We start from the raw sequence: 72,089 nt of genomic DNA on the forward strand, positions 1-72,089 counted from the left end.
TGGAAGCTTAGATTCATTTAACATTGTCCTAACAAGTTCCTCTAGTGGTCTATTTTTCCTCTCAACAACACCATTCTGTTGGGGAGTCCTTGGGGCTGAAAAACTATGTGATATCCCATGTTTTTCACAAAACCTTTCAAACTTAGCATTTTGAAACCGACCCCCATGATCACTATGAATAGATTTCACACAGCAGCCATTTTCATTTTGCAGAACTTTTGTTAATTTCTTAAAAGCCTTATAAGCATCATTTTTGTAGGCAAGAAATAGGGTCCATGTGTATCTAGAATAATCATTAGCAATAACCAATGCATACAGATTTCCAACCAAGCTAGCAACTCTAGATGGTCCAAACAGATCCATATGCAGAACATCTAAAGGTTTTTCAGTAGAAATAATGTCTTTTGATTTAAAAGAAGTTCTGACCTGTTTACCTTTCACACATGCATCACAAAGCCTGTTATCCAAAAATTTTATTTTAGGCAAACCAAAAACAAGATCCTTGGATTTCAATTTATTCAAGTGATTAGTGTGAATGTGAGTCAGCCTTCTATGCCACAACCAAGACTCATCGCTCTTAGAAAACAAACATTCATTTACTGAATCAGTTTCCAGAATATCCAAGAGATATATGTTATTCACTCTCTTACCAGTAAATAGAATCTTACTAGAGGAACTGTGTGAAATTGTGCATCCATTTGACTTGAAGTTTACCTTGTACCCTTTGTCACATAGTTGACTGATACTTAGAAGACTATGTCTTAGTGCTTCTACATACAAAACATTCTCAATGATGGTTGAACTCCCAGTTCACACAGTTCCTCTTCCTAGGATTCTTCCACGGTTATTATCCCCATAGGTGACATGTCCTTCTGCCTTGAGCTTTAAGCTTGTGAACTTGGTTAGGTCACCAGTCATGTGTTCTGAACATCCACTGTCCAAATACCACTGATTTTTCTTACTACTTTTTTGCAAAACAAAAACATAAATAATACACATGGTACCCTTTTCAGTCTAAGGTCCAACATAGATTAATACCTCTCCTTTGGAAGCCATTTTTCCACAGACCAACTAAGCATATTGACACAAGCCGATATCATTTATTTGACCGAGCTGAGTTCATTACCTCCTCCTCGGATGGGGTAAGTGCAAGTTGTACTCCCCTAGAAACTTGAAGGTTCTCCTCTAATAGAGAGGAAGAACTAGTACCAGCACCCGACGACGTCGGACGAGAGGACCTCCTAGGGGCGATTGATACACGTAAGAATCTTCTAGGTAGGGAGCCTCTCCGATAGTTGATAAAAACATAGAAAATCTCTTTGTCTTGGGGAGTCATAGATGACCTCAACCAAGACTTATGCTGAGTGGAAGACCGAGTCCAACAAAAAGGAAATTTTTCTTTTCCCTCGATGCCATAAAAATAAGGCTTCCTCTCCAGTTCAATGAATAATTTAAAAATCTACCTTTACATTTTTTGTAAGATGAGGTAAAAAGGGCAAAAAGGATACTGCATGATCGATTAGACAAAGAAAGCCAGCCCACGAGATTGGTCGGACAAGAATTGTAATAAAAGAGAAAAGAATGAGGGGACAACTTCAATATAAATAAATCACAAATAAGCCAAAAGACTTGTAAGACAACCCATGAATTGGAATGAAGTTGGGTGTCAGAGCCATATTGAGAACCCTAAAGACTCCAATTGCAAATTTTTCAAAAGGTGAACTTACGTGGAGGTCGGTAAAAACATACGAATAAACATAAATGAACTTTTGACTCGATCGTGACAAACGTTTTCAAAGACGCTACAACAGTGGGTTGTAACAACAACTAAAGGTGATTCTAGGTTTAACATAGGCACTCCGACACAAAGGCATCAACCGAGGATGAGCCTCGGTACTGTGTGATATGCTTGATTACACGAGGATCCATCAAGTCATTACCAGCCTAACAAGGCAGCTGAGTAGCAAGGTCAGTGACCCAACTTGGGCCGATGAACCGTTTTGGGTTGTTCCCCATCACAATCAAAGCCTCTTGAAAGAAGAAGAAGAAGAAAAAGAAGAAGAAGAAGAAGACTCAAAAGAAGAAATTACTAACCTTTTGAAAACATAGAGGAAAACACCTCACCACAAGTCGGTACTCATAATATAACTTGGTATTTGTAGTCAGAGAGAATTGGCAAAGAAACACACATGAAGGGAAGCACTATTTATAGAGGTCCTGCCACGGAAATGCTAAGCGTTGTGCCACTCAAAGCCGTTAGACTTATTAACATTTAGTGGGTCTAACAGTAGCGACTTGAAACATCACAACCGGATCTATTCATATCAGGAAGTTACACTTTTGACTCTAAAGAAACATCATGAAAAGTGTCCCATCAACATCGAATTGGCAGAGATAAATGTTCATTCATGTCCGCTCCAACCTCGAAGCATAAAATGGTCACATCTAGACTCATCTAGAAGAATTTCCCTTAAGCATGGAGGGATAATGTGCCGGTCGATCCTATAACACCCAGTACCAAATACCGATCAGCTAGTGTAAATACATCAAGGTAAAAAGGAATACACGATAAATTAGGTAATTCTATATTTATGATTATACACATTAAATACGACTCATCAATGATAGAGCCCATTACATGCTCTATAAATAAGCATATTAGACAAAGTAAAGGTACCTCTTTATTATAGCACTAATAGCACCAAAATACCGAATACTCACTTGAGTGTTGAATAACATTTTGCAAGTGCACTCTCGATCGATAGTCGAAGTCTGAACACGAGAAGAAGGAGAGGAAGGAAAGCTAGAACGAGGGAGAGGAATCAATTGTCCAATTAGTAGTAGGTACTATCTTAGTCTCGTACAAGTACAATATCTAAATTAGCTACCAAGGATTTAGCTACTAATTATTTTATATTCTATTTTAGATTTAGAATATAAAATAATTAGTAGTTAAAACTTTGGTAGCTGATTTAAATACCAATTTAGAAACTAGTTTAAAAATTATTATTAATAATAAAATTTAGATATCAATAATTTTTTAGTTTATAAAATAATATCTAACTTAGTTGATATATTAACTAATTATTTTTTGTTTGTAAAATTAGTTGTTATTTAATGTTTTTTTTATAGTGACCATTTCTTTTAATTTACTTTTTCATACTTTAAATTATTCAAAGTTGTTTATAAACTTAAAATATTATGAAAATAATAATTCATTTTAATTTGTAACATCACTTTAAAATAATCAGATCGTTTTATGATTCCATATTTTATATTACTAACAATCAAATTTAAGTATAATCTTAAATAGAATAAATCATAATTAATAATTTAAAATCATTAGAAGATTATTATTAACATATTTGGACGAATATATAGTTCTTTTAAGCATTTATTATCACTAATATGCTGTTAAGTTATTAACTAATAATATTACACGATTATTTTAAGGAGATAAACGATATGTATTAGAGAAATTAATAGTTAATATGTTTTATTCTCACAAATAGAAGATAATATTGAAAATTATTAATGAAATATAAAACGTTTTTCAGAAATTAAAATAAAAGCTAATTTATGAATCACAAAACCATTAATTTATTTTAAGTAATATTTGATTTTAATACATCTAATTAGTTATTTTTATATTTATTTTATCATAATATTTTTATAAACTTTAAATATTACGAAATTAATATAACCTGATTTTATTTACTATATGTAACTGTAAATAAATTAGTTATTTTATCATGTTACGTTTTAAAAATATACAAACGTTTATGTTTGATATTATTTAAATATTAAAAAAACATAAACTTCTAATACAATTTTATAAACATTTTAAGAAAATAAAAAAAAAATATATAAATTGTTAACTAAATATATGCCACGCACGGGTTAAGCACTAATTATCTGCAAATTTTGCAACTGATGATTTTAAAGCAGCTATACATGAAGTATTTAATTAGTAATTTATACTTTTGAATTTACATGTGTATGTATTAACGAAGTTTCATATAAATAATCATAAGTAGCGTGGCTTAAGTTTTTATTTTATTTTATTAGAAGTGTGGCTTAAGTTACGAAATCATTTATAAGGAAATCTTTCAACTTACATATACCTTGAGTGATCCTGTTAACTATTTTGTACGCAATAATGTTGACTAAATTCCCCATTAATATGGAAAATGGTCCAAATTAATGTAGTGATTATGAATATGAAGCTACTTTTTTACTTTTTTTTTTTTTTTTTAAGGAATATGAAGCTACTTATGATGATTAAGATAGGAATTAATTAATGGTGATGGGTAATGTATTACTCAAATGCTTTCAAAAGGCTTCTTTCTATTCGCACAAACTCACTTCATCTCATAACACAACTCACCAACCATCACTCATATACTTTAACGGGGAAGGAAAGCAAATCATCATACTCAATTACCAACAAATTTCTTCAATTCCTGCACAATACATATATACTTCACTCATGTCTTTCTTTTCATTAAAGTTTAAGTAAAATAAGTTTTAAGACTTCACCTACAACATTTTGAATAAATGTATTTTATAGATGGACTCTACTTTTCTACTAAACTCAAGTTTTGTATCAAATTCTACTTTATGGGATGATATGAGATTTCATTTTAATTAAAAAGATAGTATTTGATTTATATAAAACTGAGTTAAGATTAAATTCTACTTTCTAGAATTAGGATATATTCTTGAAAGATTTGTTAATTTTATTATATAACTAATTATTGAACCACTTACATATCTAATCACATACTTCATATATCAAACATGGATTAAACATTGATTTAAAATATAAGATGAACTAAAAATATATAAAATTGGTGGGATCGAGTTAAATTGCATTCCTAATCTTATAAAAAAATTTCTTTTTCATTTTGGAACTATTTTTTAATCTGGTTGAAAAATGATATCAGTTCACAAAAACAGTTCGCAATAAGTAGGGTTTGGCTTGTTGCAAGCCCAAGATTATGTGAAGACTTTTAGGTCCTCGAGGCCTGCGTTATAACTTTTAGGTCTAATTTGTCTGTCAAAATTGACGTTGAAGGAAAGTTTTATATTTTTCAAAACACTTACCGAAAAATAACGTAAGTAATATTAATGTTTGACGGCAGGAGATGGAACAAAACCCTCGTTATCTTTGCTCTCACATTTGTAGAATAGGTTATCAATTTCATTTTCAAAGTCCTTACTTTATAATACACGAACGCATTTTTAACGTATTATATTATTTTATTTTATAAATTTATAAATTTTTTATATTAATATTGTTAAATTTTATGTAAACTTTCTAACATTGTTTTATAAATAATCTTTATATATACATATATTTTATTTCATTTTATTACTCTTTTGCATTTACTCTTTATTGAATATTTATTTTATTTTTTCCATCTCAATTCCTCTTTTTTCAGATGTTATGATGAAATTAATAACTTTATGATCAATACCTTCTATATTGGGACGAGTGAATCGATCAGGAACTCGACCACTCAACCACTCGGCCACAATGAGAAGGTCAAGCGACGACACGTGACCAATTGACCCATGACGACGAGTCATGGGTTGACCAAGTCAGTAGGGTTCATTCATAATTAAGGGTTGTTTAACACAACCCTAAACATGAACCAACCTCCTAATCCAGCCCACCAATGAAGGCCCATTAAGGAAGTATAAATAGCACAAATTCCAAGAACCAGGTACGTCATTATCTACAGTACTTTGACACCCAAGTGTCGACACCCTAACTGACTTGAGCGTTGGAGTGCCTTTTGCAGGTACCATCCTAGCCTATGAGACTAGACGAGCGAGAGGAGGAAGGTGAAGCAGGAAGTTAGCAATGACAGTGACCGCCCGAAGGGAGTGGAAGAGCAATCGTTCTCTAGGCTCTAACACCCGAAGGGAATGGAAGTTAGCAGCTCAGTGCTCGAGGCACGAAAGCTCTTCCACACGCCGGCCGCGTGTCGCCGCCTCATGGCGGGTCAGTATCAGACCGCGACACATCATCTTGATGCCGCCATCGAGCAGGTCGTCCTCAGGGACCACTCGGATAAGGACTTCGGTGTTGGTGGACAGGTTGAAATTCACTGCCCTTGCAAATCAGCCGGCACAGGCATAACGACCGCTGTTGGGATTGGGCGGTTGAAGTCGTCAGTTGGTGGAGAGTCAAGGTTGATCGTCACTCGACTCGGAGGGGGGGCCGGCATCTCGCCAGGAGAGCGGTAAGTTCAAGCAATGTTGTCGCCCTCCCTCGCCCTCTTCTTAGGATTCTTTGAGGACGACCCCACTCGGACATCAACCGGAGGGGTCTCGGTGCCTGAGCACCCCTTCTTTTCCTTCAAGCGGTCCTTGAATGCCGTCAACATACCGACCGGTTGCGGTACTTCCCTTTTTGCGATTGCTGCAACAAAAACAAAGTGTTAGCCTAAAATCCAAAATACACGACCGAAGGTCTAAAGGTGTCAAACATACCCTCAAAGGCCACTTCTCGATTGGACTCTGTGTACAATGACATCAGTGGCTGAGCGAGGAGTTTTCTAGGAAGGCTATCAAACAAAGTGAAAACCTCCTGCTCTCCATCACTTGGGTTGACTGGACGTGGCCAATCCTTTATCTTGGTTGGATTCCTTGTCCAAAACAAAGGAAACCTTGGCTGACCGACCGCGTCGAACAAGTGGGACGTGCCCGCCGGTTCCACCAACACCTTAAAAAATCTTTCTTTAAAGTTCTTGTAGGATGCCCTGAAGGCTTTGAACAAGACACTGCCCGCCCGACTGACCAAAGAGTGCCAGCCAACCAGGTCGGACGGGTGAGAGGTGTAGAAATGGAGGAAACAATTTGCATAAGGATGCACACCGAACGTTCGGCACACCACGCGAAAAGCCTACATGGACGCCCATGTTTTTGGGTGCAATTGACTCGGCGCCACGTTGAGTGCCTGAAGGACACCCACCGTGAACGTGTTGAAAGGAAGCGACACGTGTGAGTCAGAAAAAAGGCAATTGTACATGAAGAAGAAGGGGGGTTCGGTAGATGACCGTTCCTTGTATACACGGTCGTCCAACGAGCAAGGACCGAACGACAGTAAGGAATCCCTGCCTTTAGGACAGGGACCCTATTCAAAATTTTTGCAATAGAGGCGTCTGTATGGAAGACGGACGCGATCCCAAACGCCTTGGGATCAACCCAGTCAGGTCCCTTATGAGGGTGCGGTCACTCAGATGAGCTCGACCGGTCTGACGCATTGCCTGCGTCATCACCCCTCACTTCCTCCATCTCTGGGACAATGGTTTGAATTGCCCCGACCGAAAGGATCTTGTTGGAGGATGAAGTGGATAAAGAAGACGAACAAGAAGGGGGTTTGGGAAGGGGAGACTGAGCGACTGAAGAAGAAGACGTAGGACGCAAATGAGAAGACATGATTAACCTTAAACGAACGAAGAGCGCAACACAGATCGATCAGAGCCGTTCAAGTATCGGAGCTCAATGAGTATCAGGAAGCGTGAGAAGTCAATGTTCGCAGCCTCTATTTATAGCCCGAAGACATCTCGGAAGCCCAAACGTCACAAAAATCTCCACTGTTGGATCTACTTGATCCAACAGTCCACGTCATTTGGCGCCAAAAAACCTCTCATAAATGCACGTCACATCACCCGTTCAGGCGCTGCCTCCAGCCACTTCACCCATCATCACACCACCAACCAAAGCCCAACACTCAGACCCTTCGGCTCGACCAGCTCTCGAGCCTAGGGGGCAAGTGTACTGGGACGACCGATTCACTCAGTGAGTCGGTCAGGAACTCGACCACTCAACCACTCGACCACAATGAGAAGGTCACGCGACGACACGTGGACGACCGACCCATGACGACGAGTCATGGGTTGACCAAGTTAGCATGGTTAATCCATAATTAAGGGTTGTTTAACACAACCCTAAACATGAACCAACCTCCTAATCTGGCCCACCAACGAAGGCCCATTAAGGTAATATAAATAGCACAAATTCCAAGAACCAGGTACGTCATTATCTATAGTACTCTGACACCCGAGTGTCGACACCCTAACTGACTTGAGCGTTGGAGTGCCTTCTGCAGGTACCATCCCAGTCTGTGAGACCAAACGAGTGAGAGGAGGAAGATGAAGCAGGAAGTTAGCAGTGACAGTGACCGACCGAAGGGAGTGGAAGAGCAATCGTTCTCTAGACCCCAACACTCGTTCAAGAACACGTCCTATTTTTTTAATTTCCTTTAATATTTGTTTGGATGAGGATGTGAATAAAAAGGAAAGAAAGTGACGAGAAGGAGAGTGAAAGGTTAGATTGTTTGGATGTAGAGAAAATGGGTTAAAAGTCACTGGGTTGAGTGGAAAAATTATAGATGATATGATTGATGTGATTGAATTATATAAAAAATTTAATTGTATATGTATTTGTATAAGACCTAGATAGTACCTGCTACTAGCTAAACAATTGATGCTCGTCCCTCAGTCATTCTTCTTTCTCTTCCTTTTCTTGTACTCGTTTATTATTATATAATCATGTTTATTTATAGTGTTTGTAATAAGCTATTTTGTTTATGAAGTGTATTTAATGTGTATCTTTGCTAAAACGACATTATCTGATTTGTCATATATCTTCTTATTTTACCTTGGTGCATTAACTCTATGCAATCAGGTAGCCTATGATACCAAGTGACGTGGTTTTCTTGACTAATGAGTAGATATTATTAATTCATTTACCAAAATACTCTTATCTTAAAATTTGAATGATTTAAATGAAAATAAAAATGATTGTTTATTATAAAAAAAGTTAAAAGCAGACTTTTAACTAGTGTATAACCAATTTTAATTTTTTTTAATTCACTTATTGTAACATGAATTTAATGTAAGCGAAAATTGAAAAAAATTCATTACAAATTTTAATTAAAAATAAGTCTCAAGTTATAATAATAACGTGCAGGATGATAACATAGTATCTTGTATATATCATACATGATGAATGTGTAATGACATATGATGACAACCCAATTTCATTCATAATCATTTATAATATAACTTATAATCGATTATAATGAGTTATAACCTGATCCTGCCTGTTGACCAGAACGCTGGAAACTGCCTCGTCAAAGGATCGACGTGCGCACCGCTTCACACCACCGTTCCTCTTCGAGATCCACCTCAAGAACCTGCAAAGAAACAGAGTGGCGCCGCTGCGGCCGATCGCACTCCAACGCCCAAGTCAGTGACCGAATCACCAAATACTAAGAGAACAAGAACCGTGCAAATCCTCTCTCACAGTAAGCTCTATAACTCGCAAGCGTAAAGAGTGTATTCTGAACGTGCGTACCTCAGAAAGTTCGTTGAGAACTCTTATATACCTGGTTACTTTCTCTCTCCTGGCAGTTACAGACTTGGACACGTGGCTCGCATCCAACTGTACACGTGCCATCATCTGGAGCCTCCTTGACTTGGGCGCTGCTTCTACTCTCGTTTTGCTAAGTTACCTATGCATGGTACTGCCCAGTACATAGCTAACTTGGGAGTGCGATCTCTACTGGAACTGGCGAGTTAGGGTGCCTTCATAACCTTCCCTGTGGTCTCGCCGGCCGCCTTCATAATCTGCACCACCTTCATCTCTGGCGATGTGCTTTCTCTGGCGATCTCCAATCTCAAGGTCGCCTGAGTTTACATCTGGCGACTTCATCTCCAACCTGGTGATCGCCGGTTCTGGTATGCTGGAGATCGGAACACGCCAACTTAATAACTGGCGACTTCACGAGCCCCCCGACTTCCTTCCCTTCTGCCAACCTGGCGCCTTGTCAACACGCCTATACCGTAGCTTGATGCCACGTCATCACTTCCGACTACCAGGGCGGTACATAACCAATTATGACAATGTACATAATTGACAATGTACAAACTTAGGTTTAGGCAACGTCTTTTTGCAGCCGTTGTCTTATACTGATAGAACAAGCAATATTTTTCGGAAAAAATTTTAGGCAACGGATTTTCTCATAATGTTTAGGCAACACATTTTCAGTGTTGTCCATTATTTAGGCAATGTTTTTTTAAATATTGTCATTGGTAAAGGCAACACTTATTTACATGTTATCTATCTTTTAAACAATATATTTTCAATGTTGCATATTGATAGCATAGGCAACACATTTTCAATGTTGCATATATTGATAAAATAGGCAACAATTGTTTTTTTCATAATGTTTAGGCAATGCTTATTTACTTGTCTGTCTTTTTAGGAAATATTTGTCTACATGTTGTAAGTATTTTTGGACAACACTTTTTTAATGTGAAAAATTATGAAATACATCTTAATTTATAAAATTATGCAATATGCAACATTTTCAAACTACTTTAAAACTTAATTACATTGTATACCAAAATATTTCAAATGTGCAAGTTGCATTTTCCATTGTATACCAAAATAATAGAGGTTGTAATACAACTAATTAGAGTTAGGAAATCTCTCAAAATTTCTACACTTCTTCAATCAATCATAAGTCTTTCTCATGTCCAATATTAGTATTATGTTGACGTCATCATGGAATAATTAAACAAAATGTACAAACTTTTTAAAATATTATCAAGTTTATAAATAAAATAAGATAAATACAAATTGAGTGCAAATTGAATGCAAATTATATGTCTATATCTGGTCCAAATAAGGACCATGAGTGGAAGTAGATGAACCTGAAGCAACTACACTGTTTTATTTCCTTAAATCTCATGGCATCATATGTTCTGTATCCGCCTCATTCAAATTTGGGTTTTGTTGCTTAAGCACGAATTTCACAATTTCTTTTAAACCCTCAATCTTTTGAGTTAGAGAATTCACTTCAATAGCATACCCTTTATGGATAGAGACAATTTCTTGATTCCTTTTTAATACTGATGGTGTCACAGTCCTTCCATAACAACGAACTCGACCAGGCCTTTCTTTTCCAAACATCGATTCAAATGTTTTTTTTCCATAGTTTCCCTTGATGCGTTTTGCATAGAACCTTCAAGCATACACTGAAATATATGTACATGTATCGTAGTTAATGATTAAGAAAGAAGCACATACACACGTTTTGTAAATTAAAATAAACTTACAATGGTATCTACTGTTTCTTCATCCACTACTTTTCCTTTCCGAGTAGGACGACCTTGACGTATTTTTATAAACATTTCAGCTCTAGTGACTTCTTCACCATCCGTTTTTGCAACACTCTATAAGAATTAAAAATTAATAGTGAGTATTTGCAATTTGAAGCTGCAAGAAATAATTATATAACTAGATTTATACAATGAGAGAGAAAGAATTAAAACAATATCAATTGAGCTCGAACTCTAGCAAAGTTTATTGGTCTCATTCGGTGCATATACTTTTGTGTTTGCCTATTCCTTGCATTTTTTTCACTAATGTTCTATATTTTGGGACAAGAAAAATTATCAGTATACTACTAAACAAAAACAAAAACAAAAAAAATTGAAAAAAGAAAATAGAGACATAGACAGAAATAGAAACAAAAACAAAAACAATAACAACAACAATAGCAACAACAACAAATAGCAAACAACAAACAACAACAGAAACAAAAATAGAAAGAGCAACAGAAGCAAAAATAGAAACAGAGACAAACAAAAATAAAAAATAGAAAATATAAAAAAAAAGCAAAACCAAAAATAAAAAAATTGAATAAAGTAAACATAAAACAAAACATTTATGCGATAACAACATTGTCACACTTGGATAACAACATTTTTCCAATATGCAATCAAATTCTCAAAATGATGTTCAGGAACAGATGGTGGTCGATGTTTCAGTCATTCTTTCGTGGTGGGATATTTTAGAAAATATTGTCTCTTGGTATGACATTTGTACTGCCTTCATGCATCATTTATGCGACAAAATATTACTTTCTCTCCATTCTTAGAAATAATAAATTTTTCCTGAACATCAACACATGTAATTAATATCTCATATATATTATATCATTACACAAAAAAAATGATTTGAATACCATCACATATTTCCATATGTGATCCTTGTAATCTTTAAGCAAAACCTTGAATTTGTATAAATCAATGGACAAAAGTCTGAATTCCTAGCTATGGTCTCAAGAAAATAACTTAAGTCAGACACCACTTTGTAATTGGGACCAACAGGCGCTCTCCATGTTTGTCCAAGATCACTTCTGGACGCTCTTCAATATATCTTGCATGTATTATTAAGCAATGAGTCGATCCTCGAGTTTTTTTTCTTGCTAGTGGGTAATTAAACATGAAAATTGTTTAAGTTGGAATATATATAATATATATAAGCATTAAAAATGGGAAATAAAGTATTATTACCTTCTTCAACAATTATTTCATGGTCTTCTCCTTCATTCAAACTTTCTTTTTCATGTCCTTCATCTTCTATTTCTTTTTGAAATTCTACATCTTGGTGTTCTTTTTCTTCTTCAACCACTTGATTAACTATTTCTCCATTTTGATCAAGAAACTCACCAATCAAAATTGGTCCACATACTCTGGTTGGTTGTTTCTTATTAAGAGCAATTTCCATCTCAATCATTGAGTGATAATCTTCTATTAATACCTATTTCTTCTTTTGATTTACCCTTGAACTATCATGTTCCCCTCCTGCCCTCATTATAGATTTTGATTTGTCCTTGGATTTATCAATTGTATTTGATCCTTCTCCCATAACATTATCAATCCTCTTATAACTAATCTCTCTTTGTATCCTCTCTTTGGATAGTTGTTTGGCATTTGAATTGGCAAGTTCAAGTAAGGGAACTTCAATGTTTTCGAGCCTTGATTTACTTGTTTCTTCTTTTGTAGTTACCTTTTTTTTCCCTAGTTTTTGGCACAAACTTGAATAAAAGATCGTGTAATGGCTTGTATATTGGCTTTTGAATCATTAATGGCTTGTATTGGGGTCTTATTACTCTCACATTGTCCTGCACTAGAAGCAAAAGTATTATTATTTTGGCATCCCACTTGATAATTGGACAAATTAAATTGTCCATTAGAAACAATCATAGGTTCCCTAGTTACTTCAACAATGCTTCCTTTTTCACGTTTGAATTGGAACCTACTAAGCAATTCCTTACTTGAATCTACTTCCTTTCCCATTGACTAAAAAAAGAACACAAAATTATGAATGGTGGGTCAATGATAGATATTGAAAGTGACAAATATAACCTTCATTGTAACTTGTGTATCATAAATAACTTATAACTCAAAGATACGCTAGAGCATAAGTTCATCTTTGAATAGTGAATATAAGATATCCTCCCTTGTTGTTTGAATAGTTGAAGCCAACAAAGGATTGATCAAATAATTGGTACAAGCCTACCAAGAAATAATACTATAAGTTTGTTGCAAATAGAAAAATGGCTAGATAACACTGAATAGCAAGAATTCTACCTTTCAAAAATGAAGTCCAACTAATAATGTGTGATACAAAGATAGTACGCATGACTTTATGCAGAAGTGTAATGATATGTCCATATTTGGAGAAGCAAATATATAAGACCATAGTAGTAGTAAGCAGTCAAAGGTAAAAAAAATATTACCTATTTTTAAGTATTTAGTCCATGAAGTCAAATAAAGTTTCATCAATATCATCTTCATTAAAAATATTTCTCTGCCTTACACAGGAAGGTTTTTCAAATATTGTGACAGACATGTCTTCCCTAACCCAATTTAGTTCACCATCATTGTTTGCAGTATTTAGTTCAACACCATTTGATTGGTCACCCATGTTAAATAAATCTCTTGGAACCTTTTTCAAAACATAATGCCTATTTTCACCTTAAGGGTCTTTGATATAAAAACATTGATGGACCTGAGAAGCTACCACAAAAGGATCATTTAGGTAAAGCTTTTTGTTGAAATATACACAAGTAAGTCCATATTTATCTTCTTCAGCCTCAAACCAATCACATTTGAACATTACAAACTTGAAATTACCATAATAATCTAACTCGAATATATCTTTGATTGCACCATAATATGTTACGGGTTCAATTTTTGGATTGACATCCTTTGAGCTTGGAAAACTTGAAGTCAATGAAACCAATGTTACACCAGAATTTTGAGTTTTGTGTTTGGCATCCCACTTCATAGCATGAAATCTATATCCATTAATGAGGTAACCTGGAAACCTCTTTGCGACATTATTTGTCCCTCTAGAAAACTGATACAAACCAAAGCAACCAACAGATGACTAAGGAAACATCAAGCGCCTCACAAAACGGTTAGTCATCTCAGTATACAAAGTCGGGCCCCACCAAACCTCGAGAAAGCATCAGTGGAAGAAGATTATAAACCAGAATATCAGAAGTTCTTCCTTCTGGTCTTTTCCATAAGAGAAAAGTTATGTAAATAAATTAGGCTCACTTTAAGGGTCCAAATAGCAAAGATATGCTAGAATAAGGTGCCTTTAACATAATAGGGGGTGTGAGTAGCATTTTAGTTTGTTCCTAGCCCTTTTGGAAGACATCTTGACATAGTTTCTAGAAGGACAAGCCGAGGATACGGGTTTGACTTAGTCAAACCCTAAGGCTGCCCATTTTTTCCCTTTTCCCATCCTATCCCTTTAGCTTGTTCTCCAAGGCTCCTTCACCTATAAATAGGAGGCCTACCTAGTGTATTTCACATGTTGAAATTAATAGAAGAAACGTTACTCTGCACAAATTGTGTGAGGTGTTAGTGAGACTTGATTCCTCTTAGCAATTAGGTCTTATCTTATGAGTAGTTGAGAGCTCTCAAGTGGTGGCTAACAACACTTATCTTGGAGGCCAACCACAATCCAAGTGGCGTGTTCCACTTCTCAATCCATCACATAAGCTTTCTCCTTCCTTCATCTCTTCTTCCATTTGTCATTTCGTTTTTACTCTTTGTGTTATGTTCTTGCTTTGTTTCATTCTTCCATTCAACAATTCTTATTTGGTTTATCCTTTCATGTTCTTTAATTCCACAACCATTGGCATCATGATCACCTTGGAATTGTCTTTTCCTTTTTCTCTTGTGAAGTGAACCTTCACACTTACTTAACCACTTGATTTAGTTTGTGTCTAGTGGGGATCTTCTTAGAGTTTCACCATATTCTTGCTTAAAATCTCAACTTAAGTAAAGTGTCACACCATAAAAGGAATAATCCTAAAATCAACTCACATCATCTTTCAACGCTCGAGTTTTGAACCATTCACTAAATTCTTGACTTTGGGTTTTGGCCTTCATCCACTTTCCTCTTTTAGTGCCCCTATTAACACTTTCATCAAACTCTCTACAAAGGCATCAATATATTATTGGTTAAAACTACATAATAAGTTTATATGGCAAGATATAAAGGATAGGAAATTATTATCATACCTAATAAGATATGTCAATTGCATCACAATTGAATAAGAGGTATCGATGAGCTTGAGCTTTCGATATGAAATCTATAGAAGATGGTTTACCATTACTTTTCCCTCCTATAGGGCGACTAAGACTTGAGAAATAATCAATTGCATATATTTCACATACATCATTGTGATCATAATTGCGACCTTCTCTGTTTAACCTTGTTTCTACACCTCCATGCGAATATCTTGAGCAAAAAGTCAAAGCCTCCTCTATCAAATACCCTTCAGCAATAGAACCTTTTGGGTAAGCTTTATTTTGAACATAACTCTTCAGTCTGTATAAATATATTTCAATAGGGTACATCCATCGAAATTGAACGGGGCCACCTAATCTCACTTCATTCGGCAAATGAATAGGTAAGTGAACCATTTTTTTGTGTTAAAGGGTTGAGATACCCCTTTTGTATCCCTCTAAATTTAATTTCATTCTTTGCTGACCAAAAAAAAAAAGTGAACCATTTTGTCAAAAAAACGGGAGGGAGGGGAGGAGGTCTGTTACATTACCGATGTTACAATAATAATATTAATATTATTAATAATACAATTATAAAATGATAAAAATAATAAAATTAAGAAAATAATAAATTTATAAAATACTAATAGTATTTGTATCATTATTATTTATTATATAAAGAAGATATATAATTTGGAAACTTCCTTTATAGTCCTATGAGGAATAAGGAATATATATTTATATGTGTTTCTAGTTTATTTTTACATTATATATATGTTATTATGTTTCATATTCTTAATGCTTATCATATTCGTTTACCAACAGGAAAATGGTTGATGATGAAATTCCTCATTCAAAATCTGGTAGAGGACCTACTAGATTAAAGATGTACCGACCAGTCCTTGGGCTTCGTTGACCAGTAGTAATGTTGGGGCCACGTAAGCGGGGTCTCGCGAGCGGCGTGGGTCAGTGTCTCGCGAGGCACGTGCACCAAGGAACCAAAGAGTGGTCAGACATCGATCACCAGGATGTACTGACGTGCCACTAGGAAGTGTGGAGAGGTCGGACATCAGGGACTCGAACAACAGAGCTGGGCCACGAGATGTGGATCCCAGACCACGCACCAGTTATCAGTAAGGGAGAAGCCTAGGTCACGAGAGTCCATGCATGTGGAGTGGATGACATGTTCAAGCGTAACACAAGTATAGAGTCGTTGGAAAGGATACGACTTGTGAGGGTCACGTTCCAACAGTGAGCTGCATGCATGGTGCATGGACAGCTAGGGCGCTTCCAGGACGGGTGACCCTAGAGATCAGGTGCACGAGGAGGCATCCAGGTGGTCATCATGTCAGAGGTTGCACTCCAGTTAGGGAACCCCACACGCTAGGTTATCCTAAGAGTGGGTAACAGTGGCGCTGGGGCCCACCCCCTCAGGAAGCCTATTTTGGGTAACGGAAACAGTGGAAACCCTAGGCTATATAAAGGGAAGTAACAAACTTAGTAAGGTACGCTATTCATTTGTGCGGCTTAACACACACAAACACATAAAGCTTTACACTTAATAGTTTTGGTGTTTCCTAGCCTAAATTTGACTTGAGTGTCGGAGTGCAAACGACCTTTAGGGTGCCCTTTGTCTTTGTGTTTTAGGTGTTCAATCAGAAGGAAAGCACGAGTGAACGCAGGGATTCTTGGGCGTGAGATTGTCGTAGACGTTTGAAGGCGTTTCTGGTCAACCGACAAGAACAAAAAACAAGAGGTCAGAAAATACCATTAACTATTGATGTTAACACTAGGCCAAATTCAAAGAATTTTAGCAGTTATCCTGAAGTAGTTGCTCATGAAAGGATCTCTATCTTAACACTCTTCGATACCTCTTTAGGAATTAGTATTCGCATAATAAGTTGTTAATATATCCCCTTTATTTTTGGGGTATTGATATGCATAGTATCGTCTCCATTTGTGGAGATTTGAAGCAATATATTACAACTGATTTAGTTGTATTAGATATTTAAGTCATTTTGTTTTTATTCTTGGCACATTTAATTTATTCGCTATCTTCTTAAGTCGACCTCTTTCAAGGCCATTAGGCCTGCCTTTATTTGGGTCGATTTTTATCTGTTGGGTCTGAGCTAAGTGGGCCAAAGATGTATACTTTAAGTGATCGGGTGATATAAACCACATCAACCAGCATATGACTAAGGGCATAACAATCACTTCACAAATAGGCCAGTCATCTCAGTATACAAAGCCAGTCCCCACCAAACCTTGAGAAAGCATTAGCAAAGAAGAAACATATATAAACCAGAATATCATAAGTTCTTCCTTCTTGTCTTTCCACAAGAGAAATTATGTAAATAAATTGGGCCGACTTTGGGGGTCCAAATAGAAGAATAAACTAGAATAGGGTGTGCTTAGTAATTTAAGTAGGGTGTGCTTAGTAATTTGAGTATGGTGTGCTTAGTAATTTGAGTAAGGTGTGCTTAGTAATTGGGCTTGTGCCAAGCCCACCTTTCATAACAAGTGCTTAGGTTTAGGGTTTCTTTGACCTACCTTCTAGAAGGCTTCTCACAAATGACACCCTTACCCCTTTATCTTGTTCTTCAAGACACTCTCTCCTATAAATAGAGTGTCTTGCCTCATGTATTCACACATTGAATTTGAATATAGTAAACAAATTTTGCAGGAGTGTTTTTGTGAGATTTGAGAGTTCTCATAGTGGGTCTTATCTTAAGTGCAATGCACTTCAACTGGTGGCTCTACACCACTTATCTTGGAGCCTCCCACCCTCCAAGTGGTGTGACACCACCTCCATACTCATAAGCTTTCTTTCTCTTCATCTTTTTCCCTTTTATTCCTTGCGCCTCTTTCTTCATTCCCATTTGTTTAATTTATCTTCTTTTCATTCAGTCATTCCATCTTATATGTTCTTAATTACGCATCATTGCATCATCTTCACCTTATAATTGTGTTTTTCCTTTTGCTCTCTAGAAGTGAACCTTCACACCTACTTAACCAGTTGATTAAGTTTGTGTCCAGTGGGGATCTTCTCTGGGTTCTCACCTTAAATTGTAATCTAAAAAATCATAAACAAAAGTGAAACCCATAAAATGTGCAATCTTAAAATTAACTCACATCATGTGGTAATCAGAGCATGGTTCTAATTGTGCTTATCTTTCCATAATTGATTTTTTGCTTTAAATTCCAGCACACTTCAATATTTCTTTCATCTTCTAGAAATTTAATTCCGCTTTACAATTCAACACCTTTCAATTCTTGTCTTTACAATTTCACCTTTTATTCATTAAACACTTTAAATTCTGCTTTTAAATTGTTTGGGTCATTCTTTTTCTTTCCTTGCTTATTTTTGCTTGAGTCTTATGTTCTTAGTGTTCTAGGAGTCTTTAAATCCTTTCTACTTATTTTTCTTTTAATTGTGAAGAACTAAAAGCAACTAGATATTTGTTTGAGTAGAAGTTAATTTAGTTCCAAACAAAGAATTCAAGTGATCATATGAATTGAATCTCAATCTATTTGTGAAAATTGAAAGTGAATTAGAATATGCATGCCAAGATTATGGATATTTTGAATCCATAAAACAAAATCATAGACAAACACACAAAAAAGTTAGTACAATTCACTTTTCAAGTTCAAAAGTACTAAAAAGAGGATTCTTTTTATGTGGCAAATTGTTTTCAACTTTGTGGAATTTTATCCTTCTTGCTTTTACAATTTTTAAGAACATCAAAACTTCATAATCAAATGTTTAAGTAAGTTTCTTTGAGTCTTACAAGTGATTTTTCTTGTTTGTCTTGATTTCAGTTATGTCATTATCTTAATTCCAATTTGGTTTAGCTTTCTTTCTTTAAAATTTTCTTGCTTGTCTTTAAATTTTCATATGTTTTGTTGGGGGTTTTCTTTGGTGAGGAAGTGTTAAGAGCTCTGACTTCTTTCACTTGAAGTGTTGCTACCAAGTGTAGACCTTTTGGAAAAATTGAAAAACCTTTCTTGAGTGAAGTTAACCTTTTCCCATCCTTACTAAATAGCCAAGTGATACACGTGAGTGAGTGCATTAATTGTTATTTTCACTAATTGTTTGTTTTCTTTGTGCAACATCATGTATCATTTATCTTCAGGGGAATCTTCTAAACCACAATATCCTCAAAAGGCACGTCTTTTGGGGGAGTTTGAGGATGCCAAGAGAAGCTTGGCCCACACAGATGAAGAAATGAGACAAGTAGTAGAAAGAATGCTCCAGCTTGAAAAGACTCAAGAGAGAATAACTAGAGAAAGGAAGCGCAAACTAGGTGCACTACAAGGTTTCATGGGCACTATAGGAGTCAAGAAAAAGACCAAGATTGGAGAGTGCACAATTTTGAAGAAAGGCGCCATCAACACCAATCACCGAAGACTTCTTTTCCTTTTGTAAACTTACCTACTTTTAGTGGGGATAGTGACCCAAATGTATATTTAGGATGAGTAGCTAAAGTAGAACAAATCTTTAATGTGTATGAGGTCAAAAAGGATGTGTAGCTAAAGTAGAACAAATATTTCCCTTCCTCTTTTTTATCTTCCTTTTGCACCATCCCTTCCATTCCTCTTTATGATATCATGTTTGTGTTTTAATTTTGGTTATCACTTGTCTTTCTTCATCTTATGTTCTTTCCATTTCCATTTCCACGATCACCCGAGTTCAGGCGCTCTGTGGAATGATTAAATGATGCGTAGTGGAATTGTCCTCCTACGCTTACGATAATTGGGGTTAACTTGGAGCACGAGCGGGTACTCGAGTTTAAGCACCCTAAGGGGTGAATGAACCATTCTTAGCGTAGGGTAAGATGACTGAGCTCGGAAAGGTGCGACTATCTCGGTAAGCACTCTTCGAAGTAAAGCTTGACGACATCAAGATGTATAGCCTTTGGCCAAGTTGGTGAAATACACCTATGCACATCGAGATTTAGCATAGGCTTGTTGTGGATATGGTGTATAGTTCGTGAAAAGTTTAGTTCCTTGTTAAGTGAGAATTCCCTTGTTGACCATGCTTAGATTTTGCCTAAGTTGCATTCTTGTTATCTTTATTACTTCATGCTCAAGACGGGTTAGCTTAAGTAATAAGGTTATCCACATATGTATTAACAGTAGTTATTACGCTTAATCTAGCTGAAGTTTACTATGTTAAGTAACGATACATGCATTGGCAAAGATATTCGAGAACAATTAGGCATAAGGAAAAGTAAATGTGTTGTTAAATATAAAGTGTTCAAGTGGTTAGAAAGTGTAGCATATCACAGGCCTTAAGCGTTCAAGCTAATCACCCGTAAGTTGACCATCAACTACGGTTTTACCCGGGCCAAGTTCTGTGTAGTCAATCTCAGGGTGAAGACCTAACACTTGTTCGATGGCTGCTTCAAATCCCACAAGGTAGGATTGGGCAGTATCCAACTTGAATGCCTCAGCTTCATTGGCAAAATATTCATCCTTTCGGGCCAGAGCTCCTTTATGTTTATTGACTTCAGCTAAGAGCTTGCCCCTTTCTTCAGTTAGATGTGCAACCTCTTGGGTTTGTTTTGTTGCCTCCTTAGTCTTCTCAGCTAAAAGTCGCTCAATTTCTTGTTTCAAGCCTTTGGAATGCTTGAGCTCATTTTGTAGGTGTTCCATTTCCTTGCGGAGCTAAGCATTCTCTTAAGCCTTCAAGTCCTCCGCCACCCTCCGATCTTTCATCCTTGTTACATCCAAGCAACTTGTGGCGAGGGCTTTTCCAAATTACTTTATGGCTTCACGAGGGCCTTCTCCAAGTATGAAGGAACGTCAAGGCTCGGGTCCCATATGCTTTTCCCTTTGGAGCTCTCCGCTTCGCCTTCTTGTCATATCACGAGGCAGAGCTTGGCCTTCTAAAGGAGCAACATGATGGGAAGGAGCCCTTCCATTTGAGTGAGAATGCTCGATAAGGGCAACGATAACCTTCCTTTTTCTTGTAAAGACAAGCCCTGAGGTGGTTTCCTCGTCTTCATCAGTTGGGGTTTGGGTAGCGGCGACAAAAGCTTTTAGTTTTTGAGTTAAGGAATCCTTGGGCATCTAGGCAGCTGCCCTCATCCTCTTAGCCATCTCTTCTAGCTCTTTCTTATTGATTTTGGATAACATCATTCCTGCAAAGAAAACAAGAGATGGTTAATAACAATAGTTAAATAAGTCACACCAAGAGTAGGGAATGAGGAGTACCGGTATAAGCCTTTAGAGCACCAAGAGTGAACTCTTTGCTCAGAAGGAACGCGGTATCAAACACAACCTTTAGGTTCATCAGGAACTTGTAGACCTCCTGATCTGAAAGGGGCTGGTCTTCCAAGTGTCGAGCACTCTGGAATCGTGGTTTTTGGGTCCAATACAAAGGAAACCTGTCCAGAAGGGTCATATATCCTTTGTTACATCGGAGTTTTAGGAATTTGCCTTTAAAATTTTTATTGAAAGATTGAAATAGGGTGAGCAAAGCTCTTCCAGGGGCACCGTTAAAGGATACCCATAGTTGACGACCTAAGTGTTTGCCCTCGAAGAAATAAAGAAAGATTTCCACAGTCGGCGAAAGGCCAAGTTGGGAACAAATAATGGTGAAAGCACGAATGAATGCCCAACTATTAAGGTGTAGCTGGCAGGATCTACGTTGAGCTTGGTGAAAAACTCTTTTTCGAAAATAGATAAGGGGAGGTGCAAAATGACCTTTTTGAAAACGGTGGCATAAATATAACAGAATGGACCATCGGGTCCGAGTATTCATCGCAACATACTGGCTCATCCTCCCTACACGAAATTGTTCTTACAAATCTATCATGTTCTTTACCGAAATGACAACCACTTTTTCTTAAAGTTACACCATTTTCACGAGAGGTATAAAAGGAGGTTTCATCTAAAAGATTTTGGGGTGCTAAGTATACAAGGTTTTGTAATCCATTACAGATTATATCCAGAACAAACACAAACACGAAACAGACAGAAGCATTGTTCAGACCAAAAAATATGAGCAATTTAAGATTAAAATAAGGACACATTCTAAAGTCATACAATGCAATCAGAAAGTAAGCAACAATCATCGACAAAAAATGATAAATCCAGAGAGAATCCAAGCTCAGACAATATTATCGGCAAGATGAATGCTCAATGATGGAGAAAGGTAAAGAGAAAATACCTGTTACGATAAGTGATTAAGAGGAAGGAGTTTCTTTGCTACGGAAGATCTTGAGTGCGCGAGAGTTTCTGGAGTGATGAAGTGGAAGTGTGGAAAAGAAGTTGAGAAGTCTGAGAGGGTTTTAGAGGTTTAAGAGAAATGAAACAGTGAAATGAGAATAAGTTTTCAAACGTTGGCTTATACAAGTATGGGAATGCCAAGCAGTAATAATTTCCCACCGTTGATGAGGATGTACGCTTTGGATTAAGTGTGGTGAGATGTAACCTAAAAAATGTTTCGTTTATCATGCCTTACCTACCCGCTGGGGAAGACGTCGCGTCAACCACCAAAGCACTAGAAAGCCTTTTTGCTTAGCCAAGCTCAACGCGAGCTTGGAGACTTGTGTACTGGACAAGAGTGCATGTTTGCTCGGTACCTCGGTTTGGGTATGGTCAGCTTGACTTTGGGCCTGAAAGCCCGACCCAGTTTCGTTGGTAAGCCCGATGGAGAATAATTAAAATAGAGAAAATAATAAGTTTGGTCATATATTAATATAAAGTTGTTAGTTAAATAATATGTCGATATATACACAAAGATGTTAGTTAAACAAATATATGCATAAATTTGTTAGTTGAATATATAAAGTTGTTAAATAAGTGGAGAGCACCCGAAAATAAAGGTGCACAAGATTCTTTTTTGTTGTTAGCATCGTGAGTGAAGGTGGCCCGTGGACAAAATATTTTCCTGCTGTTAGCACCCAAACGTGAAAGGTGTGCGTGAGCAGGTGGATTTTAGTTATTATTTTATGCTTTCAATAGAGATTATCTTCTCGTGAGTGAAAGCCGTTAGAGGAATAACTATGAAAAGGGCTTGAGACCCCTGGTAAATGTATGCTGTTTTTTAGTACTAGAGACTAAAACTGATTATTATTTTGTATGCTCTCACTAACTTGATCGTCAGAGTGTGATCAACAGGTAGAGCCCCTTCTGTTTCAGCGGAACGTTGTTCAAAGTGTAACAAGAAGAGATAGTCTAGAAGCGGGGCTTGCCATTCAGTCCAACCGAGGGTTAAATAACAATAACAAATAAAATAACTTCTTATTTTAGAAATATCCACGATATAAACTTTTAATTCTATTTTACATATATATATACTGTATTTTTTTAATTAATTATTCACTAAAATAAAAATTATAAAAATTGTGAATACACTTTCACGATATGTGTTTTTGCTAGTTAATATTTAAAATATTAATAATTATAAAATAAGAAAAAGAGTACTAATAATAAAATTAAAATTAATGGTAATTGTAAGGATCTAGAAAATTACTTTAGAGTAGAAGTGGTATATTTTAAATGACTCCTGAATAATTTTAAATGAAAAGGGCATATAAATAGAAATTCAGTTATTCAGGTTTCATTTTAAAAAGAACCACCATCTCTCTAGAAAGTTCTTTTCCTTTCCTCCCCCTTCTCTCTACAATTCTGACTTCCTCATTCATCTGTTCGACGATCAGAGTCCACCATCAGACTGTTGGCAATAAGTACTACAAGACTGCCCGATCAGAATCTCTGATAGAGTAAGTTCATTTTTGCTCTTCTCTTTGAGTCAAATTTGGAACTTGTTAGGTTGTTTTCTTCCTTGCTTGCATGTGACCCTTTTAGCTTCAGGGTTAATCTCTGTTAGCTCAGGGTCTTAGTGATATAGTTAGATTTTTTATTAGGACTCTGTGATACAGGTTAATTTACCTTTGGGTTCTTGGTGGTTTTGGAGCTCTTAGTGAATATCTTCTAATTTTCAGGTAAGGGAAGCTAGCCTTAATTTCCAATAGAACACTGGGCTAGAAGATTTGAAGGTGAAATTGGATATATGGTTGTTGTTATACAATTATAATGTTGTTGAGTATTGGTTGTTGATGTTGATTAGAGTAATTTTAGCTATAGCAGGGACTTTGTTAATTTGGGTGCTCTCTGGTGTGATTTCGATCAACCTAAAATATTTTTGTTCAAACCAAAATTTCTGGGTGCTCTCTGGTGTGATTTTGATCAACCTAAAATATTTTCGTTCAAACCAAAATTTCTGGGTGCTCTCTGGTGTGATTTCGATCAACCTAAAATATTTTCGTTCAAACCAAAATTTCTGGATGCTCTCTGGTGTGATTTCGATCAACCTAAAATATTTTCGTTCAAACCAAAATTTCTGGGTGCTCTCTGGTGTGATTTCGATCAACCTAAAATATTTTCGTTCAATCCAAAATTTCTGGGGGCTCTCTGGTGTGATTTTGATCAACCTAAAATATTTTCGTTCAATCCAAAATTTTGTATACATATATGAATATTGCTATTTTTATTATTTTAGCATAGTTTATTTTAGATTACTATTGTTAAATAACTTTTTGGATATATTTGGATTATTAGAAAGTTAAATTATATGTTATGATTGTATGGTGTATTGATGTGTTAAAAGAAGTGTGCAATGATGTGAAATTAAGATCAAGACATAGTATTTTCAGGAAAGAAAATACCGTGTTAAGATTGTTTAGGATGTGCATTGACTAGGGATTCGTCTATAAGGAGATATCCTGACTCTACTGAGATAATGGAATCATATAGATGAAGTTATTCAGGTGGTGAGAGTCGAAGGAGGTTCATATGAATGGGTAAATTGTTTGAAAGATAACTAACTTGACCTGTTATATGAGTTAACCCTGTCATACTAGGAGAGAGATGATATTGAGATTATATATGCGCATAGCTGTGTGGATTTCACAGTGATATAGTATGACAGGTGCCGATCTCTGAGTCTAAGTCAACGCACGAGTCTTCCGGAAGTAGAGTCAAGTGTCTTTGTTATATGAGTCAGTGGAAGTCTGACATGTGAAAGATGAATATAGAATTTGTATGACACTTGATGATTTCAGAATTTGTATGAGACTTATGATTTATGTTTTATTAATTTCAAAGTGAAATTTTATAGAATTTTGTTTTATATGGCTAGCTTACCCTGTTATTTGGTTGTGTTGTTTTTCTAACTGTGATGATCGTGTATTTACACGGGAGCAGATGAGATTGCAGGTAATATAGCTCCTCAGTGAGCAGCAGAAGGATTAGATAGATTTAAATTGAATGCTTTGCTTTGTTTTGTTTTTAAATTTTTTGGATGTATATATTAAATCCCTATGAAGAGGGATATATTTTGAGATACAAATATGAGAAAACAATATATGTTTATATGTTAATTAGATATTACACGCATAATATAAAAAAAAGGAGTAAAATTAGGGATGTTACAGTAATAATAATAATAAATTTATGGAATAATAATAAAAAGAATATGAATAGTAAAATAAAAGTAATAGTAATAATAAAAATATGTTTATAAAATAGTAATAAAAATATAATTTAATGTTTAATTAAAATTAATTTATATGCTAAAGATAATTTAGTCAAAGAACTCTTTTTTTTTTGCCTTTTTGTTAATTTTTTTTCAAAACTGTAATTTAATTGTGTTTTTCTATTTTATTTTTATTAATCGGGCAATGCTTAATATTATTTAGGTGATCAAATTTTATGCTAGTTTTGGTATATTATTTTGAAGTTATAAGTAATTTAATTTCTTTAAAATGTCTAACAATTATTTTTATTCAAATTTCATTTCAATATTAACTTTATTTTATGAAAAAAGTATATATATATATATATATATATATATATATATATTTTACATGTTGTACCGATCAGGTTACCTGGTGTGATCGTGGACAAGAGAAAGGCGGGTGGTCAAGAAGTCAACATAGTCGCCGTTTATGGAAGTGGCGTTCTGCGGCATACATAATCGGTTGTCGCCGCTTTGTGTGTCACCGACGTGTTAGATAATGGAAGATCAGGTGGCCTGACATCGCCCAAGAGAGGCATCGTCAAGCATAGACATCGCCCAAGAGAGGCATCGCCCAAGAGAAGCATCGCTAAAGAGAGGCATCGCCAAGCAAAGGCATCGCCAAGCAAACACATCGCCCAAGAGAGGCATTGCCAAGCAAAGGCATCGCCAAGCAAAGACATCGCCCAAAAGAAGGCGTCACCAAGATAAGGCGTCGCCAAGAGAAGACATACCCAAGCGGAGATATCGATGGTGTTATCCCCCGATGCCCATGGTTAGGAAAGACCGTGGAGGGGGCGACACCATGAGGAAGCCTTGGACCTTGATAGCTCAGGACAGTAACAAAGAAAGGTGGCTTCAAGGCCATAAGTTCTAGTATCAGTAGGGGGTAAACCTGACTCGTGAAGTATCCACGCCACTGCTGGGAGACCTTGGGACAGATATGACCTATGAGAGGGCCATGACCAGGGGAGAACCACATGCATGATACGAGAGAAAGGTAGATACACCCCCAGGGCGAGTGATTAGCGATTGGGGCGCATGAGTTGGCACCCAAAAAGTCACCCCACGCGCCAGAAGCACTTCGAGGAAAGAGGGCTCACACAGTGGAATAACCCTAAGTTAGGTTGCGGCGTTGTGGGACCCTCTGCGCAGAATAACAATCAAGTCAGAAGGGCACGTGACGATGCGCACATGCTCATTAAAGGTTTCGGTGAAAGTTCGCTAAGGTACGCATTAATTTAGTTAAGATTCGAACGTTCCAAGGAATATTTTTATACGCTTTCGATGCGCTTTAACGTGTTTTAAATGCAGAAGGTGTATAAAAGGGGGCCTGGGGACATTTGAAAAGAGAAAGCTTTGACCTAATTCTCATAGTTACACAGAGCACAAACCCTAGTTGTTTTCGCTGCGCACCCACTATGAGCAGAAGGCAATTAGGGCAACACAGTTTCAGTGATTCAGTATAAGTTCTCGACCACCTTCAGAGGGTGTGTCATCTTTGATGTTTCTCGCTAAGCTGACTTGATCGTCGGAGTGCAAACGGCCGCGAGGGCGCCCCTTTGTTCACTTCTTTTCAGGTACTCGCAAACAGAGCAAAACGAAGGTGCCCTAGCTCGCGAGGACAAGCCACGCACAAAGACGATCCCGGTCAACCGGTGGAAACACATGTATAGACAGTATATAATTCGTATTCCCTTTTCAGTCCAGAGTCAAAATATATATAAAATTAAAGGACTATCCAAAATTCAGAAAATAATTATTTAAAAATTAAAAATATATAATAAGCATTTTAAATAACTGATAAAAAACAAAAAGTAAATAGCATAAGTAATGACACAGTAATCGTCCAATAATATCAACATAATTTTTTTATATTAGAAGTTTATAAAAAGTAACTTAAAATGAAATATATAAAAAATAATATTAACTAAAAATTTAAGGCCGATTTTAAATAGTCGAAGGTGACAGTTTTGGTTAAAATTAACAACACATTTATATTTTTTTTATATGACATATTTTTAAATAAGAATGTTAGTTAAAGTTAGATGCGTAAAAAGATAAAGATAATTGGGAGAAAATAAAAATTAAGGTGCTTGTAATTCTAGACTACCACTTTGTTTTGATAGTAAAAGTTGGAATAAAAAAAATCATGACTAGTTGGATCGATTCATCATAAATTTTTCTTATTTAATGAAGGGGCACCATTCCTATAAAAAAATTGATAGACTTACGGAACAAATCCATATAAAACAATAGAAATTCGTGTGTAATATTGACGTAGGTAATTTATCTATGGAATATGATTTTGTTGGTTACTGTAATCCGTATGTAATACCCACGAACAACAGTTCGTAGGTAATATTCACGAATACCAATCCGTAGGTAATACTCACAGACACCAATCCGTAGGTAAAATCTACACACACATTACCCATCAATTGTATTTCATGGGTAAATCCGTAGGTAATCCTACATCCATCAAAATATCTATTCATGTATTTAAATGAATGTGTTTTTTTAACACTTGTATAATTTAACATATCCAACACATATCTAAGATATACTAATTGAACAATCTATTACCAAACATCATTCAATACACCTAACATAAAATAAAACACACATTTAATTTCAAATTCAAACATAACATAATTGAAGTCTCATCATATGAAAGATAACATAATACAAAAGTCAAGTCAACTTGAAATATCTAAAAATTCAAACAAATTTGAAACATAACTAAAGATCCTTAATTCAAAAGTCAAGTGAACTTGTAATGTAAATTGTTGTTCAAAAGAACTACAACCATAATCCTAATAGTCTGCATAATCATTATCGCCATCTTGTTGTTTTCTAGGTGGTTCCTTTTGCCTTGGTGGTTCTTGCTGCGACAGTACTTGTTTAGATTGTTGTTCAACGGCACTTCGTGCATCGAGGGGAAAGAAAGGAAGAATGATACTAACTAATAATTTCACGTGCTTAGTGAGTTTATAGTTGTGTTCCTTATAATTTCGTACTTGTTCCTCTAACAACAAAAAGCTTGGTGAATCCTTAGAGGAATTTGAATGTTGATGATAGGTGAGAGTATGACCAAATTTAAAGTTATGAGCCAGGTTTCCAACCCTGTAGATTTGACCTTTCTTCTCGCCATTTACAGCAAAAATCCAACTTTCAATTCTAATTATGTCTTCCTCTGTAGAATGTATGGGGGATGATTCAGATTGTGATCTACAGGAAGCAACCTCTGATCTAACTTGGGTAAATCTACTTTGAAATTCTTCCTATTATTGACACACAAAAATAATGTCACATGTACAATATATAACTAAAATAAAGAAAAATAACAAAAAAATGTAACTCACGTGTGTCCGTCTCAATCTTTCATCAACAAATTCACCATTACTTTTTCATATATGAGTCTACATAAATACCTCATCAATATATGTAGGACGAACCAACTCTTTTGCCTATAAACAACAAACATAAATAATATTATTCTTATGCAAAACAATATCATCCAACTTCTTAAATTGGATATAATCCAATGAGTATTATCAAATATCTAACCTTCAAACATTGTATAATAGAATAACATGTAATCATAAAACATAATTCAAAACCAATTACAAACAAAGTCTAATGCAACTTATATGTTTCGTGAATACATACCATGCGAATTGCATGCTTTGTGTACTAATGGAGCCACATGTGTGTAAAGAACCACCCGTGTTAGATGTTCATTTTTTTTTGTCTTGAATACACCTAGCACCAAAGTCCACACATAATCATCCAAATAGGCTTTTTCCCATTTTTTTTCTAGCTTCCACGAACATTTCAGATAACCTATGTGCGGCTTTTGAGTGGAAGTTTTTTCTAATCCTTTCCTCATCTTCAAGTTTCCAACAAACTTTTTTCTATGTAAACACAAAATTTGTGGTTAAAAATGTGAAGCTTTGTGAATACAACACTTTAAAGAAATAATAACTGAGAATTCAATTATTAAAAATGCACAATACCAAAAGAAATGGACATTTTAATTAAATGCAACAAGACTAATATAACAAGTATTATTGATATTAAATATAAGAAATATTTTAAAACGTTCAAAGAAGATTTCTCTGTCTTTGTCAGTCATTGAACCCCATGTAAGCCATGGCTGACAATATTTTTGATTAATGGTGAATGTGATTTCTTGTGATGCAACTCTACATGGATGAAACCTTAAAGAAAACAAGTAATAAAGAAATTATTAGATAATAAATTGATGAAAGAAATAATGTGAAAGATTTTATTTATGGTTATTACTTACCCATCACCATAAGGAGAAATCATAGGCAGAGCATGACCGACTAAGAGAGCATCCTTCTCAATATTTGATTCTGCATCACCTCTATCAGGACAAATTTGTGCATCATCCTAAATAGAACAATCATCAATTCTAGAAAGAACTGATAGCGGTGAGGGTGTTGATAATGGTGTAACCTAGGTAATGGTGATGGTACTGAGGATGTTGAGGGTCCTGCAACTGATAGGGAAGGCACTGATGCCACAACTGGGGTTGGGGAAGATGTGGTTCGAGCAATGTCTCTTCTTGATTTAGAAGGTATGTTTGCAGTCCCAGGATATGGGAAAGATGCAGCTGTAGACACAACACCTTCTAAGATAGGCGTGAGACCTAGGGCAGGACAAGATGTGTGTGCAGGAGTTGGGATGGGGAAGGTACAGGTGCAATAAGTGCATTTGGTAGAAGTGGGATATTTACTTTAAGCACATATCATTTCCTTTTACGCTTCATGACCCTTTTCCCCCTTATTTCAACTAGATAAGTCAGGTTTTGGTTGGTCACATCCTCCTGAAGACATATCTATAACAGAAAATTATGTTAGCAATTATAAATGAATGAAACATACTGCAATTAAAAACACAACATAATAAAGAAAAATCATTATGTTATTACGTAAACAAGAAAATAGCAACACTAATAAACACATAACACTGATTAAATTTCAATTATGGTATTCATAACACATAATTTAATCATCATCAAATTCGTGTTCTTCATTGTCTTCTTCTAAATCATTTCGTTCAAGTTGCCAATCTTCACTATCCTCTTCAATATAATCAAGTTCAATGTCCCCATTTTCACTATCTTCAAACTCCTTTTCATTGTCCTCTTCTTGGAAATCTTCAAATTCATTATCTTCATCCACTTCTTCAACATCAATTTGTGAATGTTGGAATCCCGAAATACCTTCAACTTTAATTACTTCATTTACATGTTACATTTCTTCTATTTGGTAAGGAACATCACCTTCTATATCAAGAGATTCAATGCGACCTCTAGGCTTTGTTTTAATTGCAACACATCAACTTTTTTTGTCCTTTCTTGATGTCGGATAGGGGACATGATATACTTTTCTTACATTCTGTGTAAGGATAAATGGATCAAAGGATAATACCTTTTCTCCATGTGAATGTCCACAATTCCATCTTTAGGTTCCACTATTGTACCTCTATGTGATGGATCAAATTACTGACAATAAAATACCACCACTTTCTTTAAGGAGCTTAAGTATTGTACTCTAGTTCATATATATGTTCAACCATAGAAATCATCATGACCTGCTTCTATGAGCCTTTTTACATAAACACCACTATTTATTGTTTTTCCCCTTGCTCCATGCATAGTGTGAAATTTGTACCCATTGACAAAGTAAGTGTGCCATTCATTAACTCATGTGAAAGCGCCATATGACAATTCCCTTATGTCTATGTTTCTTACATTTAAAGACTCATTTCTAACCTATAAAGGCAAGAGGTACCCACTTATTTATATTTTATTATTATATAACACATAACTTAATCAGATTGAAATATACATACGTGATCCGTAAACCATTCAGGGAAATGTGCATGTATATAATTTGAAGCATTTGATGAGCTTATATGTTGAGATTGTAAGAATGAACTGTGGAACATATCAACAAAATCAATAATGGCTTATTTAGAGGATCAATTTTGTCAAAAATTTAAGTAAATTATTTCATATACTCACTCGAGGTATGGTTTTACTTCATTGCAATTGATCAAAACATGAACATGGACAAAGTTCTATTCTTTATGGTTAAACCAATGAATGAACTTTTTCCATAAAGAACAACCAGGCTGGTTAAGATGGATAACATTGATGGAAAACTTCCACTTCCACGAGGTATTTCATTTCAAAGATTTCATGGTGCCAACATGAAGTTCTTGAAATAGTGGGAACAAAAGTGAATTGTCTCTTGGTGTAAGTAAGATGCATAAATTGATCCTTCAACTCGAGCCCTATTTTTGACTGAGCGTTTAGAGTCACCCAAAAACCAATAATTAAGTAATTGGAGATGAATTTAGACAAATAAATGAAGTATTTTGACATAATAACAATATAATTTTTCATACCTTTCAAATGGATACATCCATCTATATTGAACTAGTCCACCAAGTCTTGCTTCATTTGCAAGATGAATTGGGAGGTGTTCCATTGAATCAAAGAATGCATGGGGGAATATTCTCTCCAACTTGCAAAGAGTTATTGAAATATTTTCTTCCATTCTAACCAAGTCATGATCCTTTAATGTTGCCGAGCACAAATCTTTGAAGAAATGGCTGACTTCGATAAGTGGATTCAAAACATGCACTGGTGATGTGAGTTGATTTTAGGATTTTTCATTTTTTGTGTGACACTTTACTTAGATTGAGATTTTAAGCAAGACTATGGTGAGAACTCTAAGAAGATCCCCACTGGACACGAACTTAACAAAGTGGTTAAGTAAGTGTGAAGATTCACTTCTAAAGAGCAAAAGAAAAAGACAATTATAAGGTGCAAATGACGCTAGAAGGTGCATAATTAAAGAACAAGGAAAGGAAACCAAATAGAATTGTCGAATGGAAACAAGGAAAATCAAACAAGAACATGATACAAAGAGTAAATATGGAATGATAATGGAAGAATAGATGAAGGAAGGAGAAAGCTTATCTGATGGATTTGAGAAGTGGAACATGCCACTTGGAGTGTGATTGGCCGCTAAGATAAGTGATGATAGCCGCCACTTGAGAGCTCTCAATACTCACAAGATAAGACCTAAATGCTAAGAGGAATTCAAACCTCACTAACACCTCACATAATTTGTGCAGAGTAACTCTTCTTCTATTAATTTCAACTTGTCAAATATATTAGGTAGGCCTCCTATTTATAGGTGAAGGAGCCTTAGAGAACAAGCTAAAGGGGTAAGATGAGAAAAGGGAAAAAATGGTAAGCCTTAGGGTTTGACTAAGTCAAACCCGCATCCGAGGCTTGTCCTTCTAGAAACTAGGTCAAAATGTCTTCCAAAAGGGCTAGAAACAACCTAAAATGCTACCCACATCCCCTATTATGCTAAAGGCACCTTATTCTAGCCTATCTTTGCTATTTGGACCCCTAAATTGAGCCCAATTATTTACAACATATTTGTATCTTATAAGAAGACCAAAAGGAAGAATAGTTGGTGTGATGGTTTATGCTCAGGTACTCTGATGAGGTCCATGTGATCCTTGGTGGGTTTATGAATTGGTCGTTGAGATGACAATTCACCATGTGCTTTCTCTTTTGCTTCCTTGGTCATCTTCGTAGCTACTTGGGTTATATCAATTGGTAATGAATGAAATGTAATAGGAAGTAAACACTCCATGAATATATTATAATAATGACTTTTCATCCCAAGTATCCTCTCCTTGTCTACATCCACACATCTTGCCAAATTTGAAGAATAACCATCAGGCATACAAAGTTCTTTTATCGATTGATAAACTAACTTAAATTCCCCTATTGTTAAAGTGTAATTTGCTTTTGGTTTTAGAGTCTTACCATTAGCTTGCAACTTTAACTCCAAATCAGGTCTCCTACAGTGCAATGCTAGGTCTTTTGTTGCCTTATCATTATTTTTGTCTTACCTTTTACATCCATGACCGTGTTGAATATATTGTCAGAGAAATTTTTCTCTATATGCAAAACATCAAGATAGTGTCTCAATAAATTATCTTTCCAATATGGAAGATCCCAAAAGATACTTTTTTTATCCAATTATGCCACTCTCCATAACCTGGTATTTTGGACATGTGAGGCTCACCTATGACTGTTGGTAGATTCCTAACTGTATGTCAAACCTCTTCAGATGTCAACATAGGTGGTGGCCCACTCATTTCAACTTTGTTCTTTTCGAAATTCTTTCTATTCCTCCTAAATGTATGATCGTTAAGCAAGAATCTACAGTGTGAGTCAAACCAACTATTTTTTTCCATGTTCTAATCTAAAGGCCTTTGTGTGCTCCATGCAATACGAGCAAGTCAATTTACCTTGAGTCCCCCAACCAAACAACATGCCATATGTAGGGAAGTCATTAATTGTCCACATTAGTCTTGCTCGCATCATAAAGTTTTGCTTCCTTGAAATATCGTATGTTTGAACACCATTCCACAAAATCTTTTAAGGTCATCGATAAGTGGTTGTAAATAAACATCGATACAAGCCTTGGGATTATGTGGACCGGGAATGAGAAAACTCAAAAGCATATAGGGTTTAGACATGCACATTTCATGAGGAAGATTATATGGAGTGACAATTACTGGCCAACAAGAGTAAGGTTTTGCTAATGCTTGAGTATATGGATTAAATCCATCAAAGCATAAACCAAGTCGTATGTTACATGGCTCAACAGCAAATTCAGGATGTAATTGATCAAAATGTTTCCAAACTTCACCATTAGAGGGATGTCGTTGCACACCCGAAGGTCTTCTATTATCATAGTGCCATGTCATTTGTCCTACAGTTTGCATGGATGCAAACAATCTTTGTAATCTTGGAATTATAGGAAAATAGAATATTCTTGTCATAGGAATTGGTTTTCTTTTACTTGTTCCGACTTTTGGGTCATGATATCGTTCATGATGAAAAAAATTTACATTGTAGTAGTCGTCCATCCCTTTTTCCGATATTCATTGTCATAAAAAAACATACAACCTTTTACACAACAATTTATCCTCTTAACCTTCAACCCCAACACTGACACTAACCTCTTAGCTTCACAATAACTTTTGGGCAAACCCTCTTTTATGGGCGTAGCATCGAACAACATTGTTGTCATAAAATCCAAGCATTGGTTAGGAACATTCCAATTACACTTGCAAGCTAACAATTTCACACACATTGATAATTTAGAATCTACAACCCCTTCAAACAATGACTTATTAGCCTCTAACATCAGATCATAAAATCGTTGAGCTTCTACATTGGGAGACTCCTCTCTGTTATTAGAATTGGATGGTTCAAATGTTTCATGTTGCCCAAGAACATCGTACACCATGTCCTATATTGCTATAAATTGTTCACTATCATCCACATGTACTGATGGAGATGTGCCTTCATATTTTCGAAATTTGTTGGTGAATGGCGGAAGCATCATGGATTGAAGATGAAGCAAGGTCCTCCTAAGAGTGGTGGTGACCTTGAAGGTGCACGAGAGGTAGGATTTGAGAGTGGTGAGGCCAACTCTACTTGGAAAGGGGAAATTTGTGAAGATTAAAAAGCCTAACCTAGGAGGTTTTGGGCAAGAAGTGAAATTGGCACAATTTGGCAGCAATTCACTAAGTATATTAATCTTACAAAATGAGAGCCAAGCACCTCAATTTATAGTGTTTAGAGGGCTGGAAATTCAAAAGAAAGTGGAGGGAAATTCAAATGAATTCCCTCCCAAAAGTGGAGCCTAAATGAGCACATGGGGAGGGGTGTGTCTAGTTTGTATGCTCACCCCCTCCATGGGCTTTCTAGATCGGCCTTGGTAAATTTAGAGGTTTTTATAAACTCTAAGTTTATCTAGGTTGGTGTTTTAGGTGCCAAAATTAATTCTAAGAAAAATTACAAATAAAGTTCCTATGCTAATTTTGACAAGAAATTAAAGTCTACTCTACACTAGAGTTTATGGCATTTGAACATGTAACAGAATGTCTTCTTGCATCCTCTTGGCCATAACCCTAGGGTTGGCCCAAATCTACCCTTTGGTGGGCTTGCATGTGGGCCTATGCTTGGGCCTTTTCCATCATCCCCTCCCTATTGAAAAGGATTTGTCCTCAAATCTAAGGCTTCGTCCTCGTCATTAGTAGGGGGTGTATGTGGCTGGATGGTGTTCATCATCTCCTCCTTCTTGAGAAAATCTATCCTCAGATCCACAGGGTCGATCTCGGATAGCAGCCTCTTGCTTTGACAACTATGCTAATCCTCTCAGATCAAACGTCCATCTATGGGAATCATCAAACAAAGCAAATGTGTTAGTTTGAACAGTTGTATAAAATTCAATTTTCTTGAGTTGTCATTCCTCTTGTTTTTCTATTGTTTTTGGCAACTTTTTACAAGATTTCTTTAGGGAGGAGTTCATAATTTTCTCTTCTTTCAAAAGCTCAAGAGTTTTATCAACTCCAAAATGACTTATGAATCCTCCTTCATGTGTCTCATTTACAAGGAGTTTTCTGTGTTATTTGGGGTATGCAAAGTTTTTCTTCTTTAAATAAGTACCCCTCGTAAACATAAAACCCTCCATGTGCTCTATGTTGGTACTTAGAAAAAGTGGGTGCAAAATCTTAATCTTCTTTAGAAAGTTTAGGTATGTTATCAAATCCAAGAATTTGGGCTCCAAGTTTTAAAAATAGGGTATGTCTCCTTGATAGAACATCCACCACAATATTTGTATTTTCCTTCTTGTATTTGATAACATATGGAATTTGCTCAAGAAATCCCATCCACTTTGCATGTATTTTTAACTTGTGTTGACTCTTTAAATATTTTAAAGACTCATGCAGGGCCCTCACAAGTGTATAGAGAGCTCTTTGTTATAGATGGGGTAGTTGAGGGTTGCACCATGAAGTTTTTCAATAAAATATGCAATTGGGTGCCCACCTTGTAACAACCTAACACCTATTCCTACTCCCAATGCATCACACTCTAGCTCAAAAGTTTTTACAAAGTTTGGTAAAGCTAGAATGGGTGCATTGGTGAGTTGAGCTTTCAACCTTTGAAAGGCTTGCTCATGCTTCTCCATCGAACAAAATGGAGTGTCTTTCTTCACTAACTCATTGAGTGGTGAAGCTAGACTTGAGAAGTTAGGATCAATTCTCCCATAATAACTTGCTAGACCATGAAAACTCCTAACATCTCATACATTTTGTTGTGTTGGCCATTCTTGGATGGCTTTGATTTTCTCGGGGTCAACATGTACCCCATTTTTGTTAGCTATAAAACCCAAAGACATTACACTGTCAACATAGAAAGTACATTTAACACTATTAGCAAACAAACTATTAGCCCTAAACACTAAGAAAACTTCCCTAAGGTGGCTTAGGAAATCATAAACTACTACATATTTACCTATGCAGTCCCTCTTTAAAGATTCTATTTTTACTATGCTTGTAAGGGGTGTTGTAAGATATTCCTCATTCTTTATAGATCCCTCTTCTTCTTTTTCAAACAGCCCCTCACTTGACTTTTCTATTTCTTTCTTCTTCTTTTTTCTCATTTTCTTCACTCTCACTAGTTTCTTTTTCTTGGCTACTATTATTAGCATTGTTCCTTAAGATCATAGATCTTTCATTCGAACAATGAGATGCTAAATGAATCTTACCAAGATATTCTAAATATTGAATTATTCTAGCATGAGTGTGTGAGATATGCTCGAATAGGTTTTGGGAAAGTTCTAGAGATGTTTCTTTTATATGTTGTTCCCCTCTTTGGAACTCATCCCTTTCATAAGATACAAAGTATGAACTTTGTTTTTCACTTGATTGTTTTCTCAAAATTTGTTTTTCAACTTTAACGTTAAGTTGAATCAAGTCATTTAAATCTCTATAAGTTAAAAGTTCAACTTTGTTTCTTATCTCAAGTTTGAGGCCACTTAAAAACCTAGATATGATGGTATGGTTCTCTTCGTTAATCCCTGCCCTTTTTATATATAACACCATCTTTTGCCAATATTCTTCTACACTTAGATTTTTTTGATGAAGTCCTTGGAGTTTGTCCATTGATTTCCTATTGTAGTAGGAGGGAATATGGCGGCATCTTAAGGCTCCGCTAAGGTCATTCCAATATGTAATGGGAGGGTCCTTATGAAGGCGCCTTTTTCTCTCAAGGGCAGTCCACCAATACATAGCATTTCCTTGAAAACTTAAGGTGGCTAAAGGTACCTTTCTTTCCTCACTTACTCTATGGCAAGCAAACAATTGTTCTACCTTCATTTCCCAATCTAGATATGTTTCAACATTTTCTTTTCCATCGAAATGAGGTAGCTCTACCCTAACCTCCTTTGGGTTTTCTTTTCTTTACTTTCTAGCTTTACTAGGGGATGGTTGATAGTATTCGTTAATTCTAAGGCTTTGTTCCCCATATAATTCATTACCCCTAAAGCTAGATGGATGTGAACTCTTTTTGGATTTAGTGTATTCATCTTTAACCATTTTCAAATCATCTTGTATTTGACCAAATTGAGTCTCATGATCAATTGTCTAAATGAAAGTGCTTGAACATCTTGGGCAACTTTTTCCACAAGGTTTTTAAGAATTGTCATAACACTTTCACTAGAATTGTGAGATGGATAAGACATGGTTAAAGACTTGTGATGGATTTCCTATGAGCTCTTCTTGGATGTTGTTGAAGATGGTGTGGAAGCTTAATGGAAGAGATGAACAAGGTTCTCCTAAGAGGTGTGGTGACCTTGAAGGTGCATGAAGAGTGTGGAAATGGGGCGGTTCGGCCAACCCCTTTGAAGGTGGTGAAATGAAGATTAAAACCTAGAAGCTAGGCAAGGAGTAATGTATGGCACTAAATTGGCAGCATAACAATACTCTATTCAATCTTGAAAATACAAGGTGTAGGCTCCTCCTTTTATAGGCTAAGGAGGACCATAATGCAACCCTAATGCTAATCAAAATGAAATGCAAATTACATCACATGGGCACATGGAGCACATGGCCGGTCCTAGTGGGAGAAATCTTCTAGAAACCGTGAGAAATCTAGGGTAAATCAAAAGGAGACAAGTTTATGCTTTTCAACACTACACTAAATACTAAGCTACCCCATATGGGCCTTCATGTAGCATGTACAAGTTCTTTTCTCTACCATCCGTAGCTTGACCCAAATATGCGTGGAGATGCTTGGCCATGGACCTAGTGATAGGTCCTAGACGCTCTAGTCTTCCTCCTAGACGCTCCCTTCCTAGACGCCCTTCATCTTGGGGTAGACGCTCTTCACCTTGTGCTAGACGCTCCCCACTTGGCTCTTGTCTTCCATGGGGTGGTGAGCTTGGCCCTCCTCCATCATCCCCTCCCCCTTGGAAATGATTTGTCCTCAAATCCAGTTCGAACTCGTCGTCATTGGTACCTACAAATGGAGAAAGATCAATTACATTAAAAGTATCATGTACTCCATATTCAAGAGGTAGGTCCAATTTGTATGTATTATTATTGACTCTTTTGAGGACTTGAAAGGGTCCATCACCTGGAGAACTTAGTTTGAACTTCCTTTGAGTTGGAAATTGATATTTTCGAAGGTGAAGCCAAACTAAGTCTCATTCCTCAAAAATTATTTCTTTCTTCCCTTTATTGTTGTATTTTGTATACTTTTCATTTTGTTGTTGTATTTGGATTTTAATCTTCTCATGCATTTTCTTCACAAAATCGGCTTTGATTACTCCTTCCTTATGCACAAATTCTTGTCGGTTAGGAAGAGGTAACAAATCCATAGGTGTGAGAGGATTAAATCCATATACCACTTCAAAAGGAGAAGCATTAATAGTCTTGTGGACTACTCGATTGTAAGCAAACTCAATGTGGGGAAGATACTCATCCCAAGATTTATGGTTTCCCTTCATGATAGCCCTAAGCATAGTCCTAAGAGATCTATTGACTACTTCGGTTTGGCCATCCGTTTGAGGATGACAAGAAGTTGAAAATTGTAGTCTTGTTCCAAGTTTGCCCCAAAGAGTTTTCCAAAAGTGGCTTATGAATTTGGGATCTCTATCGGATACTATACTTCTAGGTAGACCATGAAGTCTCACCACTTCTCTAAAGAAGAGTCTAGAAATACTTTGAGCATCATCTACCTTGTGGCAAGGAATAAAATGGGACATTTTGCTAAAACGGTCCACTACCACAAAGATAGAGTCATGGCCTCTTGCAGTCCTAGGGAGCCCTAAAATGAAGTCCATGCTAATGTTTTCCCAAGGAGCATTTGCAATCGGCAAGGGGGTATAGAGTCCATGAGGCATTGTTCTATACTTTGCTTTTAAACATGATATGCATCTAGAACAATGTCTTTGGACATCCTTTCTCATGTGTGGCGAACAAAATTTTTCTTTCAAAATGTCTAGAGTTTTATCAATCCAAAATGGCCCATGAGTCCTCCTTCATGTGATTCCTTGACAAGGAGCTTCCATTGTGTGCCTTGGGGAATGCAAAGTTTTGCTTCTTTAAAAAGATATCCCTCGGCCACATAGTAACCTCCTTGCGCCCTATGTTGACATTGGGCATAGATGGATGAAAGTTCTTGATCCTCTTGATAAAGCTCTCTTATGTGATCAAATCCAAGAATTTTGGCACCTAATTTTGAAAAGAGTGTATGCCGTCTTGAAAGAGCATCGACCACTATATTGGTGCTTCCTTTCTTGTATTTGATTACATAAGGAAATTGTTCAGGAAACTCCATCCATTTAGCATGTTTCTTGTTGAGCTTGTGTTGGCCCTTTGAATACTTTAAAGACTCGTGATCACTATGGATTACAAATTCTTTGGACACAAGGTAGTGTTCCCAAGTCTTTAGGGCTCGCACAAGAGCATAAAGCTCTTTGTCATAGATGGGATAGTTGAGGGTGGCACCATGGAGTTTTTCACTAAAATATGAAATGGGGTGTTCACCTTGCAACAATATCGCACCTATGCCTACCCCCGATGCATCACATTCTATCTCAAAAGTTTTGGAAAAATTTGGGAGAGCTAGAATTGGTGCATTGGTGAGTTGAGCCTTTAGCCTTTAGAAGGCTTGCTCATGCTTATCACTCCAACAAAATGCAATATCTTTTTTTACAATTTCATTTAAAGGAGAAGCTAAGTTTGAAAAATTAGGCACAAACCTTCTATAGAAGCTAGCTAACCCATGAAAACTCCTTACATCACTTACATTTTGTGGAGTGGGCCACTCTCGGATAGCTTTGACCTTCTCGGGGTCAACATGCACCCCCCCTTTTGTTAACTATGAAACCTAGGAAAACTACACTATCTACACAAAAGGTGCACTTATCCTTATTGGCAAATAAACTATTGTTCCTAAGCACTAGAAGAACTTCCCTAAGGTGACTTAGATGGTCTTCTAGGGTTTTGCTATACACTAAGATATCATCAAAGTAAACTACTACGTATTTACCTATACAATCCCTCAAGGTATGATTCATGAGCCTCATGAATGTATTAGGGGCATTAGTGAGCCCAAATGGCATCACCAACCACTCATATAATCCAAACTTGGTCTTAAAAGCGGTTTTCCACTCATCACCCTCTTTGATTCGAATTTGGTGATACCCACTTTTAAGGTCAATTTTAGAAAATATGGTTGAACCATGTAACTCATCAAGCATGTCATCAAGCCTTGGGATTGGACGCCTATACTTGATGGTGATGTTGTTGATTGCTCTACAATCACAACACATACGCCATTTTCCATCTTTTTTTGGCACCAACAAGACAGGTACAGCACAAGGGCTTAGGCCCTTTTGAACCCAACCCTTCTTCAACAAGTCTTGAACTTGTGTCTCTACCTCCTTGGTTTCCTCGGGGTTAGTTCTATAAGCGGGCCTATTTGGTAGGTTTTCCCCCGGAATGAAGTCAATTTGATGTTCTATACCTCTAATAGGAGGGAGTCCAATGGGTCCCTCATTAGAGAATATATCTTCAAATTCACTTAAAAGTTTTTCCACTTGAGGAGGTAGACTCATGAGTTCATTACTTGTGACAATGCATGCAAGTGTTCCTTTACAAAAGATTAGGCTTGGTTGTTCAACAAGAAGCAAATTTTCCAAGATGTTTTCAAAAGGCTTTTCTTGTTGAGCAACTTTGTGGGAAGGAACACTCTTCTCCCACGCCTTTCTATCCCTAAGGATTTTCTCTTTTTCTAGCACTCTTTTTTTTTTTTCCTCATCCCTCTTATGTTTCATTTGTATTTGGTCTTTCACCACTTGAGAGTGTGGTAAAGGACTAAGTACAAACTTCCTATGTTTATGGGTGAAGGAAATCTCGTTAGTGAGACCATCATGCAAGGTTTTCTTGTCAAATTGCCATGGTCTCCCTAATAAGATGTGACAAGCTTCCATAGGTACTACATCACATAAAACCTTGTCTTTGTAGTTCCCTATGGAAAATTTGATTTCCACTTGCTTATCTACACTTAGTTCCCCATTTTCATTAATCCATTGTAATTTGTAAGGTTTTGGGTGAGGAACTACTTGTAGATTAAGCTTATCAACCATTCTAGCACTGCAACAATTGCAACTAGATCCATTATCCAAGGGAACATATATTTTCTAAAACATTACATCTTGTATGAAAGATGTTCTCCCATTGTGTTTCCATGGATGTGCTAGGTTGATTGTTGAGGGTTCTCCTAATCATTAGCAATTCTCCCTCTAATGGAGCTACCCTCTCATCCTCTCCCCCTTCCTCTCTCTCACTTGGCTCATCCTCGCCACTAGTGTATTCGTCTACACCTTTTAGAAACAAAGTCCTTTGGTTTGGGCATTGTGCTTGCACATGCCCTCTTCCATAGCACTTAAAACACTTAACGTCCCTAGCTCGGATTGGTGGGGTGGAGGCTTCTTTTGCTAAGGGCTTGGTAGTTTCCTTTCGTTTTTCTCTAGATGTTCTACCCTCCCTTTTATAATCTTTCTTGGGATAAAAGATAGAGTATGAACCCACCCTTTGACTTGAAGTTTTGCGCAAATTTTGTTGTTCAACTTTAATGCAAAGTTGAACCAAGTCATTCAAGTCTTGGTAGGGAAGGAGTTCTACCCTATCTCTTATCTCAAGAGAGAGGCCACTAAGGAATCTTGCTATGGTGGTTTCCTTCTCTTCTCTAATGGATGCTCTCATCATATAGAGCTCCATTTTCTGCCTATACTCCTCCACAGACTTTATGAACTTCAAAAGGGCTCCAAGTTGTTTCAAAAGGGATTTTATGAACTTCATATCACTTTCCATAGACTTTGCAGAATGAGAAGACATGACTAGAGTTTTGTGTATAGAAGTGTTTTACTTTGAGAAAAATTAGGGAAGTCAAAGAAGGTAGTTTTCCAGGTAAGAGGGGTGAGTCACAATGGACTACTTAAATACCAAGTCTTGCCTTAGCCAAAAACTATCCCTTCAAATCTTCACACAAATCTTTCTTTTAGTAAACCACTTAGAACACAATCAAGTTGGAGAAATCAAAATTTTGAATGCAAGAACAATGCAAACTATCTAATCAACCAAGCAAATTTAACAAAGCTTTAAACAATACAAAGACAATTAATAAGCGTAGCTAATTAAAGCAAAGAGATGCAATTAAAACAATTAATAATTGCTAAACTAGATAGTTCTAAACTAGTCGGCCCTAGGTGAGGCTTCTTGGACACTTGGAGCCCTTGAAGACACACGCACCGTCTAATTGCGTAATTAAACAAGTAATTAACAAGAGTTAAGTTGAAAGAAATAAGATGAACTCCCTTTTGTTGATTTTTCTATTTGCACTTCTTTTTGTTGTCTCTTCTTTGTTGGGTCTTCCAATGCATGTGGTGTATTTAGAAGGTGTTTGTTTCTGCCCCTTGCCCTTGTTCCTCTTGGAATTAGGTAATTAATTCTTCAATCCAGCACCTATTAAGCAAACTAGACTCCCCTCAAGTCAAATCCCACTCAATCAAGTACCAATTGATAATTAATCCACCACCAAGCTTAGAGGTCAAAGAATTAAAGCAAGAAACAAATTAATTTGAAAAACAGTACCACACAAAAGGAATTAAATGTGACAACTAGAAAGAGTTCCGAAGAAATTAGACAAGCAAATAAAAAGGTACTCAAAGAAAGGATGGCACACAAAATGGAACCTATAGAATAGCACTAGATTTGATTTCAAAATCAAAAAACAGCACCACTGAAATAATTGTTGTGGTCCAGAGAGCGTGATTTTAACTGATTTATGCTGAGCTGGCCTTTTAAAATTTGCTTCTGAAAATTTATATGCAAACAAATCAAGATCTTAACAAAATTCTGGCGTTGGTTTCACTCCAAACGCATGCACCATTGTTTTTTAATAAATTTTCTAAAATCAGTGCTCAGTTACGCCAGTTGTAGCGTCAAGATTGCACACTGTTTTTATAATATTTATCATTTTTTTTCTATTGAGTTTTTTGAACTGATTCTTTTTTTGTGTTTTCCCTAACACCTCAATCTTGCAAAATCCAGAGGCTCAGAATTTTATTATGTGGGAAAATAATTTTCTTAAGCAAAACAGCCAGCGCAGAGTTATGCAAAACTGGGGATTCTGTAAATCTGAAAAAAAAAATAGCAAGATATACCAAAAGAAAAACACAATGGAATTGGTGAAATGGAACTTGTGTAGATCTAAACACAAATATGAACTCAAGCTAAAAATAAAAAGCACCAAAAGATCAAAAACACAGCAGATTCAGATCAAGCATTTATACCAAAAACAAGAAACAAATAAGCCAAACAAAGTACTACTATGATTTGATGACATTTTTGGAAGAAACATGACTAGACAAAACACATATAGATTCAGAAATTAAAAGACTCAAATGAACACAAAATGAACCAAATAAAATTGCAATAAGGACTCAAATACCTAAAATAAAACAGCAACACAAACTATATGGAATCCTACTAAAAATTGCACAAAGATTGCTCAAGAACAATTGAACAAGATGCACCGATTGGAATTTCCAAACAGCACACCAATTCAAAACAAAAATTAAAAAACAGCAAGACAATATGGAAGATGAAGAACAACACGGATTTAAGAAGAACTCAAAAAGAAAATGACAAAGAGATACTCATCTTTGAAGAACCATAGCTCATGATACCAAATGATGGATTTCCTATGAGCTCTTCTTGGATGTTGTTGAAGATGGTGCGGAAGCTTAATGGAAGAGATGAACAAGGTCCTCCTAAGAGGTGTGGTGACCTTGAAGGTGCATGAAGAGTGTGGAAATTGGGAGGTTCGGCCAGCCCCTTTGAAGGTGGTGAAATGAAGATTAAAACCTAGAAGCTAGGCAAGGAGTAATGTATTGCACTAAATTGGCAGCATAACAATACTATTCAATCTTGAAAATACAAGGTGTAGGCTCCTCCTTTTATAGGCTAAGGAGGACCATAATGCAACCTAATGCTAATCAAAATGAAATGCAAATTACATCACATGGGCACATGGAGCACATGACCGGTCCTAGTGGGAGAAATTTTCTAGAAACTGTGAGCAATCTAGGGTAAATCAAAAGGAGACAAGTTTATGCTTTTCAACACTACACTAAATACTAAGCTACCCCTAATGTGCCTTCATGTAGCACGTACAAGTTCCTTTCTCTACCATCCGTAGCTTGACCCAAATATGCATGGAGATGCTTGACCATGGACCTAATGATAGGTCCTAGACACTCTAGTCTTCCTCCTAGACGCTCCCTTTCTAGACGCCCTTCATCTTGGGGTAGACGCTCTTCACCTTGTGCTTGACGCTCCCCACTTGGCTCTAGACGTTCTAGACAATTAAAAGGGAGATATAGGTTGCTGGAAAATGCCCAAGAAAGCACTCAAACTACTCCAAGAAAATATTATGTCCTCAACCAAGCCTTTCTTGTGGAATGGAGTAGCTTCAAGTGAAATATGTCACAGCAAACCAACTTACTTAAGAACAAGTCTCCACACAACTTTAAGAAGAACAAAAAGACAAGCAAGAAAAGGTGTAAACAATAAAAGCTAAACCAAAAACAGAGAGCAATGTATGACAAACTAGAAAGAATATGAATGAAAGACAATCAAGAAAATAAGGAACTCAATGAATAAAGAAGGCACACAAAAAGAGTCCTAAAGAAAAGGGCTAGAGTAGATTGAAGAAAAACAGAAAACAGCTACTGGAAATTTTTTTTTTTTTAATGCAAACTGTGCTATGTTTACAGATTTAACTGGAATGATTGAAAGCGAACTGGAATGTGAAAAATTAACCACAGAAACTTCAATGTCTTAACTCAATTATGGCACTGGAATGAGGTTAAAACAGTAAGCCAATTGAGAGAAATAAATTTTTCAAAATTGCTGCCCAATTACCGTATTCTTTTCGGCAGTATTGTACACTTTTCGTATTTTATTTATCATTTTTTGTGTACTTGGAATTTTTGAGTGATTCTTTTTTCTATGCTTTTGTAACACTTTGAAGTATGTAAATCCAAATTTTCACAAATTTCCAGTGAGCCAATTAATTGCAGTAAATTGAAAACAGTAGCACGTTTGGAAGAAAACAGAGTATCCTATTCAGGAAAGAAAAACAGTACGATGAACTAGCAAAGACATAATTGAATTTGTGTAAAGGAACTTGTATAGAATGAAGATACAAGCATGAACTCAAATCTAAAAATGAAAATGCACAAAGGATCAAGCAAATAAACTCAAAAACAGAAAGTAAACCAAAGCAAGAAACAATCAAAGCAATAAAAGTACTACTAGAAGTAATGACAATTATGGATTAACATGACTAAGACAAAACTTGACAAGATTACAAAATTAAAAGACATATTACAAGATGTAACAACAAGTGAAAGGAAGCTTAAGGTCAGCTCTAGGAAGGAGAATGCCATTCCACAAGAGCAGCCATACTCATATGAACAATGAGTGTTAGAATCCTTTTCACAAACACATGGTGTAACAAAAGAAAACAGCAAGAAAACAGCAAGAAAACTCAAAATAAATCCTAAAACAGAATGGTAAACAACTTGAATCTAAGAGCTCTTGAAATGTAAAGTGCAATACAACTCAAATTTAAGCAAGAAACAAGCCTAGACTCTAGATACCACATGATATGAATGCAACAACAAGAATACATGATTCTTTGACATTCTTAGGAGCAACTTGAGCTGGTCACAAATGGCACCTTACTTTAGAATTGGATCAATATTCTAATTCAAGAACTCACCAAGACTTAGCACCAACCAAGACTCATATGGAAGTCCATATATTGTCAAATGGAATCAAAACACAAGAAATAAAGAACAAGAATTGCAAGCTGGACAGAATTGAAATAATAAACTACTGCACCAAACAGAAACTAGAAACAAAGCTGGAAAACAGAAAATCAAACGGTAGACATGAAAAGAAACAACAAACAAAGCTAATCTACCGAATGGAATTGAAAGAACATGAAGGAAGAACACTTATAGAAGGAGTTTGCTGGATTTTGAGAATTGGAAGAACACTTCACGCCACTTGGTTCCTTGATCCAAGATAAGTGATGGAGTGCCGCCACTTGAAGCTCACCATAGCTCACAAGATAAGGCAAAGAAGAGGAAGACTCAAAACTCACAAATTCTCTCCAAAATTGAGTATAGTCTCTCTACTATATCATTCCAATCTGAATTGTACAAGCTAAGCACCTTTATTTATAGCCTAGAGGTGCTGAAAAATAGGTGGGAAATTTCAAATAAAACTCATTTGAAATTCCCACCAAAAACAAGTCACATGGGAGGTGTGACCTTTTTCTACTATGACACCTCCTAAAAACTACACCTACACCCCCTACTAAGTCACATGGACAAAGTGACTCTCTCTAATACATTCACACCTATTTATTTAATATCCACACCTCCTACAAGAGTCATTCAAATGATGCTCTTTTATTTAATGCTTGGCCTTGCCCCTCATGGTTTGGACTTGGGCTTCTTGGGCTTGGGCCTCATCTTTTGCAAAGACTAATAAGAAGAACTTTAAATGCTTTGGCCCTTGTCCATTTCTTCTATTGATAACATCTTTTTTATTCTCATCACTATTTCCTCTAATATAGATTTGAACAAAGTTCAAGTATCAAGTTTGAGGATAATTTAAATTAGAATCTCAAAAACCTATGTTGCATAAGAATACTAATATGTATAATGAAAGGAAACCTATTCAGTTAAACATTGGTTAGGGAGATGATGTAGAATAGTTTTCCAAATAAATTATTTATTATTCTTCATCGTGCTTAGTACATATATGACCATCTGTAAATCAAATCTCGATTACTAAAGGGGTTAGTCTACCTATTAGTTTGTCGTGTGCATGGGACACTCCTCATATATATATATAACTATTCTACCAAACATTTAACTGATAATTATAATTTAATTATATTTTATCTACACCGTAACATGATTCTCATATATAGTATAAATATTAATAAGGTTTTGTTCTACTTAAGATTTCAATTTTTTTAAACAATGTACACTCGTTATTCTACGCGTATGGTGTAGAGTATTTGAAGTTACTTTTGTGCAAATTAGTGGTAAATCAATGAAATCATAAACTACTCAAGCATATCCATTGGTGGATATTATAATGATACTTTAATAGGGAAGTCAATATAAAACCAATATACCACCTGCACCATCAATATTATCATATCTCAATTTGAATAACTATTTTGTTTCTTGAAGATCTTATCTCAGCACAGTTCTAATACTACAAAAACTGCACATTATTATTTAATTTAACTGCACATTATTGCACAATTTAATTTTAATGCTTGTAGTTACCTAAATGAAGAATGGGCACTTGTTCAACTGGACAATAAGTTTTTAAGTTGAGAAGTCTTCCTAGTAAGAAATGTAGATCATATCAGAGTTCTTAAACAATCAGATATAAGTTAAGGAAAATATCCTGTCTGTTGACCAGAGCGCAAGAGCCTTGCCTCGTCAAAGGTGTCTTCCTCTGGATCGGCTTTGCACCATGCTAGCTTCTGTCCTTCACTCCTCGATTCACCTCAAGAACCTGCAAAAGACAGAGTGGCGCCGCTGCGGCCGATCGCGCTCCGACGCTCAAGTCAGTGACGGAACCACCAAAAACTCTAAGAGAGAAAACTAAGAACTCAAGGAACCGTGCAAAAACTCTCTCAGCGTACTCACGTATTCTCAAGCGTAAAGAAGTGTTCTAAACGCGCGTACCTCAGAAGTTCGTTAGAATCTCTTATATACCTGTGCACTTTCTCTCTCCTGACAGTTACACATCTGAACACGTGGCTCGCATCCAGCTGTACATGTGTCACCATCTGGAGCGTCCTCTGCTTGAGCGTCACTTCTTACTCTTCAGGCTGTTTCGACTAAGTTACCCATGCAAGGAGTAACTCGGTGTATAGCTGCCTTGGAGCGCGATCTCTTCTGTGTGGCGAGTGCGGGGTGTCACCATGCACACCTTCTCTGTGGTCTCGTCGGCCGCCATCATGATCTACTTCACTTGCTTCATCGTGCATGTCCTGGTAAGCTGTTCCCTGACCTCAACCTCTGGCTAGCTAGGGAATGATCATCTGATAACTTCATCCTTCGCACTCGTGCTCCTTGAAAGCCTTGAACAAGCTTTCCTGATCTTTCGGCGATGTCCTCCTCTCGGCGATCTCTGATCACTTGGTCGCCCAAGCTCGCATACGACGACTACAACACAAGCCTGGCGATCGCCGGTTTAGATCTGCTAGAGATCGGAGCACGCCAACTTAACGATTGGCGACTACACGAACTCCCCGATGTGCTTCCCTTCTGCCAGCCAGGTATTCCGCTCAACATGTCTATTTTATCTCTTGCTGCCACGTCATCACTCCCGACTACCTGGTCAGTACAGAAAATAAAAAGGAAGCAAACAATGCATGTCTACAAAATTTTGGAAGATTACCTCAGAAAAAATTTTATAACCAACTGTAAGTCCAAAATGACCAAAACAAGCCACCAGTCACACTCCTAGATCAACAATATTCTTCAGCTATCCTGCTTTTGGAACTACTACACAAATAGCATGGATGGGAAAAAGGTCAAATACAACAGAACCAACAAGTGTTCCAGGTCCCAAACCTGAATATTCACCAATTATAAAAGGGTTTATTTTATTGATTAGTGGATAGCCAAGTTTTCTAATCAAAATATTAACACTTGAAGTTAGTAAAAAAATATGAAGTCAAGGAAAATAACTACTTGGTAAGTGAATTCTAGTAGACATAATTTGACAGTTTTCACACCCCTACAAAACATAGTACGCTAAAAGAAACAGAAACATAAAAACCATTTATGTTTGTTTCTTTGCAAAGAACCTATTCCCTATATAATTTTGAAAGTGTAAAAAGACAAAGTTAAATATAAAACAGAACACAATATCCAAATACTTGTAACATGAGCATATACTGAAAATAAAAATAGGCATGAGTAATATCATAAAGAAACCAACCCATCCCCACATCAAAAAAAAAAAGAGAAAGATAAAAAAATTCCACAACACAAAAGTTGTTTAAATGAAAGTTAATTCCCAAACCAACATAATTAGGCAAAAAAATAAACCTATATTAAGAAAAGCAAAACTTTTAACTTACATAAGCAAATAATAAGAATTTAACTATAAGAATAATGCATGGTAGGGGGGAAGGGATCTATACTTGCAAGATATCCAAATTTACTGACAGGAAAATAGCTTATAGCAAACACACTTTGAATCTGTCCAAATTTGGATTGTCGTTTTGCAACCTGTAAAAATAAATCAAAAAAATTACTAAGTCATTAAATAAATATAAAATATAAACCATATATGCCAACTAGTATAGTGTAAAAACTAGCAACATAATCAATACACACAACATGCATAATGAACACAAGTTCAAGTTCTTATATTTTCCCAATATCTTACACTTATTTTTTGGTGTACAGTGGAGATGTTTAAAACTAGAAGCACAAGACAATTACCAAAAGTAGGACCACTAATAAAAAATATTGTAAGATGAAAAAAATACGTTAAAGACCAGCTGAAGCTCATACTTGAAGCCTCTACAGGATATTTATTCACTGAGCGAAAAACTCCATACACACAAAGAACCATATAATCCAATAGGTTGATCTGGATTCTAGAAACCCATTATTGTAAACTTTTAAGAAATAAAAGAAAAAACCTTAAAAGGTTATTGAGAAGACGGAAAATATAAATCTTTCTCAGGTCCACATAAATAGGAAAAATGGGTAAATATCATATTAAAAGCTTGAGCTCACTCTCCATTACCTGCACTTGCAAAATCCACAAAAGTCATTGTTTCAATCTCAAAGTATTTTTCAAACTGAAAAACCTATGGTTTTTTATTCTTCATATACATCATCTTTACCTTCGGACACCCTTATAATGAAAAGCAACTGATGAAAAACCCTAAGGAGTGTGTGTGAAAGCGGAGCCGACGACCTAAGAAATCAAATTTCAGAGTCTGGAATATAAGTTGGATTGTGTGAGCCAAATCAAGAAGTGTGTGGCGGAAGAGATGAAGGAATAAACCAATGGGGTGTTCGTGATAGGATACTTAACTCTCATCTTGGAAATGAAGATTCAAACCAAGGGTTGATGAATGAGATGGTGCAGAGGAGGGTGTTCATGTTCTTTTGAAATATTCAAAACTTGTTTCACAAATCTCAAACATGTTTTCCAAATCTGAAACATAAATCTTTATTTTTTTTATTTTTTTTTAATTAATTATTTTACTTTTGGGTTACTGATTTTACCCACTGGTTCATCTTTTCCTACCAATTATAGTTGGTAGGTAAATCTCTTTTATGTTTCTCTTTCCCGCTTTTTCTTTCTTTTTGTTCAATAAACACATTACCCACTAAATAAGTAGTAGATTAAATAAATTTACATAGTTGGTTATTGTCCATAGAAAAATCAAATTTGTCTTGTAGTGGATAATTGCATTTTTTTCCCAAAAATTGTTAATTATATCACCCAATTTTTTTATTTAATATATAATTAAATATTATTATATTTTGGTATAATTATCTTTTTTGTCTTTACATTAAGGATCAATAGTCCATTTATTATAGTGGTTTTAAAAACAATTATTTTGGTCTTAAGGTTTTTAAAAAAATATGTAATTTGATCTTTTCTGTTAAATATTATCAACGACATTAATATTCTCATCATCACCTTCTTTAACTTCATCCACATTATCCAGTTGTTTTGATTCCTGCACTGCCAAATTTTGCAAATCAATTATAACCTTCTACAGAAATGTTTTCCTCCCATCTACTTTTTCACCTCTACTCTTTATCAGTAGCCCTCACGTCATGGACATCTTGAACCTCAATAAACCCCTCTCCTTAACCCTCACCTCTTGCATTGTGAGGTTCAATATGAACTTTAACTTCAGCTTCAAAAAATTCAACATCGTCATCCCTTAACCACGAAGAATCCTCTAACACATGCCCAATATCATCGCCCTCTTCATCAAATTCATAAGCTTCCTCAACAACAATAACCTCCTTAACCTGACACTTATCAACCTCATCCTCCTTAGCACGAGCTTCTTCACCATCAACTTCCTCAATTTGACCCTATGAACCTCATCTTCACCCTGAACATGAGTCTGGCCCTTACCCTCACCTCTATCATTACTACTTTCATCCCTATATTCTATAAAATAATGCTCCACCGTTGAAATACCTTGTTCTAAAAATAAATGAACTTCAACATATATATTTGCAGCATTCAACATAACTATTGCACCACTATCATCAACCAAAACCTGCAACCTATCTTCAACCACAACATACCCTCCACATGAATACCAATAGTTGGTCAACTGTTAAAAACCTCATCTCATTCACAATTCCTACTATTTCAAAGGAACTCCATATATCTGAGTCACATTACCATGTTGATGTCTGACCACCCACATATCTCACTCTATCACCTTCCAAAAATTTCTCACTATGGTGGACCACAAGGTAAAAAAATGCTTCATGCATGATAAACAATTTATAAAAGTTATCCTTGTCAAATATAGATATGGACAGAAATAGCAAAAAAACTTACAAACCAATCCTTCATTTAATAAATTGAAAAGCAAATTGTTGGACCACACACACGAAATTTTTTCACATGGTGGGACCATAAACCCTAACTTATTGTAAAAGTTCCCTCAAAGTAATAAACTACACAATTAATAAGCGTAACTAATTAAAGCAAAGAGATGCAATTAAAACAATTAACAATTGCTAAACTAGATAGTTCTAACTAATCGGCCCTAGGTGAGCTTCTTGGACACTTAGAGCCCTTGAAGACACAGTCACCGTCTAATTGCATAATTAAACAAGTAATTAACAAGAGTTAAGTAGAAAGAAATTAGATGAACTCCCTTTTGTTGATTTTTCTATTTGCACTTCTTTTTGTTGTCTCTTCTTGGTTGGGCCTTCCAATGTATGTGGTGTATTTAGAAGGTGTTTGTTTTTGCTCCTTGCCTTTGTTCCTCTTGGAAGTAGGTGATTAATTCTTCAATCCAGCACCTATTAAGCAAACTAGACTCCCCTCAAGTCAAATCCCAGTAAATCTAGCACCAATTGATAATTAATTCCACTACCAAGCTTAGAGGTCAAAGAATTAAAGCAAGAAACAAATTAATTTGAAAACAGTACCACACAAAAGGAATTAAAAAGTGACAACTAGAAAGAGTTGCAAAGAAAATAGACAAGCAATTTAAAGGTACTCAAAGAAAGGTGGCACACAAAATGGAACCTAAAGAATAGCACTAGATTTGATTTCAAAATAAAAAACAACACCACTGAAATAATTGTTGTGGTCCAGAGATCGTGGTTTTCACTGATTTATGCTGAGCTGGCCTTTTAGAATTTGCTTCTGAACATTTATATGCAAATAATTCAAGATCTTAACAAAATTCTGGCGTTGGTTTCATTCCAAAAGCATGCACCATTTTTTTTTAATAAATTTTCTAAAATCAGTGTTCAGTTACGCCAGTTGTAGCGTCAAGATTGCACACTGTTTTTATAATATTTATCATTTTTTTTTCTATTGAATTTTTTTAACTGATTCTTTTTTTGTCTTTTCCTTAACACCTCAATCTTGCAAAATCCAGAGGATCAGAAATTTCCTATGTGGGAAAATAATTTTCTTAAGCAAAACAGCCAGCACAAAGTTATGCAAAACAGGGGATTCTGTAAATTTGGAAAAAACAGCAAGATATACCAAAAGAAAAACACAATGAAATTGGTGAAATGGAATTTGTGTAGATCTAAACACAAATATGAACTCAAGCTAAAAATAAAAAGCACTAAAGGATAAAAAACAAAGCAGATTCAGATCAAGCATTTATACCAAAAACAAGAAACAAATAAGCCAAACAAATTACTACTATGATTTGATGACATTTTGGAAGAACATGACTAGACAAAACACATATAGATTCAGAAATTAAAAGACTCAAATGAACACAAAATGAACCAAATAAAATTTCAATAAGGACTCAAATACCTAAAATAAAAAAGCAACACAAACTATATGGAATCCTACCAAAAATTGCACAAAGATTGCTCAAGAACAATTGAACAAAATGTACCGATTGGAATTTCCAAACAGCACACCAATTCAAAGCAAAAATTAAAAAAACAGCAAGACAAATATGGAAGTTGAAGAACAACACGGATTCAAGAAGAACTCAAAAAGAAAATGACAAAGGGTTACTCATCTTTGAAGAACCATAGCTCATGAAACCAAATGATGGATTTCCTATGAGCTCTTCTTGGATGATTGGTTAAAGATGGTGCGAAAGCTTATGGATGAGAGTGGACAAGGTCCTCCTAGGAGGTGTGGTGACCTTGAAGGTGCATGAAGAGTATGGACATGGGGAGGTTCGGCCAGCCCCTTTGTAGGTGGTGGAAGGAAGATTAAAACCTAGAAGCTAGGCAAGGAGCAAAGTATGGCACTAAATGGGCAGCATAACATTACTCAATTTAATCTTGAAAATACGAGGTGTAGGCTCCTCCTTTTATAGGCTAAGGAGGACCATAATGCAACCCTAATGCTAATCAAAATGAAATGCAAATTACTCCACATGGAGCACATGGTCGGCCCTGTGAGGCAATGTTCTAGAACATGCACAAAATCTAAGGTAAATCACATGTAAGACAAGTTTATGCTATTTACACTACACTTAGTACTAAGCTACCCTTAATGGGCCTTCATGGAGCATATACATGTTGCTTTCTCTCCCCTCCGTGGCTTGGCCCAAGGCTCCCATCCGTAGCTTGGTCATGGACCTAGTAAGAGGTCCTAGACGCTCTCCTCCTCCTTCTAGACGCTCCCCTCTAGACGCTCTTCTTCATGTGCTAGACGCTCTAGGTTTGGCTCTTGTCTTTCATGGCGTGTTGAGCTTGGCCCTCTTCCATCATAATGGGAGGGTCCTTGTGGAGATGTCTCTCTCTTTTTAGGGCATTCCACCAATACATAACATCACATTGAAAACTTAAGGTAGCTAAGGGTACTTTCTTTTCTTCACTCACATGGTTGTAAGCAAACAATTGCTCTACCCTCATCTCCCAATATAGATATGTTTCTACATCTTCTTTTCCATAGAAATGAGGTAGCTCTACCTTAACCTCCTTTAGGTTTTCTTGTCTATCTTTTCTAGCTCTCCTAGGGGGTGGTTCATTTATCCCAAGACATTCTTCCCCAAAAGAATCATAAACTTGAGAGCTATATGCATGAGAATGTAATTTTTTTGAAATTTGAGACTTCTCATCCTTTGCTTTAGTCAATTTATTAGTTTTGGCCTCATTCTCCAATTGTTTAGATGAAATTGATTGAATATCTTTGGAAAGTTGTTTCAAAAGGGATTTGATGGATTTCATATCACTTACCATAGACTTTGAAGAATGAGAAGACATGACTAGAGCTTTGTGTCTAGAAATGTTTTACTTTGAGAAAAATGAGGGAAGTTAAAGAAGGTAGTTTTCCAGGTAAGAGAGGTGAGTCACAATGGACTACTTAAATACCAAGTCTTGCCTTAGCCAAAAACTATCCCTCAATGTCTTCACACAAATCTTTCTCTTGGTAAACCACTTAAAACACAATTAAGTTGGAGAAATCAAATTTTAATGCAAGAACAATGCAAACTATCTAATCAACCAAGAAAAATTAACAAAGCTTAAACAAGACAAAACAGTTAATAAGCGTAGCTAATTAAAGGCATAAAGATGCAATTAAAACAATTAACAATTGCAAAGTTAAGTTGTAATCAAATCCATCTAATTACGTAATTAAACAAGTAATTAACAAAAGTTAAGTTGCAAAGAAATTAGATGGAACTCCCTTTGTTGATTTTCTATTTGCACTTCCTTTGTTGTCTCTTCTTTGTTGGGCCTTCCAATGTGTGTGGTGTATTTAGCATGTGTTTGTTGCTGCCCTTGCCTTTGTTCCTCTTGGAATTAGGTAATTAAAATCTTCAATCCAGCACCTATCAAGCAAATCTAAACTCCTCTCAAGTCAATTCCCACTCAACAAGTACCATTTGATATTTAATCCACCACAAAGCTTAGAGGTCAAAGAAAGAAAGCAAGAAACAAATTAATTTGCAAAACAGTACCACACAAATGGAATTAAATGTGACAACTAGAAAGATTTTCAATGAAAAATTAGACAAGCAAATAAAAAGGTACTCAAAGAAAGGATGGCACACAAAATGGAACCTATGTAATAACACTAGATTTGATTTCAAAATAAAAAAAACAGCACCACTGAAACAAATTGTTGTGGTCCAGAATGCGTGATTTTCCCAGATTTATGCTGAGCTGGCCTTTTAAAATTTGCTTCTGAAAATTGATATTCGAACAGATCAAGATCTCAAAAAAAATTTGGCGTTGGTGTCACTCCAAACGCATGCACCATTTTTTTTTAATAAATTTTCTAAAATCAGTGCTCAGATTCGCCAGTTGTGGCGTCATGATTGCACACTGTTTTTATAATATTTATCATTTTTTTCTATTTCTTTTTTTGAACTAATTATTTTTTTGTCCTTTCTCTAACACCTTAATCTCTCAAAATCCAGAGGCTCAGAAATTTCTTATGTGTATTTTAATTTTCATAAGCAAAATCAGCCAAAATAGAATGGTGGAAAACAGAGGATTCTGTAAATCTGGAAATAAAAACAGAAAGATATACCAAAGGAAACACAATGGAAATTAGTGTAAGGAATTTGTGTGGATCTAACACACAAATATGAACTCAAACTAAAAATAAAAAGCACCAAAGGATCAAAAACACAGCAGATTCAGATAAAGCATTTATACTAAAAACAAGAAACAAATAAGCCAAAAAAAATACTACTAAGATTTGATGACAAATATGGAAACACAAGACTTGACAAAACTTATAGATTCATAAAATAAAATGACTCAAGCATTAATATGAACCGAAAGAAAATTGCAATCAAGACTCAAATGCCTAAAAATAAAAACAGCAACACAAAATATAAAGAATCCTACACAAAATTGAAATAAGATGTTCAAGCACAATTTGAACAAAAACTACCGATTGAATTGAATAGAAAAGCATTCAAATCATATTAAAAACATAAAAACAGCAAGACAACTTGGAATCAAGATGAACAACTAGGAAATAAGAAGAACTCCAAAAGAAAATGACAAAGAGATACTCATCTTTGAAGAACCATAGCTCATGATACCAAATGATGGCATTCCTATGAGCTCTTCTTGGATTTTTGTTGATGATAGTGCGGAAGCTTAATGGATGAGAGTGGAACAAGGTCCTCCTAAGAGGTGTGGTGACCTTGAAGGTGCATGAGAGGTAGTGAAGGTTGGAGTGGTTCGGCCATCTCCATTTGGGGGTGAAGTTTGAAGACTGAAAACCTAATTCTAGAGAGAATTTGGCAAGGGAGTAATTTGAATGGCACTTGGGCAGCATTTCATTACTCAAAATAGTCTTGAAAATACAAGGTGTAGGCTCCTCCTTTTATAGGCTAAGGAGGACCATAATGCAACCCTAATGCTAATCAAAATGAAATGCAAATTACATCACATGGAGCACATGGAGCACATGGCCGGCCATGTGGACAAATCTTTAGCAAATCTAGGTCAAGTCTCATGGAATCAAGTTTATGCTATTTACACCACAACTAATACTTAAGCTATCCTTAATGGGCCTTCATGTAGCATATACAAGTTGATTTCTCTCCCATCCATAGCTTAACCAAAGTCTCACATCCGTAGCTTGGTCATGGACCTAGTAATAGGTCCTAGACGGTCTACCCTTCCTTCTAGACGCTCTCCCTTTAGACGCTATCCACCTTGTGCTAGACGCTCTTCACTTTGGCCTAGACGCTCATTCCTTTAGCCTAGACGCTCTTGGTTTGGCTTTGGATGCTCATCTCTTGGCTCTTGTCTTTTTATATGAGGTTGTGCTTGACCCTCTTCCATCACTTATGAAGGCACCTTTCTCTCTCAGGGGCAGTCCACCAATACATAGCATTTCCTTGGAAACTTAATTGGCTAACGGTACCTTTCTTTCCTCACTTACTTTATGGCAAGCAAACAATTGTTCTACCTTCATTTCCCAATCTAGATATGTTTCAACATTTTCTTTTCCATAGAAATGAGGTAGCTCTACCCTAACCTCCTTTGGGTTTTCTTTTCTTTCCTTTCTAGCTTTACTAGGGGATGGTTGATAGTATTCGTTAATTCTAAGGTTTTGTTCCCCATATGATTCATTACCTCTAAAGCTAGATGGATGTGAACTCTTTTTGGATTTAGTGTATTCATCTTTAACCATTTACAAATCATCTTGTATTTGAACAAATTGAGTCTCATGATCAATTGTCTAAATGAAAGTGCTTGACATCTTAGGCAACTTTTTCCACAAGGTTTTTAAGAATTGTCATAACACTTTCACTAGAATTGTGAGATGGATAAGACATGGTTAAAGACTTGTGTCCTAAGTAGTTTACCTCAAAAAAGATAAGGATAGTAGTGAAGGTAGCTTTCCAGGAAAGAGGTGAGTCACTAGGACTTCTTAAGTACCAAGTCTTTCCTTGCCAAAAACTATCCCTCAAAACTTGTCTCACACGTTTTTCTAAGTAAACTACGTGAGTCACAAGTAGAATGAAAACACAATTTTATGCAAAGCAATTAACAATACAAAACAAGTAATTAAAGCAAAACAATTACTAAGCACAAATTAAAGATTGCTAACTAAAAAGCTTTAAGCTAGATGATTCCTAAGGTGAGGCTTTTAGACACTTGGAGCCATTGAAGACACACTCACCGTCTACACGTAATTATTCCACTAATTAATCAAAGTTGAATGTAATTACAACTCAAAGGAAATACAAAGAAATTGAATTACTCAAAATAAAATTCAGATTTCCTATTCTATGCACTCTTTGGCTTGTGGTTGATCTTCCTTGATGTGTTCTACAATGTGTATGTGTTTGGATTTATATTTGCTGCAGCTCCTTGCCTTAACCTCTTATGGTTAGCCAATTAAAATCTTCAAAACAGTACCTACTAAGTAGGGATGGACTCACCACAAGGTTAATTCCAACTTAACAAGCACCAATTTGAATTTTGTTCACCAACAATTTAGAGGTCAAAAAATGAAAGTAAAGAACAATTCAAATTTAAAATATAGGACAACGGCAAATGGATTGATTTATAGGACACAACTAGAAGGAATATTGAATAAATTTGACAAGCAATCAAATAGGCAAACTTTTGGTGACCTTGAAGGTGTTAGCAAACTATTTGAAATCTGATTATGAAATTTGAACCACAAACAATTCAAGGTGTTAGCAAACTTTTGGTGCTGGAATCACACCAAAATTATTCACCAAATAATTGTGATAAATTTTTCAAAACTCTTGTCAAATTACTGTTTCTATTGGCGCTAGGATGTACACTTTTTTTGTTTGATTTATCATTTTTTTTCTGTTTTGTCTTTTGATCTGATTCTTTTTTTCTTGATTTTATAATACATCAATCTCTACAGATCCAGCTTTTCATAATTTTTCATCAACGTATTTTATTTTCATAATAAAAAACAGTCCGCACAGAATTGAAAAACAGAGTAATCCTAATTTTGGAATTAAAAACAGTTTGAAGAAACTTCAAAAACACAATGGAGTGGATGTATATGAATTTATATGGATCTAACACACAAATATGAACTCAAAACTAAAAATAAAAATGCACCAAAGGATCGAACAAACTCAAAATAAAACTGGACTCAAATTAAATCAAAAAACCAAAATTATCAAAAACAACACTACATGGAATTGATGACAATTTTAGGAGAAACGTGACTAGACAAAACACAATTGGATTAAAAAATTAAAATGACTCAAGACACACAATATGAACCGATTAGAATTGCAAAGAAGACTCAAATAAACTAAAAACAGAATAGCAACACAATTTTATATGGATTCCTACACAAATTTGAAAATTAGAAGCTCAAGAACAATTTGAACACAATGCACCGATTGGATTTCTCCAAACAGCACCTAAATCAAATTAAAATGTAAAAAACAACAAGACAATATGGAAAATTGAAGAACAACACGGAAACAAGATGAACACAAGAATTAAAACAAAATAAGGCACATAGCTCTTGAAGACCATGGCTCTAGATACCAAATGATGGAGATGTGCCTTCATATTTCGGAATTTGTTGGTGAATGGTGGAAGCATCATGGATTGAAGATGAGGCAAGGTCCTCCTAAGAGTGGTGGTGACCTTGAAGGTGCATGAGAGGTAGGATTTGAGAGTGGTGAGGCCAACTCTACTTGGAAAGGGGAAATTTGTGAAGATTAAAAGCCTAAGCTAGGAGGTTTTGGGCAAGAAGTGAAATTGGCACAATTTACTAAGTATATTAATCTTACAAAATGAGAGTCAAGCACCTCAATTTATAGTGTTTAGTGGGCTGGAAATTCAAAAGAAAGTAGAGGGAAATTCAAATGAATTCCCTCCCAAAAGTGGAGCCTAAATGAGCACATGGGGAGGGGTGTGTCTAGTTTGTATGCTCACCCCCTCCATGGGTTTTCTAGACCGGCCTTGGTAAATATAGAGGTTTTTAGAAACTCTAAGTTTACCTAAGTTGGTGTTTTAGGTGCCAAAATTAATTCTAAGAAAAACTACAAATAAAGTTCCTATGCTAATTTTGACAAGAAATTAAAGTCTACTCTACACTAGAGTTTATGGCATTTGAACATGTAAAAGAACGTCTTCTTGGATCCTCTTGGCCATAACTCTAGGGTTGGCCCAAATCTACCCTTTGGTGGGCTTGCATGTGGGCTTGTGCTTGGGCCTCTTCTGATGAGAATCAAAAAGATGTTATCAATAGAAGAAATGGACAAGGGCCAAAGCATTTAAAGTTCTTCTTATTAGTCTTTGCAAAAGATGAGGCCCAAGCCCAAGCCCAAGAAGGCCCAAGCCCAAGAAGCCCAAGTCCAAACCATGAGGGGCAAGGCCAAGCATTAAATAAAAGAGCATCATTTGAATGACTCTTGTAGGAGGTGTGGATATTAAATAAATAGGTGTGAATGTATTAGAGAGAGTCACATTGTCCATGTGACTTAGTAGGGGGGTGTAGGTGTAGTTTTTAGGAGGTGTCATAGTAGAAAAAGGTCACACCTCCCATGTGACTTGTTTTTGGTGGGAATTTCAAATGAGTTTCATTTGAATTTTCCCACCTATTTTTCAGCACCTCTTAGGCTATAAATAAGGTGCTTGCCTTTGTAAAATTCAGAATTGGAAATTAGAAGTAGAGAAACTATACTCAAGTTTAGAGAGAAATTGTGAGTCTTGTTGTCTTCTTCTTCCTTTGCCTTATCTTGTGTGCCAATGGTGAGCTTCAAGTGGCGGCAACCTTTCACTTATCTTGGAACAAGACTCCAAGTGGCGTGAATGCAGTTCCAAATTCTCAAATCCAGCAAGCTTCATTCAATAAGTGTTCATTCTTTCATCTCTTGCAATTTCAATCGGTAGTTTCAAATGTTTTAGTGTTCTTCATCCTTTTCACCGTTTGAATTTGTGTTTCTTAGCTTGTTCTTCAATTTCTGTTCGGTTCTTGTTGTTTCTGTTTTCAATTACGTTTATATCATGTTCCATGGTTGTGTAAAAGGAAATAGCACTCTTAATGAGTTTGGATCATCATTTTGGAAGGCTTGGTCTCCATTGATGACTCCTTAAGCTTCTTTGCACCCATTCTGTTTTCAGCTTGTTGTTTTTGTGTTTCTGATTTCGTTTCCTTTATTCTAAGCACTCTTTGATCCTTTAATTGTTGTTATTCTTTTCCTATAATGTTGTTTTCAAGAGTTCTAAGGTGTCTATGTTCAATGCAACTCATATCATGTGGTATCTAGAGCTATGGTTATGTGCAAAAAAATTTTTGAGTTGCTGGACACTTTGATTCTGTTTTGTGATTAGTAATTCTGTTTTTAAGCTTAATTTGAGTTTTATTGCTGTTTTCCTTTATGATGCCTATCATATGTTTGAGTATTTTCCTTTTTGAATCATTTCAAGTTTTGTCTTAGTCATGTTATTCCATAATTGTCATCACTTCTTGTAGTACTTTTATTGCTTTGTTTGTTTCTTGCTTTGGTTTACTTTCTGTTTTTGAGTTTATTGCTTGATCCTTTGTGCACTTTCATTTTTTAGATTTGAGTTCATGCTTGTATTCTAGATCTATACAAGTTCCTCTACACAATTTCCATTATGTCTTTGTTAGTTCATCATACTGTTTTTCATTCCTAAATAGGTTACTCTGTTTTCTTCCAAACGTGCTACTGTTTTCAATTTACTGCAATTAATTGGCTCACTGGAAATTTGTGAAAATTTGGATTTACATTCTTCAAAGTGTTACAAAATCATAGCAAAAAGAAGTACTCAAAAATTCCAAGTACACAAAAAATGATAAATAAAATACGAAAAGTGTACAATACTGCCGAAAAGAATACGGTAATTGGGCAGCAATTTTTGAAAAATTTATTTCTCTCAATTGGCTTACTGTTTTTACCTCATTCCAGTGCCATTATTGAGTTAAGACATTGAAGTTTCTGTGGTTAATTTTTCACATTCCAGTTCGCTTTCAATCATTCCAGTTAAATCTGTAAACATAGCACAGTTTGCATACAACATTTTTTTCTTGTAGTTCTGTTTTTGTTTCTTAAATCTACTCTAGTACTTTTCTCTAGGACTCTTTTGGTGTGCCTTCTTTATTCATTGAGTTCCTTATTTTCTTGCTTGTCTTTCATTCATATTCTTTTCCAGTTTGTCATATATTGCTTTCTGTTTTGGTTTAGCTTTTCTTGCTTATACCTTTTCTTGCTTGTCTTTTTGTTCTTCTAAAGTTTTGTGGAGACTTGTTCTTAAGTGAGTGTGGTTTGCTTTGACATTTTTCATTTGAAGCTCCTCCATTCTACAAGAAAGGCTTGGTTGAGGACAAAATACTTTCTTGGAGTGGTTTGAGTACTTTCTTTTGGCATTTTCCAGCAACCTATATCTCACTTTATTTTGCTAACAAGTTTATTTAATTGTTTGTTTCTGTTTTTTGTACTTTTTGATCATGGCTCATTTTTCTAGTGGAGAATCCTCCAAACCTTGCTCACCTCAAAAGGCAGCTCTCTTTGAAGATTTAAAGAATGCTAGACAATCAAATGCTCAATATCTTGATGTGATAAGACAAGTGGAGGCAAGGCTCCAAAGCTTGGAGTTAAGCCGTGAAGAAGTCCATCAAAACCGGGAGAGAAGACATCATCCTCCTCTTCGGCATTCTTCAAGGCATTCTCATTCTTCTCATGGATATTATGAAGACAATGCACGGCCAAGGCACCATCACCATGAAGAGAGGCGCCAACATGTGGCTGGCCCTTATTCACCTAATGTAAAACTTCCTAGCTTTAGTGTTGAAAGTGATCCTAATGTGTACTTAGGGTGGGAAGCTAAGGTTGAGCAAATATTTGATGTAAATGGGGTTAGAGATGAGCATAGGGTTAGATTAGCATCTTTAGAATTCTTAGACTATGCCATGCAATGGTGGCATCAATATCTCATGGACATTGACCTACACAAGAGACCGCCCGTGGTCTTTTGGGACGATTTAAAAGCTTGTTTACGCGCTAGATTCGTACCCCCACACTTTAGGAAAGACCTATTGTTGAAACTCCAACGGTTTCATCAAGGCACGCTAAGTGTGGATGATTACTTTAAACAACTAGACACGCTTTTAATTCGAGTTCATATGGATGAGAATGAGGAAGCTAAGATAGCTAGGTTTGTGAGTGGTCTTCGAAGGGACATTAAAGATGTGGTAGAGTTACAAGAATATTCTTCTTTGGAAAATGTAGTTCACCTTGCTAGTAAAATTGAAAATCAACTTGCAAGGAAAAATGCTTTCAAAAATTCTTCTAAGGATAACTACTACCACTCTTCTTGGAAAAATAAAAATAGCTCTTTCTCAAATATCCCTTCTAAGGACTCTACTTTCAAACCTAGAGATTCTAAGCCTTCCACTTCCACTTTTAGGCCTAAATCACCACCTAAATCGTCTAGTAAGAAGTGTTTTAAATGCTTAAGCTATGGACATATTGCTTCTAATTGCCCTTCTAAGCGAACTATGTATATTCATGATGGGGTAAGTGAGCATGTGTCCGAATCTTCTAGACATTCCTCACCTTCTAGATCCCCAAGTGAGAGTGAGAGTGAAAGCCCACATGAGGGTGACCTATTAGTAATAAGACGCATGCTTGGACAAGTTTTAAAACCTTTTGATGAAACTCAAAGAGAAAATATTTTTCATTCAAGGTGTCTTATTAATGATAGGGTATGCTCTTTGATTGTGGATGGGGGGAGTTGTGCTAATGTGGCAAGCACAAGAGTGGTATACAAACTTGGATTACCTACCATCTCTCATGCCATACCCTACAAGTTACAATGGTTAAGTGAGGTAGGTGAGATAGTTGTTAACAAGCAAGTCCTCATTACATTTTCTATTGGTAAATATAAAGATGAGGTTTTGTGTGATGTTGTCCCAATGGAAGCCACACATATTCTTTTAGGTAGGCCATGGCAATTTGATAGAAAAGTTTTTCATGATGGCTTTACCAACAAAATGTCTTTTAACTTCCATGGGCACAAAGTCATTCTTAAGTCTCTCTCTCCAAAGGAAGTTCATGAGGACCAAGTTAAAATGAGAGAAAAGAGAGAGAAAGAAAATGATATAAAAAATTCCAAGAGAAGCCTTCTCATGTCCACACAACAAGTTAAAAAGGTAATAGTTACTCAAAAGCCTATTTTTTTAGCTATTCCTAGGACTATTGAATGTGAGTCGGCTAAGGATAGTCCCACATGTTTGGACAATTTGGTAAAAGAATATGAAGATATGTTTCAAGATCCTCCTAAAGGCTTACAACCTCTAAGAGGGATTGAACACCAAATAGACTTCATGCCCGGGGTTTCTTTACCAAATAGCCCTGCATATAGGACCAATCCCAAAGAAACTAAAAGAGAAAATGAAAAAACAAATGAAGTACATGATAAACCGAGTCATAATACCTTCTCAACTAATTCAATTTTGTTGACTTGTGCTACGCCTACAAGGTATCCTTCTTCTTTGTCTTGTTCATTACCCAAGGTTCCTACTTATACACCATATTGGATGAAGAATGTTAAGGATGATTTTTTCATACCTTCTAGTTTTCTAAATAATATCATTTCTAAACAATCTTTTCCAACATGGGCTATGTATAGGACATCTTTTTCTGAACTCCCAACATTTCAACGTACTAAGTCATGTTTGCCTATTTCTTCTTGTATTCTCTTATCTAATTGCACACTGACATTGTTTTATTGCAAGAGTACTGAATTCGTGGACGAATTCTCTCCAACTTGGGGAGTATGATGAGAATAAAAAAGATGTTATCAATAGAAGAAATGGATAAGGGCCAAAGCATTTAAAGTTCTTCTTATTAGTCTTTGCAAAAGATGAGGCCCAAGCCCAAGCCTAAGAAGGCCCAAGCCCAAGAAGCCCAAGTCCAAACCATGAGGGGCAAGGCCAAGCATTAAATAAAAGAGCATCATTTGAATGACTCTTGTAGGAGGTGTGGATATTAAATAAATAGGTGTGAATGTATTAGAGAGAGTCACATTGTCCATGTGACTTAGTAGGGGGTGTAGGTGTAGTTTTTATGAGGTGTCATAGTAGAAAAATGTCACACCTCCCATGTGACTTGTTTTTTGTGGGAATTTCAAATGAGTTTCATTTGAATTTTCCCACCTATTTTTCAGCACCTCTTAGGCTATAAATAAGGTGCTTGCCTTTGTAAAATTCAGAATTGGAAATTAGAAGTAGAGAAACTATTCTCAAGTTTAGAGAGAAATTGTGAGTCTTGTTGTCTTCTTCTTCCTTTGCCTTATCTTGTGTGCCAATGGTGAGCTTCAAGTGGCGGCAACCTTTCACTTATCTTGGAACAAGACTCCAAGTGGCGTGAATGCAGTTCCAAATTCTCAAATCCCGCAAGCTTCATTCAATAAGTGTTCATTCTTTCATCTCTTGCAATTTCAATCGGTAGTTTCAAATGTTTTAGTGTTCTTCATCCTTTTCACCGTTTGAATTTGTGTTTCTTAGCTTGTTCTTCAATTTCTGTTCGGTTCTTGTTGTTTCTGTTTTCAATTAAGTTTATATCATGTTCCATGGTTGTGTAAAAGGAAATAGCACTCTTAATGAGTTTGGATCATCATTTTGGAAGGCTTGGTCTCCATTGGTGACTCCTTAAGCTTCTTTGCACCCATTCTGTTTTCAGCTTGTTTTTGTGTTTCTGATTTCGTTTCCTTTATTCTAAGCACTCTTTGATCCTTTAATTGTTGTTATTCTTTTCCTATAATTTTGTTTTCAAGAGTTCTAAGGTGTCTATGTTCAATGCAACTCATATCATCTTCCATCATGTACATCACTACTTGAAACACTGATGTGATTGTCATTAACATGTGGCATTTGTTCACCATGATCAATCCAAACATAATAATCAGACATGAAATTGTTTTCATAGAGGTGAACCTTGACCATTTCAATTGGAAAAATCTTTGTACGTTGATATTTATTGCATTGACATTTAAGCTTCCTTTCATTCAAATAAGATTGTTGTTGACAAGTTTTAACGAGGAACTCTTCAACCCCATTCACAAAACTTCCTTTTAAACCTCCTCTGCCAATATAGCATCTATCGTACATCCAAATACGATTTACATTAAACCATTCCATGTTCTAAAACAATGACAACTAAAAAAACCTTATGACCTGAAAAGGAAGCTAAAGTTCTAACACTTAACTGCAAGGGAAAGGGAAAGAAAAAGAGATAACTGATATCCCAACAATCAACAACCTAAGAGAATAGGTACCTAACTGCATTACACAAAATAAAGAAAAGGAAAATCTCCTTATGAATAAATTGTCAAATTCTAAAGGGTAGTAAATTAATTCTGACAACTTTCCCTGTTTTCTTTTAATCAGTTATCAAACACACTATTATTAATTCACTAGAAAGGGATTTATATAAATCATAAGGACTATTTCCTCTAATATAAATTTGAACAACCTATGTTGCATAAGTATCAAGTTTGAGGATAATTTAAATTAGAATTAAAAAACCTATGTTGCATAAGAATATTAATATGTATAATGAAAGGAAACCTATTCAGTTAAACATTGGTTAGGGAGATGATGTAGAATAGTTTTCCAAATAAATTATTTATTATTCTTCATCGTGCTTAGTACATATATGACCATCTTCTGTAAATCAAATCTCGATTACTAAAGGGGTTAGTCTACCTATTAGTTTGTCGTGTGCATGGGACACGAACTTAACCAAGTGGTTAAGTAAGTGTGAATGTTCACTTCACAAGAGCAAAAGGAAAAGACAATTATAAGGTGCAAATGATGCTAGAAGGTGTGGAATTAAAGAACAAGGAAAGGAAACCAAATAGAATTGCCGAATGGAAACAAGGAAAACCAAACAAGAACATGATACAAAGAATAAAACATGGAATGACAATGGAAGAATAGATGAAGGAAGAAGAAAGCTTATGTGATGGATTTGAGAAGTGGAACACGACACTTGGAGTGTGATTGGCCTCCAAGATAAATGATGATAGCCACCACTTAAGAGCTCTCAATACTCACAAGATAAGACCTAAATGCTAAGAGGAATTCAAACCTCACTAACACCTCACACAAATTGTATAGAGCAACTCTTCTTCTATTAATTTCAACTTGAAAAATACACTAGGTAGACCTCCTATTTATAGGTGAAGGAGCCTTGGAGAATAAGCTAAAGGGGTAGGATAGGAAAAGGGAAAAAATGGACAGTCTTAGGGTTTGACTCAAACCCGCACCTTAGGCTTGTCCTTCTAGAAACTAGGTCAAAATGTCTTCCAAAAGGGCTAGGAACAAGCTAAAATGCTACCCACACCCCCTATTATGCTAAAGGCACCTTATTCTAGCCTATCTTTGCTATTTGGACCCCTAAAGAAGGCCCAAATTATTTACAACATATTTGTATCTTGTAAGAAGACAAAAAGGAAGAATAATTGGTGTGATGGTTTATGCTCAGCTCCTCTGGTGAGGTCCATGTGATCGATTGTGGGGTTATGAATTGGTCGTTAAGATGACTATTCACAATGTGTTTTGTCTTTTGCTTCTTTGGTCATCTTCGTAGCTACTTGGGTTGTATCAATGTGAGATACACTTACACTTGGAATAACAATTATAATAACTTTATGATAAGATGTACAAAATTTAATGATTAATTTTAAAATAAATAAATAAATAAAATAATAGCTATAAATATATTATAAATGTTTATTTTTTATATTTTTTAAATTCATATGTTATTAAAAAAATATAAAATTATTAAGATTGAAGTTATTTATTAGGATAATTTTATTAGATTTTTAATTAATGTAAGTGTTTCAATAAAATATTTGAATCTTTAAAAGTATAAAAAAAAAAGTTTTATTAGAAGATACTTTATTTTCACCTAAGAGATTTGGATATTGAAATAGAAGTGGGAAATGCACTATTCTTGTATGAATATATCTATATTGGAGTATAATTATACAAGTTTGTGCAAGAAAGTTCAAGGTAAGGTTTTAAAAGTAAAAATATTATAAAGTTTTATTAAGCACTTCAAATGAAAATTTGGCATGCTTTAAACATAGTATATATGTTGAAGTACATATGTTGTAATTCTCTATTTTGAAATGTGATTTTATGGATTGATATCCACTACAAGAAAATAACAATTTAGTCACCGAATTCAGCGACCGAAAATAAGTAGTCGCAATTTGCAACCGAAATAGTTACCGAATATTCTTAGTGTCAAATTTGCGACCGAAATAGCAAATGAAGAATTGTTAATGATATTAGTTAGTTTTGCGACTGAATCAGTGATCGAACATGAAAGTGACAAAACCATCGATCGCTAAAGTGGCGGCTGTTTTGAATAAATTCTGAAAAATATATTTGCGACCGAATTAGCGACCGAATATGTTTATTTTTTAGCCACCGATTTTATTTCGGTTGTTAAATATAATTGTTTATTTTCTGTCACCGAATTAGTCAGCAAATATGTTTATTTTTTAGTCACCGATTTTCTTTTGGTCGTTAAATATAATTGTTTAATTTTGCCACCGAATCAGTCACCAAATACGTTTATTTTTAGCCACCGAATTTCTTTTGGTGGCTAAATGTAATTGTTTATTTTAATAATAATAATAGTAATAACATTTACTTTTTATAATTAAAATTAAAAGAAAAAAAATCCAATTTTTTCCCCTCTTTTGTTTTCTCCGGCTTCTCTCATTCTTCATTTTTCTACTTTTCTTCATTTTTCTTAAACAAAAATGTTATTGTGATAGAAAGAGAATGAGAATGCACAACTTGGCGCACGACACAACGATCTTCGACGGTGTTGTTTTGCATTGCCTTCAACTCTATCTTTGTCATTGTCTAGGTTAGTATGTGATTTATGTGTTTTGATACGATTTATGCATTTATATTGTAATTGAAGATTATATATAAAATAGATTTTTGTTTTTGTATTTTTTTTGTTTTGAAACCAAATAGATTTTTCTTGTTGTGTTGCATGTTTTAATGGGGAGGTTGAAGGTTGGAGAGGTGGTGGAAGCGAGTACGGTGTTGTTTCAATGCGTGTGACGAAGGAGAGGGATTTGTGCACATCTAATATTGTTTGTAACTTTGATAAAAAAAAACAAAGAAAACAAAAACAAAAAGAAATTTAAAAAAGTTTTTGCATGTGAGAAACAAAGCTTTTTTATCATAAACACAGAACCAAAGATAAAAAAAAAAAGTGATAAAAAACATGAGAAAACATATTGACAAAACAAAAAAATGAAAGGATGGCAAAGAAGATCAAAGTTCGAAACTTTGATAAAAAGAACCGAGAACAATAAATTTAAGAAAACTTTTGCATGTTAGTAAGAAAGTTTTTTTTATTTCAGAAAGAGAGAACCAAAGACCAAAAAACAATATTCTCCTATCTTTGATCCTACACATTGAAGATCAAATGCAGGCTACACATTAAGCAGCAACAACAACATGTTCTTCAAACTGATATTCAGACACTTCTTCAAATGCAGCATACACAATAAAGTCTAATAAAATTCAAAAACAATAACAATGGACAATTCAAATTCAAAAAGAAATTACCTTTGATCAGAAACAGAGAACCAAAGACCGATAAAATTGAGAAAAAGCATGAAAGGATGGCAGAGAAGATCAAAGTTTGCAACTTTGATAAAAAAAAACAGAGAACAAAAACAGTAATGAATACAACTTGAACAGTTGAGTTGCAACGCGTGTTTGAATGCATGGAGGAACTGTTTGCCATCTTTGAACTAACAGTAATGATGAAAAACAAACACATTGAATAAGTTGGATAAGATGAACAAAAAGCGAAAAATGAGAAATACGGTGAACAGATGAACAAATCAAAAGAACAAAATATCAGAAAGGAAAAAATAAAGAGCAATGAAAAGGCTTACAACCCTAGAACACGAACTCAACCCTAGTGAAAAATACACGGTATATATAGTGAAAAATAGTGGTGTTTTGGGGAAAAAAGCTTTCAAATACGGCATCTCTGAAGTTACCGAATTGGTGAAAAGGAGTAAAGGATAGTAATTAGGTTTCAGAGATACAGAGAATGGGGAAAGCGACACTAAAAAGCAGAAATTGAAATTGAAATTCAAAACATTACCTGAAGGGTGCTCTGTCATTGTTCTGCACAACTGCTGGAATCGGCATTTGCAGAGCCGTACACACTTCTGGAAAAGCCATTGCTAGGCACACAAAAAACACATTCTCAGAAACCCTAATTTTTCCTCCACCTATAGATATTGGGCTTGTTCACTCATTTTGGCCCAGCAGAACCATGGGCTCGTGGCTCGTTTTCTTCCCAAGCCTCACAATCTGCCACGTGTAATGTTTTCTTCTTCTGGTAAATTTCATTTTTTGTTTTTTTTTTCAAAAAATCGTGAGAGTGACACGTGGAGAAACTTGCATGTTTGTGCTCCCTCAAATGTTATAAGTATAGATTAGTGCATTTGTATCTGAGTGTTGGTTCTCTGCATAATTGATTCAATCCTGGAGCTGTTGAAACAGAACACTAATTTCGGTGCAAATTTTAGTATTTGATTCGGTGAATTGGTTCATTCTTGAATGTTGTAGTTTTTAGAAACCTGCAGCAGCTGGTGTTTGTTGTTTTTTTTAAGCCTTTGATTATAGTGTGAAAATCATTAGTTATTTAGTGCAGTTTTCACTTTTAATTTTCTTATAATGCTGGCTGGAATTGACAATTCAATTGATTTATTGAATAGTATAGGAAGTTCAAAAACTTGATACAATTCTGTGTGGATCCGGCAGGTGATTTTAGCTGACAATTTGAAACTGACTCCTTGCATGCTTCAATGGTGGATTTTGTTTGCACTTGATGTTGAAAA

At 35.7% G+C, this 72,089-nt stretch overlaps 2 pseudogenes; both read right to left on the minus strand.

The window, feature by feature from the left end:
- Positions 1-10,767: 10,767 nt before the first annotated feature.
- LOC150025856 (uncharacterized) lies at positions 10,768-12,603 on the minus strand (annotated as a pseudogene).
- A 1,020-nt stretch (positions 12,604-13,623) lies between these two features.
- On the minus strand, positions 13,624-35,309 carry LOC150025857 (uncharacterized; annotated as a pseudogene).
- Positions 35,310-72,089: the final 36,780 nt, after the last annotated feature.

Source organism: Phaseolus vulgaris, chromosome 7 (assembly GCF_051622355.1).
Source record: "Phaseolus vulgaris cultivar YP4 chromosome 7, ASM5162235v1, whole genome shotgun sequence".
Classification (NCBI taxonomy): Eukaryota; Viridiplantae; Streptophyta; class Magnoliopsida; order Fabales; family Fabaceae; genus Phaseolus; species Phaseolus vulgaris.